The sequence below is a fragment of the Crocodylus siamensis genome, chromosome 8 (assembly GCF_052110815.1).
Source record: "Crocodylus siamensis isolate JL-2025a chromosome 8, ASM5211081v1, whole genome shotgun sequence".
Lineage (NCBI taxonomy): Eukaryota > Metazoa > Chordata > Crocodylia > Crocodylidae > Crocodylus > Crocodylus siamensis.
The window spans coordinates 66,486,904-66,553,295 of record NC_143402.1 but is presented as its reverse complement, the minus strand read 5'-3'; the positions used below and the strand labels follow the sequence as shown (position 1 = coordinate 66,553,295).

The 66,392-nt window shown below is 47.9% G+C and overlaps 1 protein-coding gene across 10 annotated transcripts; it reads right to left on the bottom strand.

Moving 5' to 3' along the window:
* Positions 1-33,866: 33,866 nt before the first annotated feature.
* Positions 33,867-64,428, bottom strand: EXOC7 (exocyst complex component 7). 10 transcript variants are annotated; one of them, XM_090059697.1, is made up of 22 exons: positions 64,308-64,428; positions 62,856-62,921; positions 61,673-61,857; positions 59,707-59,812; positions 57,722-57,944; positions 55,021-55,188; positions 54,179-54,190; positions 47,579-47,671; positions 46,507-46,575; positions 45,193-45,338; positions 44,875-45,027; positions 43,006-43,104; positions 42,213-42,275; positions 41,060-41,126; positions 39,265-39,303; positions 38,094-38,159; positions 37,063-37,183; positions 36,435-36,530; positions 36,067-36,130; positions 35,227-35,268; positions 34,962-35,095; positions 33,867-34,103 (listed from the first exon to the last, which is right to left on the bottom strand). In XM_090059697.1, exons 1-22 carry the CDS (start codon positions 64,365-64,367, stop codon positions 34,001-34,003), a joined length of 2,175 nt encoding a protein of 724 aa, XP_089915823.1. In that variant the 5' UTR covers positions 64,368-64,428; the 3' UTR covers positions 33,867-34,000. The 10 variants fall into 10 exon arrangements, with proteins under 10 accessions (XP_089915823.1, XP_089915817.1, XP_089915825.1 ...); XM_090059691.1 differs by lacking the exon at positions 39,265-39,303; XM_090059699.1 differs by lacking the exon at positions 54,179-54,190.
* Between the last annotated feature and the right edge of the window lie 1,964 nt (positions 64,429-66,392).

The following is a 66,392-nucleotide window of genomic DNA, read 5'->3' as shown; positions in this document are numbered from 1 at the left end:
GATCAATCGTGCTCCAGGAAGCTGCTTTGCCATTCAGTTCTCCCGAATGCCTTCCCTGGCTCCATCTCAACGAAGGCTGCTGCTCATTTATCGATTTGCTGTAATACAGAGCAACAAATGTAGCCTGCTGCATGCTGCCTCCCAAGCAGACCCCAAAACTGCCATTGCCATAACAACCACATGGCGAGAAAGCCTGTTCAATGCATATTGCTGCCTCCCACTGTCCTGTTCCCACCAGCCAGCCAGTGCTTGCACCGAGAAGCTCAAATTTAGTTTGGGTGTGAATGGATTTAGATCAATAGTAGGAGCTCAGTTCTACAGTTGCTTAAGATTTTGAAAAGTCCAAGACCACCCCCACCTCCCAAATTACCTCTTCAGGTATCAAAATACCTTTGGAAACCTGATCCACTGCTGCTTTAGATAGTAATGCTAGTTGTACTTTTGCTCTTAGGAGGATAAGTAACCACAGCATGGACCAGACCCTTTCAGCTCAGTATTAGAGCAGGGGGGTCTAACATGTGGCCCATGGGGCTTTTCACAGGCTGGACTACCCACCCCTATGGTCTGTATTTAGCCCGCAGGGCTCATGCTGTGGCTGCTGGAGCCCCTGAGGCAGTGGTGGCAATCTCTGCAGCTGCTAAAGCTGCCATTTTCACAAGGCTCTGGGACTCAAGGAGCTAACTCTGCTCATCTCCCACTCCCTTACCTGCTGCCAAAATGAGTGTTTTTAGCCACTCCTCTCAATTAAAATTACAATAGGGGAAAAGTGGGGGGAGCACGAGCAGCAAACACAAGATCCAGCAGCCATGGGGATTAATGCCACCGCACCTCAATGGTCATTGGATTTCATAGACATTAGGGCTGGAAGGGGCCTCGGAAGATCATCGAGTCCAGCCCCCCGCCCAAAGGGCAGGAAGTCAGCTGGGGTCATAGGATCCCAGCAAGATAAGCATCCAGTTTGCTCTTGAAGGTGTGAATTTGCTCTTGAAGGTGTTCTGGACTGCAGAAAGAGCTGTGGTCCGGATCCACCCTGCAGTACCGAGCAAGTCCAACACCCCTACTTTCAAGAGGGAACTTCCTCCGTCCTCTGTAGGCATCTGTGGAACAATCTGACCGTGGGGGGAGTTTCTTCTCGATCACAGATGTAGTGGCCAACTCCTTCCCTGAGGCATGAGGATGTAGATCACATATGACTTTTCATTTCGTCTAAGGCAATTGCTGACGTTCTTAGGCATGTTGCTGTTATTGTTTAAAACAATCTGGTTAGGCGTTTGGTCCCACTAATATACCTCAGCAGTGAGTCCTACATGTTAATTGTGTGTGCATGTGGGGGGTGGAGGGAGAGTAATTTGTTCCCAGTTGGAACCATTTAAAGTTGCTTTTATCCCCCGATGGGTTTGGGGGAATGGCTGTGAGGGAAACTCTCAGGAAGCATGGTGCACGGTGAGGGTGCCAGGCTATGGAGACCCTGTCTGGTTTCAAGTAATCAAGGAGAAGATTTTCCCTGGCTGTACAAGCCAGAGTAGCGAGGGGTGGCCAGAAAGTCCAAGCAAACTCATGGAGAGAGGGCAGGAGAGCCTACAACTAGCATGGGAGGTTATCCAGGACCCTGGACAGAGAATTTAGGGGCAGGGTGCCCTTCCAGAGGGTTGGGGGAGTCTTTTGGTTGGAGGAAAGTTGAAGGAGGAACAAGCCTCTTGCAAGGGCTTTACAAGAAAGGCTCGTTTCTTGCTGAGACTTCCACATCGCTGACTAGGTCTCTGGGGCTGAAGTGCCAAAAAAGTCCAAGGCCTTTGGTCAGAGATTTGCCATGTATTCACCATGGGCATCGCCTGGCTTGTTTGGGCAATCTCAGGCTTTGTGATGATAATGCTCTGACTTTCATCCTCATAGATGCCTATGAACATGATTCCTCACAACCTCCCTCACCCCATCAGAGATAGGAAAACATGACCTTCCTGCCTACGGATGGAAAAAAACAGAGGCACAGAAAGCCACGTTTCGTACTTGGGCAATCTTTGATGGGTTGCCGAAACAAAAGTGGTCTAATATGTTCTTCAGTAGGAGCTTGCCAACAAAAACTGAGGCAGCTCCCCCTTAAGATTACTGTGAGTAATGAACTCTTCTCCATGCTCCAAGACCTTCCAGCTGAACACCTCGAAGCACACTACAGGAGCCCAAATGCTGCGAGCTGAAAGGCCTCCTCAGGTGTTATGGCTGCATCCATTTCCCTAGTCAGAACGAGGGCATGGGGGCACAGCAACAATTACAGTTGCTCTGCCAGCTTTTACTCGGCGGGGCTTTCTTCTCATAAAATAAGCCAGCACCAGCCTCAGGAAGGACAAATGACCAAAAGGCTTCGCCGCCTCCATTGGTTACTGAAGCTAACAGCTAATCATCACAAAGATGTTGACTGCCAGACTTTGCTGACTAGCCTCTAGGCCTCCAACAACATCATGGGCAGCTGAATACATGCACTGCCTCACCTTCCTACAAATATCCCTAGCTGAGGTGTCAAGGTAGAGGCTGATGAGGTCTCCAGAGTTAAAGAGAAATTGTCATGCAGCTCCTTTCTCAATGCCTGGGTGTGCTATTACCACTCACTTAACATCAAATCAGGGAGGAAAGTGTGCTGCCAAGGCTCCTTGAAACATTGGAGAGAATTCCCTGGTGATTTAAAACTTAATGTGTAGCTGCATCCCTCAGACACGGAGTAGAGCAATGGGACAAGCCAGTAATCAGAGGCCCATCTGCTGCACTGCCTCGGTGCTCCAGTCAGAATAAGGAAGATCTGGTCATAAGAACATCTGCCCCAACACACCCCATGGGAAGCCTGCATGTATCCCTCTTCCAGCACCCTCTGTTCAGTCTCTCATTTCAATATCAACCCACCTTTATCACAGAGACTTCCCTAGCCCTCATGGCTCTAATACCCAAGTACCTACTATTGGTCAGATCAGGACTGATGCATGGAGGATAAAGGGATTTACATAGAAAGGAGGCTGTGGTGGAGCAAGGGGAATTGCACCCAGGACCCCTGCATCTGCAAAAACTCCGACTATAGGACCATAGCCTCTCCCCTCATACCAGGTGCTGGAAGATGCTACAGGGTTTCCAAGGCTGATGTCAGGTTGCCAACATCAGCCTTCTTTCCTGACCAAGAAATGGACCCGTGTAGGAGTGCAGCTTCCCAATAGTGCTGCCATGTTCCACCCTATCTTGGTACAAATCCCTTGTCAGCACAGCCCTGGCACAAAGGGAGTGGATGTGAGGATGTGCTGTTGAGCAGCAAGGGCTATTCTGATGCCCTAGAGGAGCACGAGCAAGCTGACCGGCTGGCCAGCACATACATGGACACCTGCAGCAAACCCTGCAGCTGAGGGCACACGCCGACTTCACCCATCATTATGGTGCACAGTGCAGCCCTTCACCCTGTCCCCTGGGCTACCACGACTGACCTGGGACTCCCCAGCACTGAAGGAGCTGCAAGAAATTGAATACAGACCCTACCTGTCTGGCTGGGGTGCAGGGGCAGAGTGGTGATGGCATCTTGGTGGGGCTTCCCAGGCCTGAGTGGGAGCCCCGCTTTACACTCCTGCTGCAGGCGGCTTCCTGCCAACCCAGCTGTAAACGGGCACTTGCTCACTGAAACTTTGGAGTCAAAAGGCAGCGGGATGTGATGCCAGCCACATTGCTCTTTTATGTCCTACCAGCAATAGAAACTGGTGTGCTTTAAGCATGCTAACCTCAGGGGCTGGCTGGACCTTTGGACTCCACTACCCATATGAACATAATCATTTATTGTTGATCAGGCAGGGCAAGGGCCCATATACCCTCCTGTTCGGGCCCTCACCCATTCACTGAGTGCTGGATCAATGGGGGGCTAGGGGCAGGCTGGGGATATGCTACAGAAGCATGAACCTTCTCGCCATGGAGGAGTTCAGGTCATGTACAAGTTCTCCTCTGAGGGGTGGGGAGAAAGCATGATTTCTTCTCTCTCAAATTTGACTGAATAAGGACAGATAAACACCCCAGGGTTTGGCTCACCCCATATTTTTCAGGAAGAACCCACCGCTACAGGCCTTTGGGAGACGAAAACTGACCTACCCTGAAAGAGAGCAATCACTGCAGCCAGTGCTGCGGTACACGCTGTCAGTTCACAGGAAATCACTGCTGCCCTCTCAGTGGCTCAGCTTAATGAATCAATAGCTCCTATTCACAGAGGCAGGAACGCTCAGCCTATTTGTACAAGTCCTTTTCGCAGGTTTCTGAGCTTCGAAAGGTTGCCCACATTTTTCCCATGAGTTTCAAATGAGAAACAAATCAGAAAAACACATTTAGTTAATAAGGAATTCTATTTCACCTGGACAAGAGACCCATAATAAGACAATTGTTCGGAAGAAAACGTCAAGGCTCTTCCTCTCTTGACTACACATAAAGCAGATTGCTGCTTAGTCCCTACCTATGTGATGGGGCGGTTGAAGGCAGACTAGCGGAGGAAACTAGGGGAGGGAGTCATAAGGGAAAAGTTAAGAATAGCATAGAGTAAGAAGGGCAAGCTGCCATAAACCAAACAAATCATTTGTCTCCACGTAAAGGCAGTGGTTTGTTTTAAAAGGTAATTTTCTAAAGCCGGGGGACTTTGCAGAGAGTTGACCTCGCTTTTACTAAAGGTCACTGGACAGTGCCATGGGGTCTGAGGGAGGAGCATTATGATAGTCATTGGGGTCAGTTCAAAACCTGCCAGTAAATTGCTGCCATTTTAACCTAGGTGTGAACAAGCCCCTGTTCTCACCCAGCTTGCACTCTCAGCTAAACACTTGGTACTAGCTATAGCAGTCCTAAATAGTGTAGCTCAGGGGCAGAGCTGCAGTGCCTCCGATAATCCCCAGCTAGTGAAAAGTCAGAGCAGCCCTGGGGTTGCTCTGAGTTGGACCACTAGCCAACCTGGTTCCCAGCAGGGGATCACAAAGGCAGGCATACGTCCACATTTTCCCCTACCTCTTGCAGAACCACTGCCATCCCAGCTGGCTCCCTTGTCTCTTACAAGCCAGCCCCCAGATGACTGGACTTTAGAGACCTGGGCAGTGGTCACTCCAGGCCTTAAAGGTTTGAGGCACTTGTTAGGCATTTATGATCTATTATGGAGGAGCTGATTTCTCTTGAGAGTTGTCAAACCAGGCTCAGCTCTAAAAAATAGGTTGGTTTTAAAAAAAAAAAAAAAAAAAAAAAAAAAAATCTATAATGGTGGAAGCTACAGCCAAAAAGTAACAAGAGCTGTTGAGTGATGCTGTTATTGTTTAGCTGATGACACTCAGATTCAAGCATCTATCTAGCTAAATGTGGGGAAGGCAGCTCTAAATCAATCAATTCCAGAAGTTTTTCAATGAGCCCCATTGAAAGTTCAGCCATACTATGTGGCATTAAATAAAAGCAGATTCAACTTGGAAGGGAAAAATAAACAGAATAAATTAATTTTCCATCAGTGTTTTGAGAGGCTCAGTCTGGAAAAGGTCATTATACTGGAACTGCACTTTAGTTAAATTCTTTTAAGGGATAGAGTCTCTTTAGATTATACAGACATATTATATTAATTGCGCCAAATTCCCTCCTTGATTTCATTGCACATTTATATTTGAGGACACTCAAGGACCAGGATCCTCTTTTATTCAAAGTGTCTGAGACTATTTTAAGATGGATCAGAACCCGGGATGTCTGAATTGGGTTTCTCGATTTCAAACCTACCTCAACAGGCTGACTCTTTCTCCAGTGTTGAAATGGAAATAGGGTAAGTTAATTTCTTATTGGGAAGCGGGAAGAGTCTCCTAAGGCCAATGGACAGGGGAAAGCAAACAGGACAGCTTGCAAGAAGTTCCCTGGGAGCAATAGGAGGAAGGGGAAGAGGAACCAGGCACCAGATCCTGCTCTGGGAAGGTAAGTGAGCCAGAGTTGACTGTGTGGTTGGCTTGCTGAAGGTTGTTTGGTGGATTATATGCTTGGGTCTGTGCTCTGAGCACCTGAGTGGGCTGATTGCTGATTGATTTCTGCCTAGGTGTGACAAAAGGCCTTAACAAAGGGGCCTAAGCCAGTCCTGGCCCAGGAGAGGTATATAAGGAGACACTCCAGACAACCAGGGAGAAGCAAACAGGACAGTTTGCAAGCAGTTCACAGGTCAGTTTGCTCCGCCTGTCTTTGAAGGGGAGCCTGTAAAATAAGATTCTTTCTTTTATATGCAATTAAGACCAATGTACATAACTTTATTACGGTCCCCTGTGGTTCAGTGGTAGCATCCTTATCTGCCACACAGGGGACCCGGGTTCAATTCCTGGATGCTTATACAAATACAGCCATGGAGGCACCAAACTGCTGCACTCAGTCTGGCCTTTGGATTCTGCTCAGTGGCCTAAAGGTCTGGGCAGCCTCTACTCCAACACCCTTGCCTAGGCATATGCATCGAAGGTCTAGGTCAGGAGTTTTCAACCTTTTTGAATCATTGTACCCACCTGGCAGCTGGACACAGAGCAGCGTCCCTCCGGATGCCGAGCGGGGGGCGGGGGAAGAGCGGCGTGCAGCTGGATGCAGAGCGTCAGGAGCCGTCACATGTCCAGCCAGGTGGGTCGTGCCTGTGCGGCAGTGCTCCATCCCCACCTGCACGTACCCCCGGTTGACAACCCCTGGTCTAGGTGACCCCTCATGCAAACATCATGATCCAGAAGGATCAACAATTGCCAAACAGCTTTATTTTAAACAACTAAAACTCAGCAGCTAGACCAATACTTCCATCCGTTTGTTTAACTAGAGTCCAGAGCAAGGGGGAGTTTGCCTGGAAACTCTCTCACACATTCCTTCACTGTACGCTTGCCCAGAGGAAAAGCATTTGCGGAGAAAAGAACTTCAGGATCAAGGACCAGCAAACAGGCCAGCTACAGAGGAGTTTGCTAGGGAAGGTCCGTTCAGGAAGAGAGGCAGGAAGTGAGAGGCAGCAGATTAGAAGACCCAGGCAGATGGCTGGAAGATGTCACAATCCCAGAGCCACTGCCACTTCCAGCCTCTCTCTGCTTCCACCTGTGAGGTGTCTGTCCAGGCAGGACCACACACCATCAAGGCTTCCACCCAGGTCCTGGTTTGGCGCTGTGCAGACTGCGACTTGCAGGCTCCTTCCAGCATCAGCCAGGTGGCAGCGTGCCTGCAGTGCGAGTGGTGCCTTCTGGTTATGCCCCTCAGGGAGAAGGCAAGGGAGCTCCAGGAGGAGGTAGCAAGGCTCCAAAGCATCGGACTTCACTGATTCCATGTGGAGGAAACCTCCAGGACTGTGGAAGGAGGACAGCCAGAGGCGGTGCTAGAAAAGGAAGAGGGCATGGACTCTCAGGAAGGTGGAAGCTTGCGACTCTTGGCAGCAAGAAGTTGTCATCATTCCCCCTGCAGTGGTTTGCCTGAAGAACAGCTAGGGAGCACCAGCAGCACAGGAGGTGGAGCACGTTCCACTGGTGGCAAAGGCCAAGTCAGGAATCCCCAAAGTGGGGAGGATAAAGACCACTGCCACAAAGAGAAAGCAACTGGTGGCGGTGGTTGGAGTTTCCCTTTTGCAGGCAACTGAGGTATCCATCTGCCAGCCTGACCTGTTGTCCTGGGAGGTCTGCTGCTTGCTGAGGTCTGGAAGCAGGTCTGCTGCTTGCTGCCCGCATCAGATATCGTGGAAGGATTACTGAGATTCGTCCGACCCTCTGACTGGGCATGCTGCACATCTTTGTGGGCACTAATGATACTGCCAGGGGTGACCCCAAGCAGATCAAGAGTGACTACTGGGCTCTGGGTGCAAGGGAGAAGGGGACGGGAGCATGGGTGGTGCTCTCAATCCTTCCAGTTAAGGCGAAGGGCCCAGGCAGGAGCAGGTGCATCTTGCAGATCAATGCATAGCTGCACAGGGGATGTTGGCAGCAGGGATTCGGCTTCTTCAACCATGGGATGTTGTTTTAAGAAGAAGGATTGCTAGGAAGAGATGGGATCCACCTGACAAAGAGAGAGAGAAGATCATCTTCACAGACAGGCTCACTAACCTAGTGACTGAAGCCCTGAGGTAAGTGGGTGACTTGGAAGAAGCACAAGAGGAGAGGGGCAACAGAGGAGGCCTCCTTATTCACATTGAGAAAGCAGGGCAATCAGTTAGTTAGCTCAGGTGTCTGTATACCAATGCAGAGAGCCTGGGAAACGAGCAGGAAGAACAGGAAGGCCTTGTGGTCAGAGGGCTATGATGCGACTGGAACAACAGAGACATGGTGGGAGCTTGCATGACTGGAGCACTGTCATGGATGGGTACAAACTGCTCAGGAAAGACAGGCCGGGGAGAAGAGGAAGAGGAGCTGCACTTCATGTATAAAGAGCAGCTTGATTGCTCAGAGCTCCAGTATGAGATTGGAGATAGACCTATTGAAAGTATCTGGGCTAGGTTCAGAGGGGAGAGCAACAAGGGTGCTGTCACAGTTGGTGTCTGCTGTAGACCACTGGATGAGGAGGATGAGGTAGATGAGCCTTTTTTCAGACAGCTGATGGAAGTTTCCATATCTCAGGCCTTGGTTCTCATGGGGACTTCAATCATCCTGGCACGTGTTGGGAGGGCAATACAGCAGTGCACAGGCAATCTAGGAAGTTTTCGGAGAGCATTGGAGACAACTTCCTGGTGCACGTGTTGGAGAGAACAAGTAGGGACTGTGCTCTTTGTGACCTGCTGCGCACAAACAGGTGGGGGATTTAGAAGTGGACGGCAACTTGTGCAGCAGTGACCATGAGATGATAGGATCCCAGGGAAGGGAAGAAAGGAGAGCAGCAGAGCAAGGGTCCTGGACTTCAGAAAAGCAGATTTTGACTCCCTCAGGGACCTGATGGGCAGGATCCCCCAGGAAGCCAGTCTGAGGGGAAAAGGAGTCCCAGAGAGCTGGTTGTATTTTAAAGAAACCTTACTGAGGGCGCAGGAACAAACCATCCTGATGTGCAGGAAGAATAGTAAATATGGCAGGTGACCAGCTTGGCTTAGCAGATAACTTTTTGGTGAGCTTAAATACAAAAAAGAAGCTTACAAGAAGTGGAAGCTTGGACAGAAGACTAGGAAAGAGTATAAGAGTATTGCTCGGGCATGCAGGGATGAAATCAGGAAGGCCAAAGCACAACTGGAGTTGCAGCTAGTAAGGGATGTGAAGGGCAACAAGAAGGGTCTCTGCAAGTATGTTAGCAACAAGACGAAGGTCAGGGAAAATGTGGGTCCCTTACTGAATGGGGGAAGCAACCAAGTTGTTACTTTGGTCTTCACAGGCGAGGTCAGCTCCCAGATTATTGCACCAGCATGCACAGTTTGCGGAAAAAGGTGAGCGGTCCTCAATTGTGAAAAAACAGGTTTGGGACTATGTAGAAAGGCTGGACATATACAAGTCCATGGGGCTGGATGCAATGCATCCAAGGGTACTGAGGGAGTTGGCTGATGTGATTGCAGAGCCGCTGGCCATTATCTTTGAAAGCTTGTGGCAATGGGTTGGAATTCCTGGACAATTGGAAAAGGGAAAATATAGTGCCCATCTTTAAGAACAGAAAGAAGGAGAATCCAGAGAACTACAGACCAGTCAGCTTCACCTCAGTCCCTGTAAAAATCGTGGAGTAGGTCCTCAAGGAATCCTCCTAAGCACTTGGAGGAAAAGGAAGTGATCAGGAATAGTCATCATGAATCCACCAAGGGTAAGTAATGCCTAACCAACCCGATTGCCTTCTAATGACAAGATAACTAGCTCTGTGGATGCGGGAAAAGCAGTAGATGTGATATACCTTGACTTCAGCAAGGCTTTTGATACAGTCCCCACAGTATTCTTGCAAGCAAGTTAACAAAGTATGGGTCAGATGAATGCATTGTAAGGTGGATAGAAAGCTGGCTGGATTGTTGGGATCAACGGGTAGTGATCAACGGCTCTAGGTCTAGTTGGCAGCCGGTATCAAGCGGAGTGCCCCAGGGGTCATTCCTGGGGCCGCTTTTGTTCAATATCTTATTAAGGATCTGGAAGATAGGATGGATTGCACCCTCAGCAAGTTTGCAGATGACACCAAGCCGGGGTGGGGAGTAACAGAGACACTAGAGGGTAGGGCTAGGATTCAGAGAGACCTAGACAAATTGGAGGACTGGGCCAAAAGAAATCTCATAAGGTTCAACAAAGACAAATTCAAAGTCCTGCACTTAGGATGGAAGAATCCTATGCACCAGGACAGGCCGGGGACTGACTGGCTATGTAGCAGCTCTGCAGAAAAGGACCTGGGGATTGCAGTGGACAATAAGCTGGATATGGGTCAGCAGTGTGCTCTCGTTGCTGAGAAGGCTAACGGCATAGTGGGCTGCATTAGTAGAAGCATTGCCAGCAGATCAAGGGAAGTGAGTATTCCCCTCTATTCAGCACTGGTGAGGCCACACCTGAGAACCGTGTCCATTTTTGGGCCCCCCACTACAAGTTGGAGTGAGTCCAGCAGAGGGCAATGGAAATGGTTTGGGGACTGGGGCACATGACTTATGAGGAGAGGTTGAAGGAACTAGGCTTATTTAGTCTAGAGAAGAAAAGGCTGAGAGGGGATTTGATAGCAGCCTTCAGTCACCTGACGGGGAAGGGGTTGAAGGAGGATGGAGCGGGACTGTTCTCAGGGGTGGCAGATGACAGAACAAGGAGCACTGGGCTCAAGTTTCAGCAAGGGAAGTTGAGGTTGGATATTAGGAAAAACTTCTCTCACTAGGAGGGTGATGAAGCACTGGCATGGGTTACCTAGAGAGGTGGTGTAATCTCCACCCTCTGGAGGTTTTTAAGGCCCGGCTCAACAAAACCTTGGCTGGAATGATTTAGTTGGGGCTAATCCTGCTTTGAGCAGGGGGTTGGACTAGATGGCCTCCTGAGGTCCCTTCCAGCCCTAATTTTCTATGATTCTATAACTACATGAACAAGTGGTTTGTGAGATCATATTTGTCAATGGGGGATAACACCTGGGGAGGTCACCTTTAGAGACCCTTGGTGTCAGTCCCCTAATCCCACATGATAAACTTGAATACAAGCAGCAAAACAAACCTCAGTGCAAGCCGTTTCTTGTGCTTGCCTCTGCATAGGTCTTTTTTCCGGGACTGCTCCATCCATGTCCCAAGGTCCCTTTGTCTCAGATCCCAACATCCTTTTGTTCTGGGGTTACGGATGGTAGGACTCACCTAGTCTTGGCTGTCACAGGGAGTCAGCGGAAGAGTTCTGCCTGTCTCAAAGGGTTGTAGCACATGGCACGATTGGTTTAGGACACGGAGACTTTAAATAAAAAACCCAACTCATCTCTCACAGGCCACAGGACAGTCATCAGTCAGTAATAACGGTTAGTTATTATCAGACTTGATTTGAATCAGGAGACATCTTATGGACTCTCTTCTGGTCCATCAAGACCCCTTGTAAGATAGGGCAGGGAAAAGTTGGACTCTGGTATCAAGAAAATCCCAATTATGACCAACACAATTTTCATTGGTTCTATCCTATGTTATCCCAAGAGGTTTACTGGTTAAAAAAAGTCTACCAGGGCACGGCTTGGCCTTTCCTGTGTGTCACAAGCTTGTCTGATTAAGCAAAAGGAAAACCAGTTACTGAAAGTAAACCAGGGAACGCTGCGCTATGCAGAGCAAACAACTTCTTGTAAGCAAAGGAAGGCAAGAAAAGGTCAAATTCAGATTTCGGGTCCTGTTTGTCCATGCCATTCCTGGTACATTTCTCTGCTGAGTTTTTTCAAGCTGGCTGGCTTCCAGTTGCCGTATTTATGCTGCCGCTGGCACTAAAGAACTTATCAGGTATAGATCACTTGGGGCGGGGGGAGGTGGAAATCATTTCTTGTGAAATCCAACGCCTGCAAGTTACCTTGCTCCCAGCCTGGATCGCTGACAAGGCTGGATTCAATGACCACCGCTCATTAGCATGCTTTAGTGCATGGAAAAGACATTCCTTACCTTAAAAGCCCAAGAACTTCTGATGCAATTACACTGAGCAATGTTTGATCAGGCCTGAGCGACCGGGTCCATCTGCAACAGTCGGGCGCATCTCCCTCTGCCTCTCCTGCTCCAGCCCCAAAGAAGGGTAAGCTTTGAACAGAGAGGCACTGCTGGTGCCATATCAATGTACACTTCAGCTGTCGGAGGGCTTTTAGGAATCTAATCCATCTGCAGCACATTTTCCCCTCACAGCTAAACAAAGCCCAAGTGAAACGGGCTGAAGGGGAAGGCGGGGAAGCAAGGTTATTTGCTAGATAACCTTCAGGGAGGATTTTATAACAGCAAGGATTATGGAGAGGCCATTTCTCCCATCACAAACACATATATACTATGTACAGTAACTACAGTCCCCTGCTTTGTGTTTAATGGCTTTGGTGTCTGGAAGACGGCTCCTTCCGTGGGACAAGGCATCACTTGCCATCAACAACCTTCTGTCTTCCTGAGGTTTTTGTACTTGCTGCCCATCCTCATGGTATCAGAGCACAGAAACTAGAACAACTCTCTCTCTCTCACTCCCCTCTAGCCCTGCTGATAGGATCAGGGCTTGAAGTTGTTTAATCTCAGTAACTGAGAAGAAGCCTATGCTACGGTATTTACCTTGCCTGAGCAAGTTGGAATTTACACCCTGTCTTTACGCACCCTGGAATTTGCCCCAACAGGCCTGTGGGAAGCTGGTATGGTGCAAATCACATGGTGAAAGGCCAGGACAAAAACACAGAATAAGATATACACAACCCACCTGTTCTTCCAGCTGCTCACTAGGGAGGGACACTGCACCTCTCGTTTTGGTCTTCAGGGCAGTCTTGCCCCTTGTCCATGGGCCTTATCCTAGAAGCTGGAGGCCACGTGGTCATCCACCAGTCTAGTACCCCCAACCTGAATGGCCATGGCCCCTGATATCACCATAAGAGTCCATCAGACATGATGCAGAGTGCTACAAGTCAATGGATTAGACAGTGCTTTAGGACACGCAAGCTTTTAGATATGCTCAGCGCTTACTTTCCCTTTGATGCTGCCCACCCCAGAAGTCCTGCAGGAAAGAGCAGATGTAACAGTTTCTGAAACTTAAAAAAAAATAAGCCTTAAAAACCACATGGCCTTCTTCTCTTAGTGCAGTCAGTCCTGCCTTTTTTTAAATCAGAAAAACCAAATTGGCCATAAATCCATTTCACCTCATTGAAGATCATCTCTGAGGCTACTGCAAAACATTTTTTCCCCCCCCTGAGATTCATGATGGTCAGGTCCAGATTAACCAACCCATTATTTGGGCTCATAGGGCATTTATACATGTGCTCCAGGAGTGGTGGTGGTAGTGGGGGTAGGGGGGTGCTTTAATTAGAGCGGCTCTCAGAGCATCTCACGCATCAGCATCCCCACGCTGAAAAATGGCAGTGGGGGTGCTTTAAGTAAAGCGTATCAAACATGACGGTGGAGCCTACTGGAGCGCAGTAATTGCCACACTCCAGCAGACTCACTTAATCAAGTCTGCTCTGACATGTTGTAATTACAGCACGTTGGAGCAGCCTCGCTGCATGTGTATAGGTGCCCTAGATGTCAGAGCAAGCGGTTCTCTTGCTCTCCTTTCCTTGGCTCTTTCTTTGCAGTATGAGGCAATCATGGAGAGAGAAGTTGAGCTTGGCTAATCATGCAAGCTCTCCATCCCACCCTTCCTGCCCCCACAACCCAGACCATGCCTGCATAGCAGCACAAGTTCCTACCACCAGCACCACAGAGCTTAACCCAGGGGTCTACAAGGTGCTTCACAGAGACCACACGTCAAAAGAGCCCCACTTCTTATAGGGACATCAAGCAGATGCAGCCTAACAAAAGCAGGGCAAAACAACAGTATCACAGACAGGAGGGTGGCCAAAAAATAACTGGCCGAAGAGCTCTGCTTAGCAAGACAGATGCCAGTACTCAGCTCTCCGGAATAAACAGAGAAGCTAAAATACTAATCAGAGGGCACAGGGAGACCTTGCGAAGACAAGCACAGAGGCAGGTGAGGTCAAAAGGGACTGCAGCTCCTTCTGCTTCAGTGACATTGCCGCTGATCAGAACGCAGCACCCCATGCGCTAGGTCTGAATTGGGTCCAACCCCGAGGGAATCAGCTGCCGAGTCTTACATTATCATTCGCTTGGTACAGAGGTACGTAGGAACCACGCAGGCTCCTGGGAACTGACTGGCTGCAGCCAGGCCTGGTCAGGTCAATTAATGAACTCATCCTTGTGGGTGTTCCTGCCTTTGTGCCCAGGGAACAGAGGGTCCCCAGCACTAATGTATTTACTAGTAGGGCAGGGAATGGCACAGTCTCAAGTGGGTGCTTTGACATCCCAGCTGTACCTGCAATGAAAGCAGCTTTGTTACATGCATCTATTCAGGTTCTGTTTCTCTCTTTGTACGTCCCAGGGGGGAAGGCACCCCTGTTGTCAGGTCACCCGGCCCACTCAGAACTCAGCGTGTCCCTTCAGATGACAGAGACACTGTGACTTCCTTACCAGTCACGAGGCCCATTGAGAAACACAGCTGTAGAGGCAGAGCTGGAGTCGAGGAGAGAACATGCTTCTCCAGCCCCAGTTCAAACTCTGATCCAGCTGCGGAGTGCATATCCACACCTGGGTACGACCTAGTACATCAGCACTCTCCCCCTAACGGCGCACCCCAGAGTGCCCTGCAGTTAGAAACACAAAGAGCTTTTCAGGACTGGGCAGCCCCTCCAGCTGTGGTGTGCGAGAGACTGAGGCTCAGGAGTACTGCCAGGAACTAGAAGCATGGCCCTGGACATGGGTGTCCAAGACTCAGCTTACCTGCAAGTCCCGCATGACCTTACCGCACTTTTGACCTTTTCATTCATCTCTGCCTCATCCAGCAATGAATGCAAGGTATGTGCTGGTGCTTCTTGTCCCTGAAATGTGCCTGAGGCATGAGGGAGAAAGATGTTAAGGAAGGAAATTGCCAACAGATTTCTTGGTGGACAGGCCCCCATGCTGGGCACCAGTGCTCCAGCAGTTCTTCAAGGCTCTAATCTTCTCCAAAGAGTCTTTGGTTAAAGACTGGGATCTGCCTTACCAAAAGCTTGTCCAACCCCTCTGCCAATGATCAAGTCAGTCCATGAAAAGATATGGCCTCACCTCAGGAGTCCTGCTTCGTTCTCACCTGTTCCCTGGACTATCCCCCGTTATACCACCACTTAAATTTTTTGACCTTAGGTAGGAATCGTGCACCCTTTGAACACGGTCAGGACTTCAACTCAGCTCCAATAACTTTATTGGCAGAGTCAGCAGGTGCCACCCCCCTGGGAAAGGAGGAACATGGGCTTACAGTAGGGAAGATCCTGCCTCTGCCATGGGTGAACAAACAGGCAGAGTGCAGAGACAACCAAACAGCCTTCCCTACACACATGTGCATACACACACACTTACCCTATTTACAAACCTTGTTTCACAGCCAGCTACTCAAGAGCATAGTAGCTTGCTGGGCCTCACCATCATCCCTTGTGCATTTCATCAACTCTCATTTCACATCGACATGCCTCCAAATTAAACGCCATTCTAATACTTCCTACACATGGTCCAGCCTCATTTCTTGTAAACCCAGAAGACCTCCTAAGAACAGCTGTCACTGTCAAAATTCAGCTTGCTCTCTGGGAGCCTGGTAGAGCAGTGTTTTTCAACCCGTGGGTTGTGACCCAAAAGTGGGACACAAGAATATATGAAAAGGGCACAAACAAACTTTAAAAAGGGATCAACAAACTTTAAAAATGGATTCTTTTTTAAAAAGAGAAACATGGGAAACCATGGCTTTTCCCTTGCAGTGTGGCAGAGTTTCAGACTGCCAGGGTCTGCTTGAGAGTCCCCAGTCCTCCCTCACCCCACACACTGAGGGGTTGGGGCCTGGGGACAGGGGGCAGCAGGTCGGGAGTGAGGGGCACAGGGTCAGGGCTTGCCTTCAATATTTATAAACGGGTCCTGGTCCAAAAATGTTGACAGAACCACTGTGAGAGAGCATGCGGCATAGGGGAATGCAGGATCCATCCACAAATAAAAGGACAGCTCCATCATTTGAGCCTCACCTCTGCCTTGAGAAAACCCACAAGGATCTATCACTCATATATTACCACACTGGCACAAAGATATAAACCTTTCAATAGTGCAGAGCAACTGGAGCAGCTGGGTGTTACAGTTCTATTTACTATTGTTATTCATTATTGCACTGTAGGTGCAGTTGTAATGCTTAATAACCCATTACACAGCTTGTAGGAAATGCAACCTTCCCCACAGCTACAAGGACAAGGGGTTAGAGAACTCATTACATCATGCTGATCATAATCAGATTGCTTAAAAAAAAATTAAAAATTTATGTCGTTGAAAAAAGAAAATGAGTTGTCAGGTTGTTCAGTTGTAGATGCCAACACAAAACCCTTGAGACCAGAGCCCTAAACTTAGCCTAGAGTAGGAACAACGTGCTTAGTAGCAAAACTCCTCTTCCTCCTGCTTTGGCAAAGTGTTACACATCTCTAAGAGGAATGGAAACTCCAGGGGTGGGAAAGACGTGATGATTCCACGGCCTCCTGGCATTCACTTCGACCAGAAGTGATCAAGTTCAGAATAGCTGTAGCTCAGCACATGCCAATTTAGCCCGACGTAAGCCCGATCCATTTTCCTCCACTGTGCACACAGAGTAAAGCTTTCCAGACTACAGCTGGTCCCGCTGAAACAAACCAAATGGGACCTGGGCATCCAAACACCCAAGACGGCTTTGAAATCTCAGCCTTGAGGCACAGCCAAGTTGAATAGTGCTAGGTGCAGGGCCCTTCTGCTCCACTGAAGCATTAAAGATCCTTCTGTATCTTTCCCCAGAGAAAAGTATTGCCCTGGACTTTCTACCCCTAATTCTCCTCCCTGCATTGTAGAGGGCTGGGTGGCTACCACCATCCTGCATCAGAGATGGATGTATTCTTGGGCCGCAGTACACAAATAGCTCCTCGTACTGCATTCCTTGCCAGCAGAAGCATTCAGAGAAATCCATGGGAGCTTTGCATCTGCAAGGAACGGAGGCTGCGGCCCCGTTTGTCAAATGCCTTGGGATCTCCTTGGTGTTAGTGAAGCATGGATTATCAGCAGTAATCACTACTCTGTTTAAACCAGGCTTGTGCAGACCACCAAGCCGCTTTCTGAGGCCCGAGGTGCTGCAACGAGAAGTAAACACTGTACTTTCGTTTGGGGGGGGGGGGTGATGTGATACCGCTTCCTGTGAGGTCTTTGAATATGGCTCGCCGGCCCACCGGGTGATAAGAAGTTCATGATCCGGCCCCACATTCAAAAAGTTTGGACACCCCTGGTTTAAACCTTTTCAACACCTACCTGCACAGACCGAGCCCACCACTTAAGGTGGTGAAATGAAAGAACCACTGGAAGTCAACGAGGCTTCACAGTGGTATCTGCAGCCCAGCTGCTCGAACATTTAAATCTTCACAATCCTTTGAGAAGGTGCCTGCAAAAATTGCGATGAACAGATGGGGGAAGAAATTCAGCAACTGAACAAACCAGGGGAACACACATGTGGGAGCCTATACACAATGCAGGTGAACGGCCTGGTAACATCACCACGCACAGACGCAGGTGCCAGGTGTTTCCGTCCCTCTGTGAACAGTTGCGTGGGACTGTCCGTGTAAGGTAAAGAAAGGCCAGGAAGTGAGACTCCCAGAAGCAGCTGTCCATAAAAGGAGAAATCTAATGGGCCACTTAGAATAATGGCCGTGTATCGGTAGATGCAGATGCTGCTTTTGTGGAGAGTGCAAACGAGGAGGCTTTGCCCGTTCCTAGTTACGACGTCGGCAAGCACATTTACAGAAGCTGAATAAGAACCCGACGACTCCCCGGGCATCTCACTTCCAGTCTGGTTTCCTTTGGGGAATCCCTCCATCTGCGCCACCACGAAGAGACAGCTTACACAGGTACGATTGGGTCTTTGCTTTTAGATAAAAGCCTGCCTGTTACTAGAATGAGGCTTCCCACCCGAGACAGACACCACAACAGGGTGTAGCTCTGATGGCGCGGTCTGGGGACACCCAGGCACAGAAGCCGGCTCTAGCCTCTGTTCTGTTGCTGATTCAATGCAAAACCTTAGACAAGTTATGGGGAGCCACGTTTCCAGAAGTGACCGCTAATTTTGGATCCACTGATTCTTAAACTCGTTTCCCTCCCTGAACTGTTGAGGCCAGGGTAGAGACTGCCGTCTCGTTGATGGCTGTTGTTGATTCAACCCACCGACTTCTAAACCTCTGAAAGTCAGGTCCTAGCTGTGGTATTTTCCAGCTGAAAATGATGAAGTAATATAACCCACCCTTCAGCGCCTAAGCAACATCAGCTTCCAGCAAAACCAGCAGGATTACACCGACTTACATGGAGGCCCAGCAGGCGTTCAAGAAGGATACTTAGTCCTTGGTTACTCAAATATACACAAGCAAAAGCCATTCCTTGTTCAAGATGCCAATGAAATAAGTCATCCTGTAATGTGGACTGCACACCCTCTCAAGAAGAAATGCATAGTGTAAGCAATTTATAAAGTCTCTGGGCGTGATTTATTTTATGGAGAGAAATATTTACTGCTTGTCCTTTATGCTGGCTCCCTGATCAGCCTGCACCATGTGATGGAGCTACCAAATATGCTCCTCTCTTCTGGCTTGGGCAACCTTAAAACCTCCCTCTTACCTTTAATGTTACAGGATCCACGGAGGACAAATACACCAAGGATTTTTCCGAGCCTGCTCCTGTCACCGTGTGGTAGGATACCCTTTTGATCAGGGCTGAAGAATCTTGGACAAGATCAAGAATCCGAACAAGCACAAAAATTAAATTGTCAAAGACAAGTGCAAATATCTCACCACAAATGTGAGCATCAGAAGCGCAGGAGACACGTCCTTCCCCGACTTCAAGATGGTGGTAAGGAGATTACCGCACTTTAACTTCCCTTGGCTGTCCTCAGACAGAAGCTCTGAGAAACTAGCAACAAGAGCGGACATGGGAAGGGAGATTTTCCACTGGTTTGGTGCCTATTTTGCAACATATTCCATTGAATTATAGTCACACAATCCTGGCCTCCTTTCCCTGCGCTGACCTTTCCACTCTGTGCTCAGTCACCTAGGACACAAAGATCTGAACCCAGGGAGATGGGGAGAAATGACCACTTTGTGACTGGTCTGGAACTTGAGATCTGACTGCAAATTCCACACCTCCTACAACCTCCCGTGCAAGTGCAGCTACTCTGAACTTGTGTTCGCCAGCTGTAAACAGGAATAATACTTCATCTCACTGGCTGAATTAATTAACGTGAGGTACTCAGTTACTATAGTGATGGGGTCCGTAGAAGAAGATTGGAAAGCAAGCACTGACAAACATGGCTGGCTTCATCATTAGCTTTATTTACTGGACCCAAGGGAGTTAAGTGGCCTAGTGAAAACAGGCAGAATATAGACAGAGTAACTTGAAGAGCATAACGCTGTGACCTTTGCATGAAGGATAGGAACCATTTAGTATGTGCAAAGCAGTGTTTCAGCCGGTAAAGCAAGGTTTCCTCAAAACTTAACACACATTTTAGTTCTGTCGAGGGCAATTCAATTCAATACCAAAGGGAGGCCTGAATTTCATGATGGGAAAAGAATCCCAACCTCTTCCACCAGTTAAAAGTGGTGAACTTGGCTGTGGCATCCATTTCTCCATTAGAAATTTTCGCCATGGGTGTTTTTAACTTGTAGATCCCCTTCATCAGAACACCAGCCCACTGGCACACAAGATTCATAGATGCTAGGGTTGGAAGGGATCTCAACAAATCATCAAGTCCAACCCCCTGCATAGGCAGGAAAGAGCGTTGGGGTCAGATGACCCCAGCCAAATGCCTATCCAGCCTTCTCTTGAAGACCCCCAAGGTAGGGGAGAGTACTACCTCCCTTGGGAGCCCATTCCGAATTTTGGCCACCCTTACTGTGAAGAAGTTTTTCCTGATGTCTAGCTTAAATCTGCTCTCTGTCAATCTGTGCCCGTTGTTCCTCGTTACCCCAAGAGGCGCCCTGGTGAACAGAGCATCTCCGATCCCTGCTGTGTCCCCCTAATGGATTTTTAGGTGGCCACAAGATCACCTCTCAGCCTTCTCATGCAGAGGCTGAAGAGGTCCAGGTCCCTCACAGTCTCCTCTCACAGGGCTTGTCCTGTAAGCCCCTAACCATACGAGTGGCCTCCTCTGGACCCTCTTGAGTCTATCAAAATCTTTCTTGAAGTATGGCGGCCAAAACTGGATGCAGTACTCCAACTGCGGTCTGACCAATGTTGCATAGAGGGGAAGTATCGCCTCTTTGGATCTATTTGTCATGCATCTGCTCATGCATGATAAAGTGTGGTTAGCTTTGCTGATGATTTCATCACACTGATGACTCATGTTCATCTTGGAGTCCACTATGACACTGAGATCCCCTTCCGCTGCTGAGAGGGTCACTTCCCAGCCAGTCGGTGTGCTGGATATTTTTGCACCTTAGGTGCAGCACTCTGCAACTGTCCTTGTTGTACTGCATCCTACTGTGTACTGCCCCCTTTTCCAACCTGTCCAGGACTGCCTACAATTGTTCCCTACCCTCCAGAGTGTGCACGTCACCCCACAATTTGGTATCATCCACAAACTTGGACAGAGTACACCTTACACCCACATCCAAAGTCACTGATGAAGATATTGAGGTCCAAGGACCGAATCCTGCCGGACCCCCCCAACCTACATCCTTCCAGGTTGATACCGACCCGTCTACTACCACCCTGGGTGTGACCGCTAAGCCAATTTGCCACCCACCCTATGTCACAGCTTCTTAATTTATTTATGAGAATAGGATGAGATACCATATCGAAGGCCTTGCTAAAGTCCAAGAAACCGACATCCACCTCTACTCCTGCGTCTAAGCATTTTGTGACCCTGCCATAAAAACAAAACCAGATTGTAGCAGGCACCTGCTACAAATCCATGCTGGTTTCCCTGCTGCATTTTTCCCGCTGGACTCCCACAAAAATGATCCTTCATAATTTTTTCAAAGACCTTTCCAAGGATGGAGGTGAGAGTGACTGGCCTATAATTACTTGGATCCCCCTTCCTCCCGTTCTTGAAAATAGGGACCACACTGGCCCTTTTCCAGTCCTCTGGGACCTGGCCTGAGTGCCACGAGTGCTCAAACAGGTGGTTCTGCTATGACACCGGCCAGTTCCTTCAGTACTCTCAGCTGCAGCTCATCCGGGCCTGCTGAATTAAACACATCCAGTCCATCCAAGTGACTCTGCACCAAGTCAGCGTCGACCGTTGGCGGGCTGGTGTCCCTCTGATGCCCATCTAAGAACTATTAGGAGACTTATCTTGAAACCTGTTCAGGAACACCAAGGCAAAAACTCATTGATTACCTCAGTCTTGTCCCCCCTCTCTGTCACTAATTGCTCTTCCATGTGCAGTAGGGGTCCTATGCTGCCCTGTGCCTTCCTTTCACTCCCTACATACCTAAAAAAAAAAGACTTTTTGTTGTCTTTAATTTGTGTTGCCAGCCTCAGCTCTGTAGTTGCTTTGGCCTTTCTAACTGCCTCCCTGCAAGTGTGGGCCAAGTAGGTATACTCCTCCTTGGTAGCTTCTCCCTGCTTCCACCACCTATATGCCTTCTTTTTTGCCCTTAGGCTCCCCTGGATTTCCCTGTTTAGCCAAGGAAGTTTTATGGCTCCTTTCTCCCTTTTCCCTCATACTGGGATCATCTCCCTCTGTGCCAAAAGGATTGCCTCCTTTAGGAATGACCACCCTTCCTGGACTCCCATCTCGCCAACACTCCCATCCTGCAGTGCATCATTGACTACACTCTGGAGCACACTGAAGTTAGCCTTTCTAAAGTCAAGCACTTCCACCCTACTAGTTATCTTACCTACCCTATGCCATATGGTGAATTTGACTGATTGGTGGTCACTGTCCCCAAGGTGACCACAAATCTGCAGCTCCCCTACCAGGTCCTCCCCAAGTCCAGCAAGGCACGCCCCCTAGTGAGACCGTATACCTCCTGTGTTAGGTAAAGGCCCTGTACGCAGGTTAAGAACCTACGTGAACGGTTAGATTTGGCTGACTGCTCCTCCCAGGAGATGTCAGGTAGGGCTGCGCAAAACAGAAGCATCCCGTTTTGACAGAGCAGTGTTTCGTTTCGACTTTTGTTTCAAGTCAAAATGGCTGTTTTGTTTTGTTCCGTTGAAACGTTTTGCCGTTTTGCCCATAGGCTATAATGGGGAAGGTTGAAACAGGTTATAACTTCGTCATTTCTGGCCAGATTTGGATGAAACTTGCAGGAATGGTAGCCTCTTCTGAGGGCATAAAGCATGCCAAGTTTCAAGAAGATAGGTGCAGGGGTATGGAGAAACTGCACTGCGAATCTTGAGAGAAAAACATGTCACATGTATGCGTTAAGCCACAGCGGGGTCAAAACTGCAGGGATGGTAGCCCCTGCTGAGGCAACAAAGTCTGCCAAGTTTCAAGGAGGGAGGTGCAGAGGGTTCGGAGAAACTGCACCCCAAAATCCCGAAAGCAAAACTTGTCATGTGTACGTGTTAAGACACAGTGGGGTCAAAACTACAAGAATGCTAGCCCCTGTAGAGGCCACAAAGCCTGCTAAGTTTCAAGGAGATAGGTGCAGGGGGGTTGGGGAAACTATACCCCAAAATCTTGAAAGCGAAACTCATGTTACGCATACGTGTTAAGACACAGTGGACTCAAAACTGCAGGAGTGGTAGCTCCTGCTGAGGCCACAAAGCCTACCAAGTTTCAAGGAAATAGGTGCAGGGGGTTGGTGGAAACTGCACTTCAAACTGCGGACAAGCAAAACTTGTGACATGGGTGACACTGTGTGTGTGTGTGTTAAGACCCAGCAGTCAAGTGGGAAAGGTAACTGGTAGGGTGGAAGTGCTAGATTTTAGGAAGGCTGCCTTCAGCGAGCTCAGGCAGTTAGGCAATGACGCACTGCAGGGTAAGAGATTTGGCGCGACAGGAGCCCAAGAAGGGTGGGCAGAAAACAACAGAATGCAATTTAACAAGGAGAAATGCGAAGTGCTGCACCTAGGGAGCAAAAATCTCCACCACACCTGCTGCCTAGGAAATGACCTGCTCAGTAGCACAAAAGCGGAAAGGGATCTTGGAGGCCTAGTGGACTCCAAGATGAACATGAGCCACCAGTGCGATGAAGTCATCAGCAAAGCTAACTGTACTTTATCGTGGATCAGCAGATGCATGACAAACAGAACCAAGGAGGTGATACTTCCCCTCTATCAGGCGCTGGTCAGACCACAGTTGGAGTACTGCATCCAGTTTTGGGCGCCACACTTTAAGAGGGATGTGGATAACCTGGAGAGGTCCAGAGAAGGACCACTCATATGGTTCAGGGCTTGCAGGCCAAGCCCTACGAGGAGAGACTAGGGCACCTGGACCTCTTCAGCCTCCTCAAAAGAAGTTTGAGGTGACCTTGTGGCTGCCTATAAATTCATCATTGGGGCGCAAAAGGAAATTGGTGAGGCTCTACTCACCAAGGTGCCCCTGGGGGTCACAAGAGATAATGGCCATAAACTAGCAGAGAGCAGATTTAGACTGGACATTAGGAGGAACTTCTTCACAGTTAGCGTGGCCAAGGTCTGGAACAGGCTCTTAAGGGAGGTGGTGCTCTCCCCTAGCCTGGGGGTCTTCAAGAGGAGGTTAGATAGGCATCTGAACCCAGTGCACTTTCCTGCCTATGCAGGGGGTCGGACTTGATCTATTGAGGTCCCTTCCGACCCTAACATCTATGAATCTATGAAAGTACACTGAGGCAAGCAATCCAACTCACTCATGTCTGCGTAACTGGGATGTGGTGTGACCCACACAAATCATTTCATTTACCCACCGATCTTGGCAAATGCCCACAGGGGTTCTTTGAAGCTGAAGACAGAAAGCACAGGCATGCGCATCAACCCATGTCTCATCGTACCAAGTTACTCAGCCCAGATAGGCTCTCTTACATGGGCACCTTCTTGCTGGCATACCTGGTATTCCACACTTCCCTGGCTGATTCCCTGCCAGGGTCTTCTTCCTGTAACCCTCTGCTCAGCAATTACAGACAATCAGCTGCTGGCAGGTGGTAAGCAGCAGCCTTACAACCAGAGATTATTAATTGGCCTCTCAGCCTCCAAGGTTAGATACAATACCCAACCTGTCTTCAGAGCAGGGCCTTTATTATGTCCCTGCTCCCTGCCATCTTCCACTGCCAAGTAACCAAAACTACTGCAGGACTCAAGCTGTGATCCAGCAACTGTGAAGGGCTAAGTGATTTTGACTATTTAATTAGAAAATGGAATGACACTACAGCCCTATCCCAGAGTATTTCTCAGGAGCGAGTTCCTGGGTTATGACAGATAACCAGTCTCTCCTTTTCCCACTCCACAGTGCCTAGACATTGAAGGCCTTGAGACAAATTCACCCCCAGTGATGCCACTGAAAGCATTGAACTTACACTAGGGATTCATTTCTTCTAATTCTCCTACTTGCTCTATTGAGTGTAATTAGGAGACAGAGACTTGGAGCCATCTTCTCAAGCCTGGTGCAGTCGCCCGTTTTATAGAACATTATAAATAACATTACAAAAGTTATTTCTTCTCAAGGCTCCCAGCAGTTTTATGCTCATGGTCAGAAGAGCTCACTTTCATGGGGATCTCTCCTCGGTTTATGATTTCAGTGGCTGCTGGTGTTACTGTTCATTGCCACAGTTGAGATGGTTATGACAACTTGCCTGGCAGCTGAGAGTCTACATGCCCAGATAAAGATGGAGATTTTGGGGTAGAAATCCCCCATGCCTACCCAAGTCAGCCAGAAACCAACCAACAGCAAGACAAAAGGCAGGAGATTACAAGGGAGATTATAATGCATAGGGGGCCCAGAGCACCAAACGGTCATTGCACAGGGAGCATTAGTCTTGCATGGCTGGAAAGTCTATACAGGTCTGCAATGTAGGAGAGGGCAGCAAAGTGGGCAGGGGGAGCAGAGGATAGCGTAGTCCCTAATCAATGTTTTCTCCCTAAGAAAGATAGTCACATAAAAGACAGCTGCTCCTTAAAGCCCTCTTTCTTTAAAAACCCTTTCTGGGGCAAGCCTGACTGATTTCCAGCCAGACTTGCCAGTGTTTCCTGCGTTGTCTTCAAGATTTGGACTGCAAAGCTCTCGAGACCAAGACTTGGTTACATAGATTCTTGAAGCATCGTCATGCTCACGTTTCCACTATTTGCTCTTGCTGCTTTACCCTGCAGATACTGGAGAGAAGATGAGACAATGCCCAGAAAGGAGGCTTCAGCGGACATTAGTAGGGTCTTCTTTTTCATTTACTTGGCCTGGTCATCATCTTCCATCTCATATTTACTGCTATCTAGTTTGGTTGGAAATGTGAGTCTGATCAGCCACCTGGAGAAGTTTGCCAACTCAAAGATAAAGGTGGAGGAGGATGTTACTGTTCTAGACACCAAACATCTACAGTGCAGATGTCTGGATAGCCAATTCACCCACGATAGCAATGCTAGGCATCCAAGTCTGATCCGTCACGAGTTGTATTCTAGATGTTGTGTTCTTCAAAGTTGCAAGGGATACATTTGCAATACCAAATTCAACTGTCCTGGATTCATAATTTTGGTTAGTCCTCAAGGCTAAGAGGAGAGAATGGAGAGGAAGGGGAGAGAATGTGTTCCTCATACAGATCTTTATACAGTTAGCTCTCATTTCCTTCTTTCCAAAGGATAGTCCAGTACATACACCACCAGGATGGACATTAGGAGACCTAGGAGATATTCTTAGCTTTACGTCTGACCTCTCTATGCCAGTGTCCCTTTATATAAAAGTGGAATTTGAACTTATTTTTTGCACAGTGCTTTGATTTCCAAATTAAAGGCATTCAACTCAGCAGCCATAAAAACACCTGAGGGTGTTTTAAAGCAATTATTGCCATTTAATTAACTGTTATTTAGAATCTAGTATTATGTAAGCGCACCCCAGAAACACGTTGTTGGAATCCTGAGTCTCTTCCGAACTTTCCTGTGTGTCATCCCAATACAAATGCTACAGGAAAAGGACTTCAAAAACAGAACTACAGGGATGGAGAGAGCTCTCCCCGAGCTAGTTCAACCCTGCCGTTCTAGGCAGAATCATCCCAGTCTAAATCATCCCAGACATATACTCCCAGACCTGAAGAATTTCCAATGACTTTGAGCAAGAACTATTCATGAGATTGCTGTTTACAACTTGTGATCTGCTCTCTTGATCACCTGGAAGCCACACACCTCGCTGCCTTCCAGTGCTGATAGCCATGTATCGACTACTGGAACAGGTACTAGTAGTCTGACAAAAAGACCTATCTTCTAATTCTGGCTTTGCCAAACTGTAGTGTGACCTTGGACAAGATAGTTCAGGTCCATGCATTCCTTCATGTTTTTTCCCTTTAGAATGATAGAAAATTAGGGCTGGAAGGGACCTCAGGAGACCATCTAGTCCACCCTCCTGCTCAAAGCGGGACCATCCCCAATTAGATTGGGCCTTAAAAATATCCAAGGATGGAGATAACGCCACCTCTCTAGGTAACTTGTTCTGGTGTTTCGCCACCCTTCTGCTGAGAAAGTTCTTCCTAATATCCAACCTAAAACTTCCCTTTGCTGCGACTTGAGACCGTTGCTCTTTGTTCTGTCATCTGCCACCACTGAGAACAGTCCGGCTCCATCCTCTTTGGAACCAGCCTACAGGGAGTTGAAGGCTGCTATTAAATCGCACCTTGGTCTTATCTTCAAACTAAATAAATCCAGTTCCCTCAGCCTCTCAAGTCATGTGTCCTAGCCCTCTAAGCATTTTCGTTGCCCTTGGCTGGACTCTCTCCAACTTGTCCACATCCTTTCTGTGGTGGGGGTGCCCAAAACTCGACACAAAACTCCAGATGAGCCTCACCAGTGCAGAATAGAGGGGAATAATCATTTCCCTTGGTCTGCTGGCAATGCTCCTACTAATGCAGCCCAGTTGCTGTTAACTTTCTTGGCAACAAGGGCACACTGCTGACCCATTCCCAGTTTATTGTCCATTGTAACCCCCAGGTCCTTTTCTGCAGAGCTGTTGCTTGGCCAGTCAGTTCCCAGGCTGTACCGGTGCATGGGATTCTTCTGTCCCAAGTACAGGATGTTGCACTTGTCTTTGTTGAACCTTATGAGATCCCTTTTGGCCCAATCCTCCAGTTTGTCTAGGTCACTCTGAATCCTAGCCCTAGACTCCAGTGTATCTACTATACATCCCAGCTTTGTCATCTGCAAACTTGCTGAGGGTGTAATCCATCCCATCTTCCAGATCCTTAATGAAGATATTGAACAAAACCAGCCCCAGTATCGACCCCTGGGGCACTTCACTTGATATCAGCTGCCAGCTAGATATCAAGCCTTTGATCACTACCCGTTGATCCCGACAACCCAGCCAGCTTTTAGGGCTGTACAAAACAGCTATGTCTTGTTTTGATTTTGGATTTGGACATTTTGGAGGACAGTGATTCGTTTCGGTGTTTCGGATCACTGCTCCATTTTGATTTGGCCGAATCCATTTGGGAGCTTTGACGCTGCTATGGAGATTCGGATCAGCAGGGAAGAGGCAGGCACAGCCGGGCAGCTGAAGGTTCTCCTGCGGCTCCTCCTGTGCCTGCCTCTCCCCGGGTGGGGGAAGCTGCCCTGGCCGGCCCCATCCTCCACCCAGCCCCAACCTAGTTCCAGCACTTTAAGGAACCCTCCCCCCCACACACACACTCACTGGCTCTGGCAGTGGGGACCAGGGCCTGTGGGGGCTCATGACAGAGCACCCCCCACCAAGCGCAGAGCAGTGGGGAGCAATGGGGATTGACCCCCCCACCTGGCACCCGCACAGCAGCTGTCGCATTGCATGGGTACAGCACGGCTCGTCAGGGCGCTGTGCATTGCCTGGGAACTGGGGCGGCTCCAGAAGTCAGCCGGAGCCTGGCACCACTCAGCCCTAGCAGCCCCAGCTCCCATACAGTGCATGGTGCCCTGCCGAACCACGCTGCACCCATGCCATGGGGAAGCTGCCATGCGGGTGCCAGGCAGGTGGGGAGGGTGATCCCCACTGCCCCACACTGTGGGGTGGGGGCAGGTTCTGCCACACCCAGAGGTCCCAATCCTTGCTGCCAGAACCAGCGAGTGCAGGGCTTTTTTTTTTTTTTTTTTTTAAAATGCTGGGAGGCTGGGGCTGGGGCCAGCAGGGCAGCCATGGGGGCTTCTTGGGTGCTGGTGCTGGCTCCAGCCAGCAGTGGCAGCCTCCTGTCATCCCACAAGCAGATCTGAGGGCTTATGTCCCCCAGGAGGGCAGCAGGGATGTCCCGGACTTCTCCCAGGGGGCACAGGCCCCCAGATATGTGCACGGGATGAAAGCAGGCTGCTGTCCCACCCTCAGAGCATTGGGATGGACCTCAGGGACAGACCGCAGACACTGGCCAGCTACAGACGTCAATATTAGAGCAGTCCTTCCTCCCCTCTTCTCCCGCTACCTCCTCTTAGTTTCTGTTTCCCTGCAAGCCTGGCTCCAAAACACCTGAAACTTTGTTGAAATGTTTCAGATGGTTTCATTTAATTTTGGAGATGTTTCAGAGCCTTCTGTTTCACTTCAGATTCAGTGTTTCAGGCGCTGAAATGGACCACACCACCTCTGAAACAAAACGGCTGCTGAAATTTTGCACAGTCCTACCAGCTTTCTTATCCATCTTACAGTCCATTCATCCAATCCATACTTCTTCAGCTTGCTTGCAAGAATGCTGTGGGAGACTGTATCAAAAGCCTTGCTAAAGTCCAGGTATATTATATTTCCACTGCTTTTCCCACGTCCAGAGAGTCAGTCATCTCAGGCTGGTCATTGGTCAGGCATGACTTGCCCTTGGTGAATCCATGCTGACTATTCCTAATCACTTTCTCCAAGTGCTTAGAAATGGATTATTTGAGGACCTGCTCCATGATTTTTCTGGGGACTGAGGTTAGGCTGACTGGCCTGTAGTTCCCTGGATCCTCCTTCTTCCCTTTCTTAAAAGATGGGCACTATACAGCTACCCTTTTCCCAATCATCTGGGACCTCCCCCCAAACGCCACATGTTTTCAAAGATAATAGCCAGTGGCTCTGCAATCACTTCAGCCACCTCCCTCAGCACCCTTGGATGCACTGCATCAAGCCCCATGGACTTGTACCTGTCCAGCTTTTCTAAATAGTAGGGGTGCACTGATAAGAGATTTTGGGGGCCGATACAGATAGCCAAGTTTTAAGGAGGCATATCGGCCAATACTGATCCGATTTCCAATACAGCTGTGTGCAGCTGGTAAGTCTGTTGTGGTGGAAGGGAAGGGGGAAGGAAAGGGCATGGGGGGGGTGCAATTCAACACCCCCCCATGGTGAGAGAGGGAGTGGGGCGTGGGCTGCCCAGCCGGGCCGTGGTGGGTGAGGGATGGAGCCACGACTCATCCGGGGGTGTGCGGGGGTGCAGCTCCCACTGCTGCATGGACCCCAGGAGGGCACAGGGGGAGAGTGTGCCTTGGATCTGCATGGGGCGGGCTGCAGCTGTGGACTGGAGCCAGGCTCTTTTTGCTGGGGGCTGAGCTTGGGGCAGGTGGCAGTGGCGCTGGAAGTGGGGGCTATGGTGAAATTTGGGGTGGCTGCAGTCCCCCCCACCCCATAGTCCCCCTACCAGCAGCGCTGCCACCCGCCCTGAGCCCAGTCCCTGCAGAGAAGAGTCCGGCGCAGCCCCAGCCTGCCTGTCCTGCCCTGCCACGCGCAGATCCCAAGGCCCATGCCCCCCCATATGCCCTCCTATGGTGCAAGCAGTGGTGGGAGCTGCCCCCCACCCCCTCCTGACCCCTGCATGAGCCACAGCTGTCCCACACCCCATCTCACCTAGGCAGCATCTGCCTCTGCCCCACTCCCTCTCTCACCATGGGGCACATTTATCTACCCCTTTCCCCCCCCCACACCTCTCCTTCCACCACAACAGACTTACCAGCTGCCCACAGCTCTCCGTGCTGCCGGGTTGTGCTCCTTGCTGCCTGCGTGCTGCGCACGTGCATGGGCATTTATCAGCCAAATTAAAATCGGCCGCATTAGGCCGACTTCCGATACAGCCAATTTTCTTTATATCGGTGCCGATCTAATATCGGACCAATGTATCAGTATCTCTCTATTAAACAGTCCCTAACCTGTTCTTTTACCACCCTTCTTGGTTATACTGTAGACAGTGAGTTTGTACATCACTTAATGCAGCATGAGCCCAAATTTCTGAGGTCCATTGGACAAATCTATAGACATATAAGTAAAATGTTATTTTTGGCACTGAACATCTACGAAACATATCATCTATGAAACCTACCTTCCCAGAGCCTACAGATGGACTCAGTACAACCACCACTCTTTTTAGCAAAGTAAATGAAAATGCTGTTGACATGCACACTGCAGCAGTGAAGGGGTTAAAACACAACCCTTCCGGTGCTCCATGATGCTTTGTTCCCTTTATTATTCTCTCACTCCTGTTTATACCAAGTTTCAATGTCACCCCCTCCACCATGACCAATTCTCTGCTTTTATCGCTCTGGGCATTGACACAATGGCTGCTCCATTGCTGAGCTACCTAATTAGATGCTAGCATATATTAGTTTCTGTAAACATGGATTTGGTCAAATAATGAGTTTGCTTCCAAACAAAACCCTTATATAAGCACTGAATATTGCAAATGCTTTCAGCTCTATGGAAACTCTGTATTTATAAGGTTACCATGGGCAAACAATAAAGGCCACCTTCTAACCTAGCAAGCTGTGGGAGTTCAATATGAGAAATGAGGGTTAACTGAGAGGCAGAGTTGCATGCACATCCCAAAACATTTTAAAAGTCCTAGCTTGAAGAGGATCATCTCCAGCAACTGAAGGGGAAGGGGTGCATGACACTGGAGACAACCAAAAAGAGGGCAGACTAGCCCATTGCGGGTAATCCAACACTTCGCTCTTTATTCTCATGTCCAGTATTTAGGCTGTGTGCAAGGGAAAGGGATGGGTCACAATGAACAGGAGTTTGGAAAGAGAGGGAAGAAGGCTGGGATGGGAGGATAACATTCTCCACAGAAAACCTGCAAATACATCACCCTGCTCTCACAATCACCACGTTCATGTCTATGTTCTTACAGTGGTAGGTGGGCCAAGAAGGGAAATTTCAGAAGCCAGCGTGGCCTCAACAGTCTCCTGTGAGGAAAGGGGCAAGGACCCAAAAAGAAATGAATAGGATGGAGGTGTCTTCCTTGTATCCCTTCAGTGTATTTTAGCAACCCTCAAAGCAGCAGGACATTGGCCAATGTTGTACCCATACCATACCTGTGGTGGGTTAGTGACATGGGTGCCTTGCAGTTGTGTGACAGCATTGACTGCACAATTTTACTAATAGGTTAGACAATGGATTTGTAGAGGATAGTTTGGATAGGGATAATCCTGCCCCTGGTAGGTGGTTGGACTAGATGACCTCTTGAGGTCCCTTACAGCTCTATGTCTGTGTGATTCTATAGGCTGAACAGGAAAATTGGGGCCCAATTTCCCGGAGGCCCCTTGGAAAATCCAGTGGAAGTTCAGTGGTTCATACACCTTTGACCACTGTAAAAAAAACTCTTACAAAATAGGAAGGCTGGCTTGTATTTTTTGTTTCATTGTTTGCTTTAGTAGCTGCTGCAGAAAGCTTCCTATTACTAACTGGGCTGCAGTGGCTAAACAGTTTCACATCAGCACAACAGGGGGAAACAAGTTCTAGCAGTAACCTGCCTCTTCTTCACTCACGCTTTTAAAAAGATGTAATGATGCATTTCATAAAGCCAGACAATGACTCAATACTCCATCTCCCAAGACCATTTGTTACAGCTTGTACTCCCCACAATATCTGAGCCCAAAAAGGAAAGGACCTGAACCAAATGTAGACACCACAGCTCCTTTCAATCCCAGGCACCTCTTCTTACAGGGGATTAACAGAGTGCCACAGCTGTTTGTAGCCTTGCCACTCTACAAGGGGGACAATTGAAGAGGTAGTTGTTTTAGGCAAAGGACAAACCTGTGACATAATCAGTGTTATTTTAGTTAGTCCAATAAGAACTGGAAACCTCAGGGAGCTGGGGAAAAGGCAGAACCCTTCACTTTTAGGTCACCAACTGAAAGCCAGCCAAGGACAGTAGAAGCCAGGAACTGCGGCTATCAGATGGCCCTTTGGCAGCCTACAAAAAGAAAGCCTAACTGGTCTCAGTCCAGATATCTGCAAACAACTAGCAAAGTTGACAGCTTCAGCAGTATCACTAAGGCCTCAATGAACAGAGACCTCTATTTTAGTAAATAAAACCAGGACCATGTGAGATAAGGAGTGTGTTTGTGCAGAGAAGCAAATGTCCATCCGTGACTGTTTTGTAAACAGAGGATTTCAGTCCTGATTTCAGCAACTCTACCATACAGTCGCATGCACAGCTTAAAGAACACCTAAGCTTTCCTTGTCCTAGCCTGGGTCTTTCCATTCCAAACAGCTGTTAAATACTGGCAGGAGACCCACAACACCAGCAAATTGTGTTCTCTCCCCCAGTCCAATATTGTAAAAGCCTAAGTCATGTCTCCATAATGCTTTATTTGCGCTCCAACTGGCTGACAAACAGCCAGAGTGCAAACAAGCGTTCCAACAGGAGCTGGCGGCGCTGTGGAGCGCCACCATGATGGTGGAGACACGGGGGGCAGAGGCAGCGAGGCCATGGCTCTGGCCTTGACCCACCCTTCCCCCCTTCCATCGTCACTGCCTGCAGGGCCTGATGTGGCCGTGATGGGGGGGAACGGGCCCGACATGCATGGGGGGAAATAGTGGGCATGCCGTGGCAGCAGTGGGGGGAGGTTGGGGAGGAATGAGACCCAGGCCCGAGGTGGAAGAGGCTCACTCCTCCCCTCCCCCAGCAGCTGCTGCGTCGGGTCGGACCTGGTGCTCCCCCTGCAATGCCATGATGGGCCAGTTTCTCCCCCAGCTCAGGCTTCCTCCCCACCCCCCCAGTCAGCTCCAGGCCTGCTCCTCCTGTTCCCCCACTGCCGCCGGGTCAGCCTGGGCCCCCCCACCATCGCGGGCTGGCTTCTCCACACCCTCAGGCTCAGTCCTCCCCTGCAATAGGAGGTAAAAGGGGAAGTGGGCCCAGAAAGGGGTTGGGGGGGGCGGGGTTTGGAAAACACACAGGGCTCCATCCCCATATGCTTCCCCACCTGCGATCATTCCTGATGGGCAATTGACTAGTAATACAATAAGTGCCATCATCATAATGGAACGGTATAGGCCTTACCCTATATCCTGAGAGCTCCAGTCACTTAGCAGTAACTCGGAGAGCAATCTCTCAGGACTCTAAAACAGTGTTCTGAAATCCTCCCCGACCAACACATCACACTGGACCACAAATGCAGTGGAGGGGGGGGAACATCCTTTGGGATCCAATAGATTCTTCAAGGTAAACTTTAATACCACAAACACACATCACCTAGCATAGCAGGAACATATCAAGGAGGCAAGCAAATCCATATATGCAGCACGCGAGAGCAAATACCTTTCACCCAGAGGAGAGATGGTGTTCATACCTCTTTATGTAGTTTTTAGAGCAGAAGCAAGATCTGGAAAAGCATGAGCATAACAAAAGCCCTCCTGCCAAATTTTCTGTCTTAAAAGCCACGTCTTCCCTTGCAATCCACTTTGAAAAGGAAAAGGTCAGACAGGAGGTAGTGTTTTCACATGTTTATAAATCTGATAAATACAAGTATAACCCCTGCCCACCAGAATGGGGCAGGAAAGGGTCCTGTGAAGACCCGGAAAGCACTGACTTGCAGACGGGAGTGGTCAAGAGGGCAAGTGGTTCAGGCCGATGTGTCAAACAGCTTGTCAATCATCTCGCCCACCTGGTCAACTTGGTACTTGATGTACTTCTCGGGGTTCTTGGTGAAAGGCACGTTGCCATACCTGCCAGGGGCAAAGAAGAGAAGCCTGTGACCAGCAGCAGGCACTGCATGAAGCCAAGGTCACAGGACTTGGCTTTCTGGAGAGAGGCTGCCTTGCTTCCCTCTACCCCACCCCCCCCAGCCCTTCCCAGAAGGGTAACAGATAGGCTCTGACATTGCCTCTTTCAGTATGACAGACATCTGATGTAGTTCTTGGCAGCAAGGATAACCATCATAAGCACGGTTAAGGGCAGATATTCATATTAACGGGGACAGATCCCTCAGAGCAACCCAACTTTCCTCTAGCTAGAACAGGGCTGTCTAACTGGCAGCCTACAAGCCACATGCAGCCACAAGGGGTTAGCAGGTGGTCTGACAGCTCCCGCCTGGCTGCCCCTCTGCCAGGGAGGTAGGGGCACAGTATATGACCTGGTCATACAGTGTGCAGTAGAGAGGGGAAGTCAGAGTCCCCATTGTGGGCAATGGGGAGCCTGGGTTGCCTGTGTGGCAGGGGGTGGGGCAAGGTGCATCCCACCTTGCAGTGTGTAGCCCACCAGGTTGGCAACCTCCTCCACTCACAAGCTGGACATCCCTGTTCTGGAACACGGCTCTCAAATATGTTGCATTAATAAAGCTACTCATGGATTCTGCTCCACCCCCCCCCCCCCCCAAAAGTCAAAAATATCCCCTGGAAACATCAACTGTGAACTTAGCTCAGCTCACAGAACCCTCATACTCAGTACGCAGTAGCTGGAGATGGTTTTGGAAGACAGCGGACTGCCTCCGGTTTGCACATCTGCTTTTGGTCCAAAAAAAGACTCAGCACTTCACAAGAGGAAATGGGCGAGAAAGGACTGTGCACCTGCAAGAGGGTCATCACCTGTTTAAGAAGGCACCGTAGGTCTCTTTCACAATGGTTTTCTGAGCCCGACGGATTTTGTCCCTCTGCTCTGTATCAGGGATAGCCCAAGCCTTCTGGATTTTACACAGCTCCTCCAAGCCATCATTAAATCCCTTTCCATGACAGGAAAAAACCATTAGGGACATGTCTGAGCAAGACACACGTGGTGTCTTGTGTCTGAATAGCGAAACTCAATGTTACTTTGAGGAAAGGAGAGTTTTCCTGCCATCCAAGAGCTCCTTACCTTAAAACGCTCCTTGATCATCTGCCTTTCTTTGTCCTTGAGCTGCAAGAAGGAAGAAAAGGACATTGTATTTGTCCTTCCCAGTATAAATGACAATATTGCTGCTCACCTGCTAAAATTCCTGTTTAACTTATGCAAGGCAAAGATTTCTTTTAAATCGGACCAACTACGTAGTGAAATAGAGTTAGACAAGTTTTTGAAGGCAAGATGTTCTTCATCAGATATGAGAGTGAAAGCCAGCAAAGCCCTTAATTTGCATGTGGAGCACTTAAGATATTCTTGACCTGGAGTGACCAGCCTGCATGGGCAACACCCAGGGTCTTGTCCTTAAGAACTTCTAAAAGGCTTTAGGAATCTCACCATCCATGTGGCACCACCTTGATGCCCACTCACTGGTTCCTACCTCACCTCACCCTCAAAGTTTGCTTCACAAATAATTTTTTTAGGACTCCTCCCAAAGGAGAAGAAATATGTCGGTGACAAGAGTATCTGAGATTAAGTACGTGTCACTCACCTGAAATATTATTTGAAAGTAATGTTGGGGTTTGGACAGGTCATTTGACAGATCGCATTGATGAGAATATCTCCGAGTCTTCCAATAGTGAAAGTGTCATTTGTCCTATCTTAGAGATGGGGACACTCGAGACCCAGAGTCACAAAGAAAGTCTGGGACAGCAGACATAGAACCCAAAGGCTGATCTCCAATCTGACGTACAAGCCACATTAACTCTCTCGATGCTTTGTAGAGAATAATTATCTTTAAAAATCTCTCTACAGAGAGGAGAAAATGATTTTGCCCACTTCTGCTATATCAAAGCCATCCTTTGTCCACCCTCTCACCTTAACTCCAGCTTGAAAGACAGACAGACTTCTCTCCGAGATGTAATCTGTTACCTTTAACCAGCTACAATTGATACAAGAGGGAAGACATTATGGACAGCACTTTTGCCAACAAGAAATCTGACACACATGTACACAATACCTTTTCCAGGACTAAAAAGCAAGGAGACCCCCCAGCTCCATGCATCCCAACGTTCTGCCACAATGAACCTTACACCCATGTCTTTCAAATCATTATTTTTATTGTTTTCTAAAAATTTTCTTACCCTGTCCTCTCCCACCACCCCATTAGCTCTGGACGTTAAAATCGGACAGTCTTTCATTACAGCTTGAGAGACTTAGACAAGGACAAAAGGAGGCCACCTGACCTGTCCTGGTAGGTCTGGATCTGCTTCTCAATGAGCTCCCTATAACAATTTTCTGCTGCCTTCCGAGTCACGGCCACCAACTGGATTAGCTCAGACCTGACAAGAGAGGAAAAAAAAAAAAATCAGCTAAGCCAAACACCCATAAACCAGCCCTGCTTCTCTCACTCAGTGATGCCAATTAAGTAGCAAGGCTTCCAACCTTTATCAGTAAGGCTTGTTGTCCCCGTTACAATTAGTGATAAAAGCTTCTTCCCTTTTTCTTCCAGCCATGCCACTTCAAAACGAACAAACCTAGCGGTAGAAACCTTTCCCGACTGAATGCTTTCAAGAGTTAGAGTCTTAGGTCCGAGAAGATGAAAGATGTTCAGTACAATCAAAGGCCTCTCCATCGCTTTGATTTCTCCACTCTCCGGTGTAATATAGTATGTTTACAATAGGACAGAGATGCTTCAAAAGGGCAGTTTTCGAAAGGGACAGAAATGCCAGAGAGCAGATAACCCACTAAGTAAATGCACTCAGCATACCAGAGCTTTATTTTTAAAAAGTCACAACCCCAAAACTAAGCCTCTCCCAGAAAGAAAATTCAGTCCCCTTGGGAGTCAAGAGGATTATGAAGAGATGCACTTACTTTTCAAGGGATTTAAGGATGTAATTGTAGTTGTTGTGCAGGAAGATGGCTTTTAGAGCTGGGTCTTCATAAACCCTGACTTTGCTGAGAAGGTTTAGCTGCAGGTTGCCCAGCACTTTGCCTTGCAAAGAAAAAGTAGTAAAGATCTTTATTGAGATCACAGATGATGGTGGCTGCTACTGATGATAAAAACACCAACATGGCCCCAATTTCAGAAGACTTAGGTGCAAAATTTAGGCCCACCATGCGTAATTATGCATGCACACTACATGCATATTCATAACTAAGTTTACAAGTTAGACATGTATTTTGCAGGACTGCTTCGGTGTGCCAATGTGCACGATAGTTGTACACCATTTTCCTCATAAAGTAATGGAGGTTTCTCTCCCATGCCATTTCCTGTAGCAGCAATTCTCAACCAAGGTGCCACGGTGCCCTGGAGTATCTTTCAAGGGTGCCATGAGGTGCCACACAACATTAGCACTGTTAGGTGTGTAAATATGATTATAAGATAAACCCAGAGATTTCAAATAGAAAGCCACAACTGTGGTCTCTTTGAATTCTTTGCAACAGAAAAACTGCTCTATTATTTCTCTCTAATCCCAAAAAGGGAGGAGTGAAAGGTAAGAGCTGGCATTTTCCATGGCGTGTCTCAAGTCTAAAAGGGAGGCAGGACCACTATCCTGTAATGATGGGCACTAGAGGAGTTAAGAGGTATGCGTTTTGGGCAGCCACTGATTCCATCCCCAGCAAAGATTGAAACTTGGCCCTACTGCCAGGGAGATGCATCTGCTCATGCCAGAGCTCAAATTTGGGCAATCTGAAGAGAACTTCTGAGCCAAACATCACACCACCATGCCCCACCCTAGCGATTGCTGCACATTATATTGAGCCATAAGCTGACACTCCAATGCCATGCAGGAGAGTAACTTCAACAGCAACTGCAACAGGTTATAGCAGGCACCTGAACAGTCTTATAACATGCCAAGCAAGGAAGAAGCAGAGGCAGGAGAGCTGTGCTTGATACTCACAGATGTAGGTGCTAAGCAGCCGTCGGCTGAATTCTGAACTGTAGCTACTAGCTGAAGAACTGGTCTCTGAAAAGAAACGAACCTTTAGCCAGTGAATGCGCCATCCTGAGAGGCTTGTTTGGTTAATCTGCCTTTACTCAAACAAGCCATTTTGTTGTTGCTATGGAATTAATGCAAGGCTCCGGTTGCCAATGAAATTACCTCCCCCTCTACAACCCCCAGATACATCAGTTTATTCAGCATCAGGGAGAATAGCACTGCACTCCACTTGAACCCTATATTTGTACCAACTGCTGATCCCCTTTGCTGCAGGAGGGTAATTTCTTCCTTATTATCTCCAAGATAGAAATGATAACGCCCCCTCCTAAGATCTGGAAGACACTCTGTTTATCAGATGCTGAGCAACAAAACCCAGCAAAAAGCTTCTTTCTTTTTTAGCACTACAACTTCTCCAACATAAGCACAGGAAAGTGATTGTTTTTAATGGCAGGCATTTACTGAACTATCCCAACAGCATTAATCCAAACATGCACAACGGCTCTGGAAAGGTTTCAGCTAACGCCACATGGTGGTACTGATAACAGACTTCTCGAACTCTGCGCAAGGACTTTTTTGAACTCCACAACCTGCTCAAACAGGTGATGGGGCTGGTTCACATAATTTCTAGTGCCTGGATGCAAAGAGAGATCATTTCCAAAGGGTCAACCTCCCACAGGCCAAGCTCACTCTAGTTGTACTTGTGAAAACACTGGAGGTGTTCAAAAAGAGAAGCCATGCTTCAGATGCTTGACCCATAGGAGTTTCACGGGGTTGCAAGCAGCACTAAGATCACTTGAAAGGTTGGGAACCCAAGTTGCTTATGAACAGAGGACTGGGGTGGCTGAAAGCTGGGAGCATTATCAAACAAAAGAACTGTATGTGAAACCAAGCAGGGCAACTCTTCTGGAAACAGCTACCTTCATGGAGCATCCTAGAGATAATCCAGTGCATCAAGACAGTCCTCCACCCCCACTCTTGCTCACATGGCATCCCCCACCTAACCCCTCCCAAGAAGGCAGCTACATCCACATGTTAGTAGTTGCAAATACACCTCCTTTTCTCCCTCCCAAGACAACTTTTTTTTTAAATGCCAGATATAGTCAAAGGCAATGTAACGACCCACGCTGCTTACCTCTGGGGTCTAAAGGAATATTGTATGTGTCCCCAAGAACTACAAAGTTTAGGGCAAGATAGAAAGAGAAAAAAGGGAAGGGAGGAGAGAGAAAGAAATGTAAAGTGCAAAAAGACAGGTTAGAGACCACCATCCCTTCAAGAACAAAGCAGATATTAAACACAGAGCAGCCACATAACAGGCAGGTTTACTCCTTCAAGACCACAGACCGAGCTGGATATTAAAGAAGAACTTGGCGGTCTGCACCAGCAAAAAGTATTTAGTGTGCCCATCACCCTCTCAGAATAAGTGTTACCAACGGCAGTCCGACCCTGTCCCAACAATGGCAAAATTCCCATTCCAATGGGAGTTGGGTTATTCTGTCAAATGAACTGTATTACTTGGAGGACTATTCAGTAAGACCTTATGCCTGCAAGTGCAGGCTAAAAGCCTCTTTTAAGATACAGAAGATGTTTTGGCTGGCACAGATTTTGCCAGCAATTGTTGAGTGCGCAGCAAGAAATGGTGTTCATATTCCAGTTCTTGTGTGCTCTCTTTCCACAGGTGAAAACATTTCTACTTGAGTGGAACATTTCACCAGAGGCAAAAATCCAACCGTCTCACCAGCCAATCACGTGGAACAGCTGGAACACAAAATAATATCACAAACAACGCTGTGCTATCAAAGCTGGCAGCTCCCTGCATTGGACTAGATACCTGTAGCAGCAGGTCTAGTTTCCTGGGCTCAGCCACAGAATTGCCTGCTGTTGCTAGCTCTGCAGGAGAAGACTACTGGCAAAAGGGGAGGAGTGTGGATGACCCTGACAGATCCAAGATGTCTAATGACAGCAGAGAACATGCTTTATTATGCTTCCTCTCATATGCAGCTCTGAGGCAATAGGTGCCAACTTAACTTACCAGGCCTAGGTATCATCATTATCCTGACCTGGTATTTTTATAGGCTGCGAAGATGCATTTCTTTTGCTGACTTTTACAATTCACTGCATTTAACACACAGAGCAGCCTGTACTCCAACAGTTTGCCTTATGAACCTCCACAAAAAGCTTACAGCAGGCTTGTAATGATTTCCTGCTCTGGTTCTCCACCACACAGCCTGGCTGCGCTTTCCAGCCTTGGGGTAAGTAATGAGGACCTTGCCTTCTGACAAGCAGAGAACACATTATCAGTTTCCTCTGAAGCTAAAAGCTGCATTGTCTCTTTGGTCAATGAAAGAGTTAACTCTGCAGACACTCTGACCAGACATGTAGTTTAGCAGGGAAGAAGGGTGGCTGTTAGAGGAGGATGATGGGAGGCAGCGGAAGTAGACAAAGAAATGGAGTAGACTCCAGTGTGGGTGTTCTCACTGCTGTTAATGAAAAGAAACTGGGTGAAAGGTACACAAGACAAGTCAAATGCAATTCATTGTGATCAAACCTCTTTACCCAATAACTCGGCGGGACTGACTCGTATTCATTTGAGAGATCAGACAGCAGGAGACAGCAGGTGCCTAGTTTATTTATAGGCTCTCTGTCTGGTTTATTTATAGGACTTGTCAGCTGCATCTCCCTACCTCATTGCAGAGGCTGACAACTAAAATGTGTGCCAGCTAGCAGCACATCTGGAAGGCCAGGCAGCAGCCAACTGTTCATCCCTTTGAGACCCACAGGTGATCATCATCATTGTCATGGAAGTTAAGGCAGATCATGGGGGGGGGCCTATGCAGAGTACTTGTTAAGGAGGTTTAACCTTGTTAAGGGAAATGGCTCAAGCAGCATGTGGAAGACACTGTAGCAACCAGAGAGCCCTGTGTATATACCTTGAGATGCTAGCATGGCACCTGCGGTCTCTTGGAAATCCAGTAGTTGTTGCAGGAAAAGAATGGCCTGCAAGAGAAGGGATGGGTAAATCAAAAGCAATTCAGTTGGGTTTCACTTCAAATCGCTAGAAACATTAAAAGATGCCCCAACAACAAGTCAGTCAAAAAAAAAAAAAATCAACTGGAAATAACACTTCAGTTGTATTGGAGCTTCTTCATGGTCTTGAACCTTCTCAGATTTTAAAGCACTTTATGAACTGACAGGCAAGTACCAATTATACAAAAGTAACCTGTGAAGCAGCCACCTCCAGTGCCCAGACTAGGACAGCAAACCAAGAGGAACAGCGCACCCACTGGAAGGGTTTATCTACACTGGGAAGTTTATTTGGAGGAAGGAAGTGGGTACAGACAAAAGTAGCTGCTCCTGATTAACTCCCTGTGTAGACACTTTTATTTTCAGAATAGCAGTACATTAACCAAGTGTCCATACAGGGAGTAGCTAATGAGGAAGAGCTATTTCAACACAATTCTGCACGCCGGCAAGCTCTTAACTACATCCTGCAACCAAGCTTTAATATTATACCTGGAAATTTAGTTGAGATGCTGGGTTAACCCTTTCCCTTATAGGAGCAGCCACTGAACACACAATGTAAGAGCGAGTAGGAGTTGGGTTACGGTCCTTATGAAAGGAAACAAGGCGTCTCCCTCAGTAGTGTAAAGCCCTTAGCAGCATGCTAAGGCACTGATTCTGTAAAAACTCCCATCCATGTCCCGATCAGGCCCACACACTGCTTAAGAGAATTACTTTAGCCCTGCTAACCGCTGGCTAAACGCATGTCACGTCTCTGCAGCCTCTCGAGTATTTTAAGTTCAGGTGTCTAAGTTCTGGTCTGGTACTGGCAGACCCTCAAACAGCTCTCACATGCCACAACACTGTCTTATGACCCTGGGAAAGAAGCCAAGGCAGGAATCTAGAAGCCAGGGAATCTCACCTTTTAATAGAATCCAATCAATCCCTACCAATAGCAAAGACAGCCTCATTTAAACAAATACATTTCTGTTGAAACAGAGATTTGCTCTCTGTAGGGCTGGTGCCAACAGTGAAAAAGAGACGTGAGTTTTACCCAAGATGTTTCAAATCACTGTCACGTACGTTGCTAGTGAGTTCATGCACTGTCCCATCTTTTGGCATGTTATACTCCTTGTCTGGATCATTCTAAGGGAGGAAAGTGAGAAATGCAGACAGATTGTTTAGTGGAGATAAAAGGCAAATGCATACACAATGTAACTCTTCTTCAGGCAAGTTTATTACAGGGCTGTGTTTCCAACATTTCTCAATAACGTCCTTAGCGCTAAGGCTCACAACCCCATCAACTGGTTATCACAGGCTACAGCTGGTATCACAGTAGCAACATCAGGAAAGAGCCAGCTAAAAGGGTACAACAACTTGCCTGCATATAACCTGGCAGATTTAAGACTGTTACCAGATTCAAGGCTTAATTAAATTTATGGATAAAACAATCGTTTAGCCATAACTTTCCCTTTGACTAGAGACTGTTTAAGAATTTTGATGCAAAGGAAATGTCACCTTGGCAATTTTGCGTTAAAAAGAGATGATCTCAGATGGCATCTTGAACATGCATTCAGTCACAGCTACCTCTGTAAAATGACTTGCGGACTGTACTGGATATTTTGTGGAGAACTGCATTATGTGTAGGCTTGGTTATAATATTTGAGAAGCAAGGAATAAAACAGCTACCAAGTCAGCACTCAGGAATTAGCATTCTTCTTGTAGCTGAGGCAACAAAGTGCCTGCTCCACTTTGAAGGCCAGTAAGGCAGCCATCCTGAATACCAGAAACAAAAAACTCGGGTCTCTGCCTGTTAATGCAATAGCTACATGGCTTAGTTTACAGCTTGTTTTAGGTTACTGACAGGGAATCTCACCTTAATGTTGTCCGCAAAGTCTTCCAGTGCCTTAGCCCCTGTGGTCTCCATGGAGGTGATCAGGCCTGGAAGTTTGTTCTTTGTGCTGGCTGCAGTGCCCTGGAAAAGCCCAGTACATAAACATGACAATGAATGCTGCTACCCGCCCTTTTGCCCACTAGTCAATAGGCCTGTGCAAAGTGGCTAGTATTCGCTTTGGATTAGGCCAATTCGGGGGACAGCGATTTGAATCAGTCCCGATTTGATTCCGCCGAATCTCTGAATCAGCCAGGCCAGGCCCATCCCTCACCCCTCTCCCAGCCTGGCCCTGGCTGCCCCGTCCACCCCAGCTCCCAACACTTGGGGAAAAAGAGCCCTGGCTCAGCAGGTGCCACTGGGCAGGGGGCGATCCCCACTGCCCCCCACTGCATGGGGGGCTCTTCACGAGCCCCCGAACCCCTCCCACTCCTCCCAGCCCCCTCATGGGTGCCCTGCAGCCCCAAGGCTGCACCAGGAGCAGTGAGTCCTGGGGCTTTTCTCAGCTTTTTTTTTCCTTAAGGGGCCAGAGCCCTGGCAGGCAGGGGGGCTGGGGGAGCAAGGGGGTTGAAGGGGCTCATGCAGAGTCCCCCATGCAGCATGGGGCAGTGGGGGGCAGTGGGGATTGCCCCTTGCCCAGCAGCACCCAGTGAGCACCAGGGCCTTTTTTTTTTTTTTTTAAAGTACTGAGCTGGGGTGGGCAGGGGTCCCCCTCATGGTCCCCTGCCCCCTCCCGTAGTACTTACCAGCTCGGAGTGGCTGCAGCTCCCTGCTGCAGTCACCAGGGACTGCCCAAATCATCAAAGCTCTCTGAATCTTTGCCAAAGATTCGGAGAGCTTTGAATTGATTCAGGCCTTTAAACTGGTCCCGATTCAATTCAGAGATTCAGCCACCGAATCGGGCCGAATCTCCTCCGAATTGAAATCATCACCCAAAGCTTCAACAGCCCTACTAGTCGACTGCTTTCACTGTACCTCATTCTCAATTCCTTCAGTGCTGGGACTTTGCTGGAAGACTATTTACAGTATGAAGAGTTGGTGAGACTTTTGGTTCTCATCAGATCAGCCAAGTACACTGTTTAGTGGGGAAAAAGGGTCCCAAGTCCTGGATAAAAGTAGACAGCTGGATCCCTACCATATTATTTCCCCAGTTGCACTTCCTATCTATGAGGCTGCACAGTGTGTGGCCACTAAGCACCAGCCCTGGATGAAGAGATGGGGACTCCCAAGAAAGGAATCACTCTGCTAAAACTGGATAGTGGTGAGTGGCCCCTTAACACTGCTGCTGAACCCAATGCAATATGGTACCTACAGAGCCTCTTAAAGACCAGCTGCACACTGGATGATTTTAACCCCATTCACAGCCACTGTAAACAAACTTAATCCACTAGCTCCTATTTAAACACCTTAATCTACCAGGCCAGTCATTGGTACAGCTATCCTTTTGATGACACGGGAAGGATCTCTTTGAGAAGCGGTCCTAAATTAGAACAACAGTATTGGAGTCCCATTACTTCAGATTCCACGGTGATGGGTGCAGATAGACAGATAGCTCATCAAGCCGGCTATCTAAGCACCACAGTACCACTCTAGCTGGAGAGAGCTAGTACTAAGAGATGAAGGATGTTTCTACCTCCAAGGATGGACATTCTGGCTCTTCATCCTTCCTAGCTAGCTCAGCCAGGGGGAGAATGGATTGCATTCTGGGTTAACTGCACAACAGCACACAACACAAGCATGAAGCCAGCTGGCTTTTGTCTGAAGGCTTTAATATTCTTTGCTCTTGTAGGGATCACGCTTAAGAACTGCCCCACATGAAAACTGTGAAAGCTTCTCCAGTTGTTTCTCACCTACCTGCAAGACCTGATCAAATTCTGGCTTCATCTGCTTCAGGTGCCTCAGGATGGGGAAGATGGTGAGCACAGCTGAGTAGTCATGCCGTATAATGGCTTTCCGGGCTGCTGAGACAATGTTGTCTCCCTCAATCATCAGGTTATCTAGAGACTCCTGCAACATACCAACAGCCAGAAATAGGGGGTTAAGACTTCCACTGTTGAAGCACCAGGGAAACGGGCAGTGGAGGGGCAGGGGAGAGGGAAGGGAAGCAAGCATAGAGAGGGATTACACAAACCATGCAGTGCAAATTAAACCGAGAAGAGAGGCTTTAGGGACCTGAATGAGGGAGTCAAAAGTCTTCTTCTGGTGGTGCTCTGGGATGATCTCTGTCAGGATCTGGTACTCGCTCTGGGCCAGTTTGACAAAGGCGCTAACACAGTGAATGTAGGCATCAATCTCAATGTCCAGCACGTCGTCCCTCCCTGCGGGAACAGCACAGGCTTATGAACATCTGGGACGTGTTGACCCTTCCAATGACATTTCTTGCTCTATAACCTCAGTTTATACAATGATTGTTTGGTTTCTTCTGGAGTGGACAGTTCTGGTTTTGTAGGCAATTTTAAAGTGAAGAGGTGACCCATTTGCATCCTGCACCATAGGATCAGCTCCAGAAAGCTGCACACACCCGAAATAAGTTTCAGTGCATGCATTACTCTCAAGCTCTGGAAATGGGCATATAAGGTTACCTCGTGTTCTCTACCAGTATCACAGCAAAGCAAGCATTGGAGAAGTTTGCTACCACGACTTCAGACTTGTGACAACATTTAGTCAGGGGTTTAAACAAGCTGTTCTAAACTTAGTGAGAGATGAGAGCTGCACTGAATTATTCAATACCCCCCTCCCTCCATTTTATTTTTAACTTAATGGTCTCCATCTATCACACAGATGAACGACTGCCATTCTGAAAGAGTATTTCCACATACACAGGCTTGTACTAGATGAGGTTTACTGCTCAAAGACAGTAACTCAGTATTAGAAAGCAGAAGTATATTCATCTCCCATGATCCTGGGTCTTATGATTTTCTTTAGAGGGCTGGATAGCCAGGAACACTCTTAAATACTCCACAGTTTGGGAAAGCAGGAGTTGCATTTTATCATATGCTATATACGACTTCATTTCCCCAAGTGTCTGCAGTCTGCGATGGATCACTTCTCTGGCATAAGACAGAAGTCTCTCAAGTCAACCTTTACCCGAGCTGTTCAAAGTTGGGCCCAAACATGATAACGTGGCTTGCAGACCAAAGCATAGTACTGCACACTGTGACCCACAGCATTGCTCACTCCATTTTACTGAAAGAGCCAGTGGTTGCAATCTACTGCACGTTCTACAGATCTGACAAAACCTATCAGGAGGGACCTTTCCCATCTTCCATTTGGCAAAGCTTAGGTGCCCCCGCTTTGGAGAGCAGGATGTACGTGATTGAATTTGTTTTAGCTAATTGTTTGGGCAAGAGCTTTAAAACTGGATATGGCCCACGTTCCAGGACTATCCACCTAGAAGGAAGGTCACTGGCTAAGAGACAACTTTGAAACACACTGAAGAGACAGCACGTTAGCCAGCGTGTTATTAAGAGACAACGCGGTACTTACCAGCAGCTGGCCCATGCTTGTCGCTCAGGGCATCGGAAAGGTGTTTAAGTCGTAAATCATGCTCATGACCTAGTGAGATGTCAGCCGGCACAAACAGAAGGCGCAATTTATCCAGGGCGGTTACAGCAGGGAGGGTCACGCAGGCCAGAAGCCACTTCAAGCTTAGGTTATTTACACTCTATCAAAAATGTCTGTATGCATACTGTCCTGGGAATGCTGCCCTACCCACATCCCCTCTCTGGATGCTGCTGTGGTAGTAGCCCTTTGAAGCCTGATGGGAAGTGTGAACCATAAGCATCACTTGCCAAGCCCACAAGGTCCTTCAAACCTCTTGGCAGAAGCTCTAGGTGGGTTAGTTGGACAAGGGAAAGCCAACATGAACATTGGATGTTAAGTGCCAGAATTCAGCCCTTAATATTCACTATGGATGTATTTCATATAGCCATAGAGGTAAATCTCCATAGCTACGCTGACTAAAGATGTCAGCACAGAAGTAGGAATTGCGATGCTTTTCTTTATGCTGAAAAAACTGAAAGATCCCTCAAGGGGCTTTAAAGCCAGCCATCTCTCCACTTACCCCTTGGGTGCAAGCCCCACAAGTACCAGGGCTGGTATGATATGAGAGAAAAAAAGTGCATGTGGCTGCCCCCAGGACAAAGGGGGGAAGAAAATAGGTCATGGGCCAGCTCTGCTGTGACACTTCCTCATCAGGTTTGGAAAGGCCACTACAAGCGTGAAGCTACCATCAGGCAAAGTGAAGCAAGGACAGAAACACCAAAGGGTTGTCACCATGGGCAGAGCACAGCTTCCATTAGCCAGCTGACCGTAAGGCAGGTCGACTTGCCCAAGATGGGCTGGCCCAGAGCCAGTTGCAGAGTGATTTGCTCCCCTGGTTTTAAAGCTCTATTCCTTTCCCTTCACCATATTTTGAGTCTTAGCATCATAAAGCCTCAAGACAGAGGCTGACAAAAATCCATTGAGAGCGTCTGCAGGCTAATGGAAGCCCTGCCTGGAGGAGTAAATCACAAAGGCGGCCAAGGCGCAAGGGTGAAGGAATGGGAGATGTGGTTACCTTCCATAGGAATGAGGTTAGAGGCCCCCTTTTTCCCATCTAGACCATGCTGAGAATATTGTTTCAGAAGATTCTGAGCCTTACGGATCGTGCCTGTCACCAGAGCCACACAGAGAAGAGACAAGAAGACCTAGGAAATGAGTGAGAGAGAAAAAAAAAAACAAAACAAAACAAGAAAACCAAGCCACCAGCAGCCCTCCACCAGCACCAGTAACCCCAACCCAGTGAGATGAGGTCTAGCAACAGTGAGTATGCTCAGTACACACCCCAGAACCGCAAACTGGGTTCCAGTGGCACCTTGGCAAAAATCTATCCAGCCAATGATTTTCTTCCTGTGTGAAAAACAGGAACTCAAATCGCAGCGTCTACAGGGAGGTCAAGTCTCAGCCTGCCCCGAGGTCCTGGGGATGGAGGAAGAGGTGAACTTTACAGAGCAGGGATGCAATACAGCACCCCGCCAATAACAGGAGTATACAAGAGCAATGAGGGCACGTGGCGCTTGAAATGCCATAGACCTTTCCTGCGACGTGAAAGCTGTATTTGCAGTCAGCTCATGCTTTTACATTATCCAGTGCCGACTGATGGTCCCTCGACCATCCAAAAGTATGAGGTGACCTTTGCTACACATCAAGCAGCCCAATCGAGCAATTAAAACCACAGAGCTGTGTGCCCTCTCTGGGAAGTATTTGTGAGCATGCTCAGTGTCAGCCAATTTAAAACAGTCGAGGTGAAGAAGAAACTCTGGTCTTGCAGCGCAGCCTCAGGCATGAGCAGCCAGTCAGTGATTATTACAGCACAGACTCTTCTACCGCAGAAGGACAAGTTTTGCTCCTCCCTGTAGTCTAGCTCTGGTGTTATAACGGGCAGAGGGTCAGCCTGAATCCCCAGGACATTGTTTTTCTGAAGAACCGACAAGTCAATCACAGAAAATTATCATATGAGGTTTAAAATAAAAACACGGACAATGTTAAACAAAAAGCTGATGGAGGACACAGCAACTAGGAAGCACTGCAAACACAAAAGAGAGAGTGTTAAACCAAAAGCCAAGCGTGGCCGACACGTTAGAACGGTAGCATTCAGCCCATTAGCTCGAAATAAAATCGCCTGAGCCCACCAGGCCAAGCTTGCTTTGCTGCTGTGAGATGTCTGTGCAAAGTGAGGAAGGGAAAACTATGGAAAGGCATGAGCAGCTCTGCAGGGAGTGGTCCTAGGAAATGCAAATGGATCAACTTAAGAGAAATATAAACCTGGCCAAAACATAAAATAAATGTTGCATTTGTGCTTAAAAAAAAAAAATAAATAATAATAAGGCAGAAAGCGAGTCAACCCCAACTTCTTACCAGCAATTCTGGCTGGCACATCACAGGTGCTGCTAGCAGCCCTGGAGAGCATGAGGAGGACTGGCTGTAACACTACATGAACAGTGAAAGTTTTAGTCTAATAGTGTGCCAAATTTTCACCCTAGAAGAGCATAAGGGTATGGTGTTACCTCTCTCTTTCAGAAGGTAGAAGTGGGAATGAAACCTGAAGGTGCTGAAAGAAAGGGCTATACAGTAGAAGAGGTAGGAGAGAGAAGGGCAAGCTCCAAACCTGGTTGTGACAGAGGTGGGTGGAGTCCCCAGCCTGTTAATTAACTGCAGTCTCTCATTAGAAGCACCAACCCACAAGACAAATGCTTCTTCTTCCAACATCTCCTTTTTCAGGTTCATTCCACCAGTTTACAAAAGAAGTCCACTTAAAGACAATGCCCACATTTGATTCTGTTTTATCACTTCCTTTTTTAACATATTCTTCCATGGGCTTGGAATGATCCTATCCACCTTTGACATTCACACTCCTCAATTCGCAGGCCTCTGGCACATTCCCTCTTCTTCCCCCTCCACTACCCCCATCCTCCTGGAGCAACGCAGAGCTCACTGGCTCTTTTCAGCCCAACCCTTCCACACACTTTCAGAATTCATGCGCCCTGTACCATTTACTGGTATTGTTTCCATTAGCATTTATAACGACTCATGTAGCACAGAATTTATTTATTTTTTTTTTACTGGTCTCTGGCTTTGTAAGCGTTTTGGCATTAAAACTTGCGTGGCTCTCTAGCTCCCGATTGCCTGGCTGTTGGTGGAACCCAGGTAAGCAGCACAGCTCAGGAATGCCTCTTTCTATGGCCCTAAAACCTCCAATTTACTCTTCCCAGATAAGAGTTGCACCATCTGGGCTATTCTTTTTTTTGTATTTGCATTAGACCAATTAGTTGCATTTACATTCAGACACAACAAGTGTTTACTGGTATTATTTCAATGCTGTTGCTGGTACTTAGGATTGTAACTGGGCCTTAATGGATTCTTTTGGAAGCCAAATGCCTTAGTTCCACAAGTATCTTCCCCCATTAGGCAGCTTGCAAATTAAAATGGGACCCTATGGCAGCTACTAACGAAGGCATCCAATTCAAGGGCTGTTCAGAGATCAAATACGGGGAAGCAGAAACAGGTACTTCATCCAGGCTGATAGCTTTCCTTGCTGGATCACTTCACCGTGAGGTGAACTGGAACAGGAACAAAATAACAGCTGAGGCTTATGAAAGATGGCCAGTATGTTCCTAAAGGACTATCAAGGTGACCTCAGGAAAATAAAAGCCTCTTCCCTCCTACTTCCTTCCTACCTGCTATAGCCTTCCGATATCTATATACCCCCCTATAACAGATTGTTCTGTCATCCTTTCCCACTTGGTCCATGTCTAGGAGGGCCTCTGAAGCAAAGCTGAGAGATAAGGGCTCAATCTGAGTTGGTGGGGATTAACTGCAGTGTAGACCACGCACCAACAACGCAAGCAAGTTCTCCATACACCAAGTGCACTCGAACCTATTTCTGAGCCACTGGCACTACTTAATTAGCAGACCTGGGCCTATACAAGTGTACAGGAGATTTTTCAGTGGTGTTCTCAGCCTTATTCCAGAAGCCGGGTGGACATACCTTTAGTTCCCCTTCCTCACAGAAGTGGCATGCAACCACAGGTAGGCCTGCTCCCTAGTTGATTTGGCAGGGGCAGCAGGCATCTAAGAAACTGGATGAAATGTTATGGCCTCTGTAGGGGAGAAATCGCATCAAGGTGATCTTAATGGCCTCTTAATGGGAGGACTTAACCCATGGGCCTGACTTGCTAGAACTTCTCCTCTCAATTATTTCAAGATCTGGAGGGAGATTGCTTTGCTTATGAAATCCATGAATTTTCAGCACTTCTTGGAAGAGACCTTGTTAGCTAGCTGCTTCTACTGCCACCAAAGCACCGACCAACCTGCCAGGCGCTGGTGTACCACGCAGAATCGGTAACTTGGTAAACGCTTGTCGGCAACAGAGCGGTTGGAACTTTACAGCTGATACTGAGAACAGGAGGACCTCTCTCGCCGTTCTGTAGCAATCACTGGTTTGCACAAAACCATTTCAGAGCCTCAGCTATGCTCATCTCCTTAGAGGTATTGCTCAAATTTGGAAGCAGAAAGCAGCCCATATTTTGAAGATGCTGTAAAGCCTGACACCAATGCCAAAATGTGCCGCAAGGCATTTCACTCATTTGGCAGGAGATGGTTTCATCCGAAGCCCGTTTTATGAGCATCTCCCTCTCATTGTGGAGGGGGAAGCATCACTCCCCAGCTTTGGGAACCTTGCTCATTCTAACCGTGTCTCAACAGGCCAGTTGTGAAAGGGATCTGACTGGGGGGCTGCACAGGCCTTGGGTGTGATGTTAACTCAAGAGTGCTGAAGAAGCGTGGGGCACAGCTGCAAAAGAAATGAGGGTGGTAACACACATATGCTTTGAAATAACAAACAGCTACTGAGAAGTGAAAGCTCCCCAGAATCCAGCTGAGTCCTGCTGGGGTCTTTGGCTCATATCCCCATCTCTAACACCTTGCCATCGTTTTCAGACTAATGAGCTCCCTTGGACTGTGCTGTGCAGGTGAAAGGGCAATAGCACATCAGAGATTTTTAGCCATTATTTATTCTCGCAACAGGTTAAAGAATTGAGGGTCTGCGCTGGGATATTCTTTCATAATAGGGCTGGAGAAGACTTAACCCACATGCCTGACCTGCTAGACCTTCTCCTCTTAATTATTTCAAGATCTGGAAGGAGTTTGCTTTACTTATGGAAACAACGGCACCGAATACAGCAATCACAGTTGAAAAGACAAAGACTGAAACAGGGGACAATTAAAAGTCCAAGACAGTCGTCATTATGGAGACAGTACTGGCTGAGATCTCCTACAACTTTACCTCCAGAACTGTCCCTGAAAGCTGATAGGGCTATGGGGAAACAATCCCAGGAGAGGATATAGGAAAGGCCAAGAGAAGATCTTGTTTCTGTGTCGCTGTAATAGGGGCAATAAGTAGACAAGCCATTAAGAGTCTGAGCTGGGGTCAAGGACCGTTTCTCCAGCTGAGGATAATAAAGATGCAGTGGCTACTATTACTTTTTGCATTTGGCAATATTCTAGCATAGGAGTTGGGAGCCTCCTAGAAGTGGGCTGAAGCAACACAGCTCAGTCTGAGCTGTCCGGCACTTCCAACCAGCCAATGCCATTACAAGCACTGCTGCTTCTCCCCACTGCTATCATGTATGTAATTCAGCAAACCCTCCATGAAGCCCCCTACTGCCAAACTGCTGCCAATATCTGGGCTGCATGGGCTGGATGAAATTTCTCAGCAGGCCTATGGGGCTACAGATCCCTGCTCTAGCTCCCTCTTTGCTGATCCATGTTTCATACTTGTAGCACCATCTCTACATGCTCAAAGTTTGTATCTTGGCTAGAAGCAAGACACCCTCTACCTGACATCGCACAAGTGTTCAGGCTAAGTATAGATTGAAGCCAAGATTTTCAAAACGTGATTTGGGGTACCCAAACTGCTGTGCATTAAAGGAGCCTCATTTTGAGAGGATGTGTGTTTACTGCTGTATGAAAAATCATGTTCTTTCCCAGTATCTGAAATCATACATCTTAAGTCAAAGCCACATAAAAATCACTAAGGTTTTTTTTTTTTTTTCAAATGTTGGCTCTAATTTTTATGGTGGGAGATTGACTAAATATTCAGTGGTGGGAAGACAGCTCGTTTGAGTCATTGGGAACACACCTCTACTTAAGTTCTTTACACTACTTGCTGAGTCTCTTGGGTTAGCAACAGACAAAAATGAAATGCCCCGTCAAGACGAGATGATAATTGAAAACTGGTGGCAGATCCTCAGCTGGGGGGGCGGGGGGGGGGGAAAAATCAGCTTGGCTCTATTAAATCCAAGTCAGCACAACTTCAAGGCAACCACACCAATTTACAGTATAGAGATCTATACCCGGCTCTGTCACAGGGCATAGGAGGTATTGAGCACAGAAGAGGATTTCACCAGATAAAACAACTCTCTTTGCCTTAGTGTAGTAAGTTTGATACAGAATATGCTCCCACCAGGAATACAGAATGGACTATAACATTTAGGAGTTAAAAGACTGGCTGTACGAAACATGGAAGAACACCAGTCCCCTTAGCAAAAGACACCTCCAGCTACATCCATCCTTATTTCTGGAATGATTTTTACCTGATCAAATCCAACCTACAAAATTTGGCAGCAATGTCAAGGGAAAAAGTAGACATGGTAACAGATGAAGGGTTAAGTAACATACTCCATTGAATTTAAGGTGCGCCCAGATTTTCCCCGACACGTTAAGGGGAAAAAATCATCAAATAAAGATACATTTCCAAGAACACAACCTCAACAGTGGAGATGGAGTGCATCAGTCCCCCCTTTTTTAAAACTGAATTTAAATAGTACAGTATTTCCTCACATATAACACACCCTGGGATAAAATGCACATCTTGGTTTTGGGAAAGCAGAAGGAAGAATTGTTTTTTGCCAGAATTATGGCTGCATCAAGCAAAGAGCTAAAAAGTCTGCAGGCCTGTGAGGACAGAGACCAGCATTAACGAGAAGAAAGCAAAACTGCTAAAAGAGTAAGCTTGATTATTGGAACATCAAGACTAGAGAGATGCAACTGTTACCAACTACGGGGTGAAGGACAGTGAGCCATTAATCAGCTGACTCCCTCAGCTGCCTGAAAAGAAATGCCACTGGTTTTGGAGCAGGAATCAAAGTGGGTTGCCTCTCTTCCAGACAGAAAAAATCAGCTTCCCCACTTAAGACATGTACCCCAATTTTGGAAAGGGGAGGAGGGTCTGATCTTTTTTGTGGGAAAGGTTCATAATATATGTGAGAAAATGCGGCATTTCATTTTACAAAAAGTGTCTTATATTCAAAGGAATATGATATGACTCACAAGGTGATTCTAGCTAATTATCAGAGTCTTGCTAATTTCCTTGGCATCATAGCACTCATAACCTTCAGCTTTCAGGAACAGTGCCAGAGCATGGGTACATGTTTAAAATTACCTAACTGGGGAGGTGGGGGGTCAGTTGTTTTAAAGATCTCCACTAAAAGATTTTCCCTTAAAAATATCCCAGCTGCAGCCTTTTTGCGCAGAAAGTGGGTTATTAGACTTCTCTGCATGTTAAAGTGAAGAGGACCTGAAAAGCCTGAAGGCACACAGACACACAGAGACTCTTTACCTGGAATGAGGACTGCCATTCACAGGGATTATGAAAATAAACACAGCACAGTTAAAATGGATAAGAATTCCTTTTTCCGCTCCAACCTTTCCACCAATTCCCGTGCCCAACCCACTTCCTGCATTTTTCCCCCCCACTCAGAAGAAAAGCATTTGGATGATCTCAGAAACACCCAGGAAAGCCTTTGTTTGAAATTGTTTCTTTTTCAGCCAAGTGAAACAGAAGTCTCCCACCTGCTTTATCTCACTTATTATTTTGTGCGTCAGGGGTGTACTTAATAGCCATGTTGGTCTGAGACAAGAAGACATACAAAAAGCTAGAACTCCTGGTTCCAAAATGATACCTTTTATTAGGCCAACTGGGAAATTAGACCCAGTTGGTCTAATAAATGTATCATTTTGGAACCAAGAGTTCTAGCTTTTGTATGTCTTAAAATAGTTAAAATAACTAATTATTTTATAATATTTTTGATGTCCTCTACTATGTGTCTCTTTATAAAGTAAAGTAGTCGACCCCCATCTTGTCCACCTTTCTTCATGAAACTTTGAAATCACCCTGGGAGGCAGACCAGGTGAGCTAACAAACTGAGAAATGAAGGACAGCCTATGATCTAGGAGCTAAACTTCATGAAATTCCTAATTAAGTGGAAAAGTGTTTGTTCTTTAAATCTATTCTGCTGCCTTCACAAAGACTTAGGACTCTGAGGAAATGGCTAGCCCTAAGGAAAGTTCTGGTCAGAGGAATAAACCCATTATGAACTAACAAAACAATACGCTGGGGGAAACGGAGGGGAAGGGGGCTGTATTTTAGCATGAGAGGTTGACCCTTGGTGTAGGACTCACCTGGTCTCTTGATGGGCTTTTTGGTGGGTGTATCCTTCCTCTTGTTCTGGATGGCAGGGGAGTAGGGGACCCCTGAGGAGGAACTGTTCTTCCGGAAATGCTCTTTCAGCCCTTTGATGGATCGGTCAAGCTGGCTAGAGCGGATTTGGTAGTAAACGTTCATGAAGTCTAAGGAGACAAGACAGAAGTTGGATTGGGACCAGAAATCAAAGTGTTTCCTACACAGTGAGGATGTTACTGCTGGACCTTTTCCCAAACCATGGTCCATCCATGAGGGACCCCAATCAAGAAGAGGTCAGTTCCCTTCTGAAAGCCCCCGCTTACAGATCTGCTAGGTAAGACTTGAGACTGGAGAAAATGAAGATAGATGGGAAAAAATACACTATCACCATACCCCTTTGGCTCACATCAGGATAGACAATGTAACAGTTTAACCCTGTGCAATACTTGTCTCACAAAGCCTGTGAACATATTTAATGCACTGCATGGTTGCTATAACCGCACACTGAAATGCAGGTTTGCGACCAATTACCATGTTAATAAGGAGGCAGTTAGCTGTATTAGTCTTTACATTGACTCTGTGCCCTACCTTCTGCCTGACTTCAAATTATATGGTTCAGAGACGCCTAACCTTTTCACAGGTAACAACCTATTTCATCAGATTGGACAAAGTAGGTCATTGCCTATGAAAGCTCAAGTTCACAGGGCAGCCAATAGGGGTGTGGGAAGCAGGCCCTATTCGATTCAGATTCAGCCTGAATCGGGGACAATGATTCAATTAGCCGATTCAGATCACTGATCCTGATTCGATTCGGCCGAGTCTGAATCTGAAGATTTGATGCCGATTCGGACCTAGACAGCTTTAAAAGCTTTTTCTACATACCTCGAGGTACCAGTGAGGCTTGTGAATGCTGCTATGTTGGGGCGCATGGAGCGTCCCACAGGAGTGGGGGGGTGGGGGGCCCCTCCACGTGTTTGGTGGCGAATCTGGAAGTGGACCAGAATTACTTTGGTCCACTTCCAGGTTTGCCAGGGAGTGTGCTGGGGGGGTGTCCCCTGCATCCTCCTGGTTCAGTGATTAGCTGCAGGGGGACCCCAGGTGCCCCCCCAGATGCAGGAGGCACCACTCGCCAAGCCGGGCGGGTGCAGGGGGCCCCCTGCATGCTCCCTGGAGGACCTGGAAGCGGACCAGGAGTGCTCCATGCGCCCCAGCATCGCAATGTTCACGAGCTGCCTGCTACCTTGAGATATGTAGAAAAAAAACCATTTAAAGTTGTCTCTGTGTCTGAATCTTCAAATCTTTCCGAAACAATTTGGAGGGTTCCAATTCGATTCAGAGAAATTAAAGGGTCCTCCAATTCAATACGGATTTGGATATTTAGCCACCGAATTGAATCAGGGACTGAAGTTTCGCACAGGCCTAGTAGCTAAGCCCTGTTATTATGTGGGCTTGGAAAATCCTGGCTTAAGAAAAAAAAAAAGGGTGGGGGAACAGAGATGTTTAAAGGTGGCAGAGACGTTTAGAAAAATCTTAAAATTAGCAACACTGAGGGGCCACTTCTTCAGTTCATCAACTTCTACAATGGCACATATGCACACCGCCAGTGTGAAGAATGGGGAATGGAGTCCAATGGAAGAGACTAGGGGCATAAGTACCTGAGCTGCTGCAAAGCCGCTTTGTGTGCTATCCTCCAACCCACTGTTTAGCTGCACCTTGTCTCCAGACCCCAGAGATTTTTTCCCCATCCCTACCAGAGTTCTCTTTTACAACTCCCTGCTGGACATAGCTGGGAATTGCTCCTCTCCACACAAACCCTCCTCTACTCCAAGTACTGGATGGGCCTTGCTCTCTCTTCCCTGAAAACTCCTATTCAAGTAAGTGATTTTACACATGCAAATGGTCTGATGCCAGAAAAAGATAAAATAAAAACCCCAACTATGTGCACGTAACTACACAGATGCATGTATCTTTGCAGAATTGAGGCCTAAGCTTCCAATTTCTCTTAAAAGAAAAAGAAAAGACACCAGGGCACTGAGGAAAGCACCAGGACTGATCAAACTGTATAAATATATTCTTAGACTTTTTTTTAAAGGGCTGGATTCTGAGTGGAGGAAACAATCAACTGTAAGCTCCAAAGGGTTACTATAAATAGTATACAAACACAGAGTTAAATGAAGAAAAAGGGGAGGATTTATAAGGAACTGGATCTAAACTGTTCCCTAAACATGCCTCCAAAAGACTAATCCCAAACTTTGTTTTCCTGCCTGCAGTTCTTTGTCAGCTACCAATGGCAGCAAGATCTCTTGGCTCTTGAGCTGAAGAACTACTATGAAACACAGACTTGAGTACAGAGGAGATGCGACTAGGGTGACCATACATCCCAGGCAAACCAGGACAGTGGAGGCTTCTGTACTCCAGGCCCAGCCAACTGGTCAAAAGTCCCAGAGCAGAGTCCAGTGGGCACCCACAGTGGCATGCCATACCAGGCAGGCAGGCAGGTGGGCACCACTGCTGCTGGTTGGGAGCAAGACAAGAAGACTGGAGTGCGATGGCCTACTAGCTGGCTTTAGGAGAGATATGGATCATCCTCCACAGACTGGGTAGGCTCCAGGAGCATGGCAGACATGGGGGAAGGAGACCACTGGAATGATCAAGAATGACATGCAACTGGTTCACTCAATGGTTAGCTTTAAAATTTACCTTGGTTTCTTCCAAACTCCACCAGCCAGCGAGAGATGCTGATGATGTCTTTCAAGGTGTTCTCAGGGAGCTGGTTCAACGGCATCTCTTCCTGCGTTTCAATCTCATCATCCCCACCGAGGTGGTCCAGGATGAGGATGGGTGGAACTGGCTTGGTGCATCGCGTCAACAGGCTGCGGAATTCCGATTCCAGGGATTCCTTCCCCCGCTCAAACAGGGATTTCTGGAGGAACAAGCAGCGAGGGAGAAAACAAACATGATGCTTCTACAACCGCTTATAGACATTGGAAAGATCCCACAACCCAGAGAAACTCCAACACCCACCTCAAAAACCCAGTGGGGCCTGCTGTGATGAGAGTTTCAAAGGAAAGGCACCAAACCAAACATCCAAATGTCACACTGCATTCCTTTAGCTGCTAGAGTTGAAAACCTGAACAGAAGCTGAAAGGCAGCACCTCTTCCATGGGAACGATCAAGGCTTTGACCTGGAGAGGGCACTCGGCTCTCTCACTGCTACAAATCCATCAAGTTGAGTGTGATTACATGGTTGTAACAGCAGAACCTGACCCCTGAATAAGGAAGTCATGACAGAGAGGAGAAAAGGCAGTGGCTGCAGCCGGTACAATTTTCCATCCTTTTCTTCACATCCCATTTATTTCTGATCATTGTAAGACTGGGATACACTGGTTCTGAAAGTGTCCCACAGCCCAGGCAGTTTAACAGAGACCAGTCTGTCACAGGGGAAGGGAGAATCCAAAATACCAGATTAAAAAAAATAGTTTAGTTCCTTCCTTGGTTCCCAGCAGTTCTTCTGCTATGTCAATTTTAGCAGCTGTGGTCTCAAAATACTTGGGTTAGAGATTAATGCTTCACACCGATAAAAGCCTGGATTGGAAGCTGCTTTCAAATTTAACTGTTCTTGAAATAGCAGCTGTTTAAACAATGCTAGGGGCTAGAGCAGGAGAACTGGGGCTAGCAGGACACTGCATATGAGATTAAAGTTTGATGGATATTACAAGCTGACAGGCTGAATGCCACCTTGTACTAACTGAGAGGGAGGCAAAAACTGATGTTCCCATTTGCAGATGGAGATGTGAGGCCCAGACTTCCATGATTCATCCAAGGTCATTTAGGAAGTCTGTGGTAAACGGAGGCTGGGGGTACCCAACCCAGGTCCTGTTAGACCATCTTTCACATGCATATTAAATGGACCACCAGAGCTACAGGCTAAGCCAGTGGTGCTCAAACTTCTGGTCTCATGGGGTTGGTTTGTGGGTCAGTCTGTAAGCCAGACCCAGCATGAGGTTGGCACATGGGTCAATCAGCAGGTATGACTAAGTAGATCAACCTGGCCCTGCATCCTGGATCAATCCCCAGAGTAACACTATATCCCAGCATGAGGGGCTGCATCGCTCCACAGGACTCCCCCCAAAAGTCTGGAAATTTGGTGGCGGAAATTTCCCGAACACTCCACTGCTGCCAACATTTCTGAACCCAGGGGGAACCCATGGGCTGGATGGTATTCCCCTGTGGGCTGGATTTGGCTCACGAGCCTCACGTTGAACATCACTGAGCTAATTCATTAGGACTCAAAAGGCATCTGGAGGATTTAAGCTCTCCATTTACATCCGGTGCAAACTCAAAGCACGCCACTGCTTGGACACCTTGGAAAGCTTGCCGTGCTTTCTGAAAGATTGCAAGTCTTGGATTCTGCATTAAGGAAAATGTTCTGTCCTTGACAGGAATAAATACACAAGTTAGCTGAAGACAAGAGACAGGATTTCAGCTACCAGCTACCACAGGTCTTCCCAATACAGGATGCAAGAGCAAACCAAGACGGTGCTTCAACTTTGGGCTAAGCAACTGAGGAGGAATCTGAAACACTGCTCCTACAAGCAGGCAGCCAACATATCTTCTTTTGCCGGCAACTGACAGCAAAGTTTGTGCTCACATAACCCGCCAGGATCTGCCGGTGTGCTACGTACCACTCGATTCAGTTCCGGGCTGTCAGGATTGTTGTCTTGGAAATACTCCACCGCCTTCTGGATTTTGTCCAAACAGGCCAAATACTCCACCAGCCTCCCTGAAGGGCTGCAGTGGAAATTGGGCATGGATGAGACAAGGAAGCAAGTGCAGACACTAATGATGAACTGGACAATATTTGGAACAAAAGCTTCCCACTGAGATGAAAGGGGATTTTGCTGTTACTGAGTGTTCCCTTTAAATATACAACTGGCATGCAGCGGGGCACTTACCCCAACTCAGTGTAACCATTGCTCAGTAATTACAGTGCACCCTGCCCTAAGCTTTGTGTGTTCATTAAGGGTCCTGCCCTCGTCCCTTAGAAAACATTACACCTCTAACAGCAACCTTGGAATTGGCAGGACTTAGTCAACCTGCTGCTTTAGAAGCCTTTAAATTGCTGGCTCCTAGTCAGTTTCTTAAATTACGCAGTTAAACAGAGTACAAGCAGTGTGGGTGCCACCGAGCTTTTATGAGCTTAAGCCGTTTTGGCCCTTATCTGAGGCCCCTGACACACACTAACACTGAAGATATGATTAACTTGTTAATCATGTCTTTAGTAGTGACATGGCCACATGTTCATTCCATTGATGGTGTTATAAAACCAGGAATAAGCACAATTATTACCCATATTTTATGTAATAACTTTGTTGCTAGTTCCTATCAGGTCTTTAATTGAACAGGCGGCCAGTGCTTTCAGTCTCTGGAGTGTAGCTGGGAGCACTGGTCAACTGACCGAGCGTTCCAGCTGGGGGAGCCCTGAGCAGCTGACAGAGCTCCCAGTTGTGGGAGCTCAGGGTGCTCCCCACCATGGCTGGGAGCCCTGTCAGTGTAGGGAGCTCCCATCCGTAGGGTGCACCATGAGCTCCCATGGCTGGCTGTGCCATCACCTGATGGAGCTCCCATATACAGAAGCAATGATTGCCAGGGCAGGAGGCGCACAGGATCATGATCCCAGGCTCCCCCCAGCCCTTCAATATAGTATGATGGGATCTGATGCTTGATCCCACAATCACCTCCTACTATGCATAGGATCTCATGCATGATCCCATCACACCTTATTTTTACTGTCTGTCAGTAGCCCAAGATGCAGAAAACTGAAGTTTGCTACAGCAAAAGCAACAGGTAATAAATTGGGATTGGCACTGTCATGCCATGAAGCAAAACAGTGCATTTATCTGAGACATGCAAGTGCAGTACACTATTCCTCTACTGTGTCCTGATACATATGCAGCTCTCTCAATAGGCATTTTGGAACAGCTGATTTTAAAAGATCTAGCTCACATATAGTGAGCTAGATCTCACTATATGTGGTAGTGGGTAGCCTAACACTGCTGTAAGTTCATAGATTCATAGATTCATAGATGCTAGGGTCGGAAGGGACCTCAATAGATCATCGAGTCCGACCCCCAAGTTCTACTCTGCAATGCTACAGGGGGTTGGAGCCATCAGTCTCTCACCAAACCAGCAAATGATGAGAATGCCGAGTAAGCAGAAGACACAGCTTCCAGCAGAAAGGAAGCCAGGCATATCACACAGCTGAGTTGGAACAATAACCTCCAAAAGAGGAAGCAGAACCCCTAGTCCAACCTGCCTACAAAGTCAGTGGAGTCTCCCAGGAAGCTAGAGGTTTTGTAGGAAATGTGAGGAATGGAACCCACAGTCTGGCTTCGAACTTGGCCTGGGGACCAAGTGCAGAATCTGTATGAACAAAATGGAGAGAAGAGCAAGCTCTTCCCCTCAGGGGGCACTGTTGATAGGTCTGGCTGACATGTCTGCAGCATGCAGTGGGACAAAGGTCCTGGAAATGTATAAAAGAGTACTGAGATCACTAAGATCCTTGTGGGATCCAACAACTCCTACTCTTCTAAACAGCAATGACATCCAGCAACACAGCTGAGGACAGCAGTGTACTGCAGCTGGACTCACCCTTCCTTTATGATCTTCTCGGTGTCCTTTGCCACGTGGTAGTAGCTAATGACATGATCCAAGCAGGACAGGGTCTTCTCGACGTTCTCCTGCAGGCGCTGTAGATTCTCAGTCTGCTTATGCACAGGGATGATTGAGTTCTCCAGCCTCATCAAGCGACTCTCAAAGGAGGAGAGGATGGAAACCTACAAGCCAAAGGAAAAAGGGGAACAGACAGCAGAACTACACTGTGGCCTAGCAATTAGAGAAGGGAGCAGGGAATCCTGAACTCCCAGCCTCTATTCCTGCTCTATTATGGATTTACTACAGCTCCCTAGGCAAGTCACTTAACCTGTCTATCCTGATCCAATTCATCTCCTCTTCTCTAGGGCTAGGTTTCATAACATCAGCTGTGTCCCACTGGAACCATGAGACTGGCAACCAGTCATGGAAAGGCTCACAAGCATAGGAAGACAGACTTTAAAGGAGACAGACCTCAGCCACAGAACTCGTGAACAAATGAGTTAATAAAAAGCCACAAAAATCATTGTATTCAGGACTAAGTGCAAAACTCAGCTCTTCAACCCAGTTTGCTAATGAATTCCTCTTTAACAGTTAAAAAAATAGAAACAGAAAAACCAACAACAAACCTGTTGCTGTCTAGAGAAAGTTACTTGTGTTTCCGCATACATGGGAGACGCTCAGATGAAGGGAGTTGTACAGGAACCTAGAGGGACTAGATCTTCACAAAACAACAGGCTTCTAACCAACTACCTTTATCACCTTTCCTCTTTCACCAAGAGGTCTAATGCATCACATATCTTATAACTCTTATATCAGGTACCAAAAACTGCATCAGTTTCCCAAAAAAATCCTATCAAGGTATAGTCAGACAAACAAATTACTACCTAGTAAGACAGGGTGCAGGTTGGCAGATCAGCTACTGCATGATAACTGCTCATGCTATAACACTGCAGCAAATAGGACATGACCCTCCACGGAAGCAGGGAATGATGCTTCTCACATACTGCAAGACCACAGCACACAGGTGGGCAATTACCACAGAGCAGCTGAACCATAATAAATTCACACCCCAATTTATCTCTGCATAATTTGTTCATTGGCCCATTGTTTTAACAATACAAACAAGATACTAAGCAAACTGTATCTTTCTTTTTTCACTGAATTCAGGGATTTGACTTACCATGTTTTTTGTGAGCTGATCACTTTTTTCCAGGCTCTCCTTTATAAAAGACAGTGTTTCTTCTTCCTGGCATTGGTATAGAAAGAAAAAAAAAAAAAAATCAGTTCTGCAGCACAGGTGAACTTCCAAAGCTCAGAGGCTATTTCCCAGCATTTCTAACTCCTCCTAGAAGGAACATCCTGGCAAATCATTTTAGACCTAATGTTTAGGTTCTGCTTAAATGTATTTACCCTAAAGGAAGCAACATAATCAGTGCGACCTAAACACACAATTTAAATAAGGGAAGGTTTTCTGGGGTTAGGCTCTCTCCTTGGGCACAATGAGCCTCAATGCAACGATGTACGGCTTGCAGTCAGGAAGCCGGAAGCAAAACCTATGGTGCAGGTACAGAGCACAGACAACTTTGGTCCTGGTGTCTGCTTCCTACGCTCGCTCCGTGTCTGACATGCTCCAAGTTCAATTTCAACATGGCTCAGCAGTTTGCCTTGTGCCCACCAATGGATGCAGCAGGTACAAACTGAGTGGCAGAATAGGTTTGTGCCAGTCTGGCAGGGCACCGCATACAGTACATACCCTGAACTAACCTGTCTGCTGCATGCAGAGTGGGAAGAGCCAGATTCAGTCCGTGCACCGCATGCAGCACACAGGGCCAGGGCCAAGGGCCAGACCCAAACATGCCCTATGCAGCATATGGGGTCAGTCCAGGGATCCATGGGCTGTATCATAAGGCTCTGTGGGCTCGATCCAGCCTGTGGGCCATGCTTGACAAGTCTACTCCCTCTCATATATACATACATACACACACACATACATACATATATATACACATTATATACACACACATCTCTACATATATAGATAGATCTATAGCTAGACATCTATGGATAAGATATAGATATACATCTATATGTGGACAGAGATCTCTGTATCTATAAAGAGATAGATAGCATATAAATCTACATGGATAGAGCTCTATCTACACATACAGGTAAGGTTTTGTGCAGACTCTCTCTTCTCCATGCCTCCGCTGACCATAGGCTTTCTTTAGCACACACAAATATACACGCATGTGTGCACGCACTCTCTCTCTAGGTATATATCTATATCGAGAGAGAGCGTGCATGTATGTACGTGTGTCATATATACTACTTGTCATATATAACACAGAAACAGACACAGATACATGTAGCGCACACCTATATGCAGACATGGCACATATGTGTAGAGACATGTAGGGAGCGTGGGCGCACCCAAGCTGCGCAGCTCCCCAAAGCTGGGACTACAGTGACTGCACTTGGTGCTCACCAGGCTGCAGCTTAATCCGGAGCAGGGTCCGGGCCCCGGGGCAGGCCGGGGGTGCAGCGTGGGGTGCGCCAGGCCTGCAGCCGGGTGGGTGTGTGCGTCCAGGCCCGGGGGGAGCCACCCCCTGGGAGCCCGCCCCGCCCCCCCTACCTGCTTGAGCTTGCCCTCGATCTCCCTGCGCCGCGCGGACGCCTCCTCCGTGGGGACCATCCCGCGAAACAGCCCGGGCCGCAGCAGCCTCCACCACCCACTTCCGCCCGACCCGGCCGCGGCCCCGTCACCGCCGCGCCGCCATCTTGAGAGTGGCAACCCCCGGCCCTTACAGCGTTGGCAGCCATCTTGGGAGTGGCAGGAACCGGCGCACAGGTGCGCTGCATGGAGACGCAAGGTGCATGCGCGCCTCCAGGGAGCGGCCATATTGGGAGTGGCAGTGGCCCGGGGGAGGCCGTCTTGGGAGTGTCGTTGCTTTCCAGGAGTGTTGGCTGCGTGCGTCCCTAGTGATGAGTAGGGAGCAGATGCGGAATATGCTGGGCATGTCTTGGCGGTTGCACCCCTTCCTGCCTCCGACAGAACAGTGTCAGGCAAAAGTGAGGTTCACCTGCATGCATCAGGGGCCTTTCTCTCTTCTCCTACCCCGTGCGCACGATCCTAGCTAGCCCCTGCACAGCATCTCATTGCTGGGTGGCAGTCCTTGACCCGGGAGGATGGCGCTTTTCTCTGCATTCTGCCTGGGGAAACTGAGGCACAAGGCAACAAAGTGAATTCACTTTCCATCTCCCAGCAGGCCGCTTCGGGCCCAGGCCCTCCGAGTCTTCCAGTTCAAGTGACCACATTTTAGGGAGACGCTTCTGGGGCCCACAGCTGGCTAATAGCAGCCCGTGTCCTTGGCACCAGCTGGTCAGCTTCCAGGCCTGTCCAATGCTGGACCCAATCCTACACCGATCTGGGCTTCGCTGTTCAAATTTGGGACTCGCATCCCATTAGAAAGAGTCCTAGAGAACTCTGGGACAGCCTGAAATTTGGCCCTGGAAAACCCAGGACTGCTGATGGATGAAACACCTCATGTTGTGCCTTATCCACAAGTTCATGATGTTGAGTAGCAGGAAATCAGGAGTAACGGCCCCTGGTTTCTTTTTGCTAGTGCTGCTAGTGACTTTCTGGTCAATGCTGGATAATCTCTTTATCCCATCATTTATTCCTCTCGCTCTCTTTTTCGCTCTCAGCATGCCTGAAGATGCCATTTACCAACCTCTCAGAGGTGTCACGAAGATTAATGCTTTCACCTATTCTGCAATACTTGAATGGGAAAGGCCATAAAAGTGCTCAGCCCTGTTAATGGATGTCACAGTGTCTTGTGCTGCTGCCACTAAAAAATAGCTAAATGCCAGGGTGACGACTCTCACCTCAGTGCCTAACTGCTGCTGACGCACAGAAATGCCAATTAGCCCTAATAGGTGCTGTACACTGCTCCCCCTGCACATGGAGATGAGAGGAGGTCCCTAGACACTCCCGCTCATTTCAGGAGTTCACATGAGCACCCTGACCTCATATACCTTCCTCCTGATAATTCTCATCCCAATGCAGTCTTTTCTTCCTGCAGTAGAGAGGCTCTCAGGTGCTACGGGGAGCAGGGGCACAGAAACACTTTGCTAGATTGGAAATGTGTAAGAAGAGATAGGCAGCATCCCCTGGGAGCCTCTAGCTGTCAGCAGGTCTCAATGCGACCCGTGCCTTCCAAGTGGAAAATGCTGAGAGAACTGGAAGTCCAACATCATGACTGTGATCATGAGGATGATGGCAGGAGAGTGACAGCAATGGGATCAATTCCCAGCGCTGCTCAAGTGCCAGAACTGTGCAAAATGCAGCATGTCCACCAGATGTCCCCTGGAACCAACTTTCCTTCTCTACATCCTCAAGGGGGGAGAGTTAGACAGCTAGAGTGGCTCTGTGGCCAGCACCATCCTGAAAGAACTGAAGACAGGGACCTCCAGTAGCCATGGAGCAAAACTATTTTAACAAATACAAAGTATCCAAACTAGCCCTTTCACTCCCCCCTTCACCATACGCACCTGCTATTTAGTGTTCATTTGCAGTGGGAGAAAAGATCTTGCTGCTGCCGAATGAGCTGAATATTATACCATACTGAGAACAGATCTGCATACAATTTCATGGATTTCATAGACATCAGGGCTGGAAGGGACCTCAGAAGATCATCGAGTCCAGCCCCCTGTCCAA

Excerpts from the sequence above, each read along its gene's own strand:
- EXOC7 (XM_090059697.1), bottom strand. The coding sequence starts at position 64,367 with ATGGTCCCCACGGAGGAGGCGTCCGCGCGGCGCAGGGAGATCGAGGGC. Across the intron at positions 55,189-57,721 it reads GGAGTTTGGAAGAAACCAAG|ACTTCATGAACGTTTACTAC; the intron begins GTAAATTTTAAA and ends TTGTCTCCTTAG. Across the intron at positions 39,304-41,059 it reads TGCCATGCTAGCATCTCAAG|TTCTTGGGGACACATACAAT; the intron begins GTATATACACAG and ends TAAACTTTGTAG.